At 42.9% G+C, this 57,461-nt stretch overlaps 1 protein-coding gene across 1 annotated transcript; it reads right to left on the reverse strand.

Annotated features, from left to right (window-relative positions):
- Positions 1–8,410: 8,410 nt before the first annotated feature.
- On the reverse strand, positions 8,411–56,118 carry Morc3 (MORC family CW-type zinc finger 3). The gene is given in 19 exon segments (XM_038345195.2): positions 8,411–9,664; positions 10,807–10,964; positions 13,459–14,338; positions 16,754–16,914; positions 18,165–18,210; positions 19,533–19,607; positions 19,729–19,851; positions 22,149–22,253; positions 27,360–27,457; positions 29,365–29,465; positions 29,468–29,483; positions 32,304–32,432; positions 42,877–42,969; positions 42,971–43,025; positions 45,141–45,288; positions 46,822–47,036; positions 47,855–47,987; positions 50,028–50,100; positions 55,991–56,118. Coding segments are annotated over 19 exon segments (2,802 nt in total). The 5' UTR covers positions 56,030–56,118; the 3' UTR covers positions 8,411–9,510.
- Between the last annotated feature and the right edge of the window lie 1,343 nt (positions 56,119–57,461).

Below are 57,461 nucleotides of genomic sequence, written 5' to 3' on the forward strand. Positions count from 1 at the left end.
GGGGCAAGAAACGCAGCCCAGCCTACAGGGGCGGGTTCCATCTCCAGACCCTGACTGTGATCCCAGCACTCAAAGGGACCCTAAGCTCAAGGTTGTCCTCAACTACATAGAGAGTTCCGGGCCAGTCTGGACAATTTAAGACTAAACAAATACAAAATATAACACTGTGGGACAGATGGGAAACTGGGACTCATTCGATATGACCAATTAACATCCGCCCAAAGCGGTGAGTATTTGAGAGCTTCCAGAATGGCTTCTGGAGTTCAAATGTCAATAAAATAGAACCCGTTTTCTGCCCTCTTCTAGGGATGTGAGCCTAGCATAGTTGTTATAGTATTAAACCCAATACTCAAGAGGTGGAAGCAAGAGGAGAGCTAGGAGTTCAAGGTCATCCTTGACTACACGTCAAGTTTGAAGCCAGCCTGGGCTTCAGGCCGTGAATGTGCACAGGAAATCAAGCCGTAACTCCCATTCCAATTATTTAATGGTTAATTCATCACCCATAACCCTTCTCACATATTTTTAAATAGCAAGACTCTTGTCTCCTATGGCCTTAACTTCTTATAAGTCAGCATATGAAAAGTACATTTTTAAAAAAAATATTTATTTATTATGTATACAATATTGTGGAAAGGAAGCAGGCAGGCTGTGTCCTGCCACCCAGCTCCCGCATAGCTAGTTTAGCCCCGGAAATAACAACACGCAAATTGTATTCATTTAAATACTGCCTGGCCCATTAGTTTCAGCCTCTTATTAGCTAATTCTCACAATCTTGCTTTAACCCATATTTAGAAGATTCTAGCCTGCATCCATCTCGGAGAGGAGAGTCATGGCAACTGCCTGAAGCGTCTTGCCTCACTCCCAGCATCCTGTTCTGTCTACTCCACCCACCTATGTTCTAACCTATCAGGCCAAGCAGTTTCTTTATTATTTAACCAATGAAATCATCAGATAGATAGAAGACACACCTACATCACAATATTCTGTCTGTGTGTATGTCTGCAGGCCAGAAGAGGATACCAGACCTCATTACAGATGGTTGTGTGTAGTGGGGAGCTGCGGGCCGGCTTCCCACCGCAAGGCTCCCGGCCACCGGCTAGCTTTACCCGAAATAATTATACGGAAACTGTATTCTTTTAAATACTGCCTGACCCATTAGTTTCAGCCTCCTACTAGCTAATTCTCACATCTCTTGCTTTAACCCATATCTAATAATCTTTGTAACACCACGAGTGGTGTCTTACCAGGAAAGATTCAGCCTGTCTGTCCTGGTGGCTGGCTTCATGGCAACTGTCTCACTGAGGAGAGGCATGGCGGTCTGGCTCAGCGAGCAGAGGCATGGCGATTTATTAACTTCCCTTCCCAGCATTCTGTTCTGTCTACTCCGCCCACCTAAGGGTTGGCCAATCAAATGGGCCAGGCAGTTTCTTCATTAACCAATGAAATCAACTCAAACAGAAGAACCTCCCACATCAGTTGTGAGCCACCATGTGGTTGCCAGGAATTGAACTCAGGACCCAGTCACTCAGTGCTCTTAACCACTGAGCCATCACTCCAGTCCTCCAGGTCATCTTCAAAGCACTTGCTGCTTTGACAGAGGGCCAGAGTTCAGTTCTCAGCACTAACATGGTGGCTCACAACTATCTTTAATTCCAGTTTTAGGTATTCCAACACCCTCTTCTGACCTCCAATGGTACCAGGCAGATGTATGGTGCACATACATACATACATACAGGCAAAACTCATACACATGAAATTTAGAAATATAAAAAAATTAAAAATTATAATCAACCTTAGACAAAATAGTATTTACATCTTCAGTTATGCTTTTGTTTGTTTGTTTGTTTGTTTGTTTTTGAGACAGGGTCTCTTGTATCCCCACACACGATGAAGCTCTCAAACACATGATGTAGTCTGAGAATGACCTTAAACGTCTGATCCTCCTGCCTCCACCTCTAGAGTGCTGGGATTACACTTAGAGTTGTGTAAAGACTCCACTTCATTATCAGGAACCCAGGACTCTGAAAAGCCCAGAGTTCATCAAATTTTTTTAGGTTTATTTATTTTTTGTGTACATTGGTGTTTTGCCTGCATGTATGTCTGTGTGAGAGTGTCAGATCTTGGAGTTACAGACAGTTGTTAGCTGCCATGTGGGCCATGGAAATTGAACCCGGGTCCTCTGGAAGAACAGTCAGTGTTCTTAACCACTGAGCCATCTCTTCAGCCCGAGTTCATCAATTTTTGTGTCTCCATGGAAGTGGTTTCTCAGCTACCAGCTCTATAAATATGCCTGTGCTCCAAATTTCAGCAGATCCTGATGTGGGAGAGTCTTCTGTTTGTGTTGATTTCATTCATTAATAAAGAAACTGCCTTGGCCCATTTGCTAGGCCAGCCCTTAGGTGGGTGGAGTAGACAGAACAGGAAGAAGGAATTGAGGTAGATGGCTCAAACAATTGCCCTGCCTCTTCTCTCTGAGACAGTCGCCATGAAGCCAGCCACCAGGTCAGACATGCTGAATCTTTTCCGGTAAGACACCACTTTGTGGTGTTACACAGATGATTCAATATGGGTTAGTCAAGATGTGAGTAAGAGGCTGAAACTAATGGGCCAGACAGTGTTCAAATGAATATAGTTTGTGTGTTGTTATTTCGGGTTTTAAGCTAGCCCTGTGGGAGCCAGGCAGGATGAAAAGCAGGCCTTCCCACAGCTCTTACTAAAGAATGGCGCCCAGATGTGGATAACTGAATCCACAGAAAGCTTGAGAAAGCTTGGGAAAGAATAAAGCATGTTTTCTTGGTGGCAGCAATTTCTCGGGTCTGCTCTGTTTGCTAGAGGCAAGCGAGCGCTCTCATCTAAGAGAGGCTTCCTGACTCAGCTTTAGCTGCAAAACCATGCAGCTCTCTTAAGAGGTCCTGCCACGAAACACTTAAACGGTGTTGATGAAAAGGTCCTGCCACGAAACACTTAAACGGTGTTGATGAAAAGCAGAACGTGTGTTTTTCGGTTTTCAGCCATAGCAGGAAAAAAGCTGTGCCGTTTTAAAATGCCAGCTTTTGAGCTGGGTGATAGCTCAGCCTGTTAAGCATGCGGCGCTGGCGCAAGAGAGGTCCGGAGTTCGAACCCCGGGTCCATGGTGTGGTTGTCACAGAGCAGTTCTGTGTCCCGTGTTTGTGTGTGTGTGTGTGTGCTGTGTGTGTGCTGTGTGTGTGGGGTTTCCCACACTGTCTTGTGGGAAAAAAATAAAACGCCAGCTTTCTGGGTCGTCCTGCCATTGCAAACTCTGACTCTTTCAAGCAGGCGGTCCTGACTATGGAGCTTTTGATTGTTGTTTAACACTGTTGCAGCTTGCTTGCTGACAGGGACCTTGAACCGCCACAGAATTGTGGTGATAAACATGGCTACAACCGGTACCTCTGTCATGAGGCTGGAAAGCTAAGGAATGGGCTGGATTTAGCTGTCAAAGTCATGGCTTTAGTCCTACCGATATTGTTTGGTAAATTAAAGACTCATGTGGTCACAAAGAGATATACAGTTAAAGAAAGATTCAAAGTAGAAGAAAACGTCAAAATGGTTTACAATGTGTTGAAAATATATGTAGGCTAAAGGTTAAAGTTCTTAAAAGTAAAAAAAAAATAGAGTAGTTGAGTGTGGTAGTACACACCTTTAATCCCAACACTTGAGAGCCACAGGTAGATTGACCTCTGTGACTTCAAGGTGTGGCAGGACAGACCTTTAATCCCAATGCCTGGGAGGCAGAGACAGACAGATCTCTGTGAGTTCAAGGTGTTGTAGCACACACCTTTAATCCCAGCACTGGGGGGGGGGGATACAGAGGCAAGTAGATCTCTGTGAGTTCAAGGACAGCCTGGTCTACAGAGTTATTCTAGGACAGAGATATACCGAGAACCTGTCTCAAAAAATAAAAGTAAAAATAAACGAAATAGAGGTAAAAATAAAGCCGCACAAAGATGGAAAATACACAGAGAATCTTGATACTGTATGCTATTATGCTCTCTTTGAATTGTTTGAATGCTGAGGAAGGAGCAACAGATGCTAAAAGATATGTGTTTATAAATGCTGCAAAACTATTCCAAAATAGATATTTTTGAAAATACCTTGACTTCAGAATTTGGATCTAAGGTTATAATGCTTGCGTCTTCCTTCTCTTTACTAACTTTTCTAATCCCCGTGCCCCTGCCCTAGTAAGTGGTACACTTGTCGAAGCTGGTCTCCAACAAGCCTGCATGTGTATCTTTGTGAGGGTATCGGAACCCCTGGAACTGGAGTTACAGACAGGCGTAAGCTGCCGTGTGGGTGCTGGGAATTGAACGCAGGTCCTCTGGAAGAATAGCCAGTGCTCCCAACCGCTAAGCCATCTCTACAGTCCTTATTCTTCTTTAAAGACATTAGCTGGGAACTCAAGTAAGCTAGGCTGACTGGCCAGAAAGTCCCAGGAAACCTTGCCCTGGACTCCCAAGGACTAGGTGTCACAGTATAGCTGGGTCTTTTACAGGCGTCCTGAGGATTGAGCTCATGTCCTTGTGCAAACACAACTCAGCTATCACTCCAGTCCAGGTACAGATGACTCCTGTGTAGTGGGGAGTGAACAGACATGACAGAGAGGCAGGCTCTGGGTGCTTCACTTCTTGAGGTCCATTGGGAAAAACGCAGTAGACACAACCTGCTGCTAAGTCCACCTTCTCTCCCCCCCACCCCCCAGACAGGGTTTCTTTGTGTACCTCTGGCTGTTCAGGGTGGCCTTGAACTCACAGAGACACACCTACTTCTGCGACTGTTGTGATTAAAGGTGAGCGCCTCCACGGTCCATCACGTAAGCACGGACAGACTTTATTGAATGATGTTCTTCCAGTAGACAAATTCAAGAGTTTCAGTAATAGCCGCTTTTGGTTTCTAGTACTTATGTTCACGGCCACTCTGCCCATGCTTTGTGTCTACCCATACAAACAAACCCTGTGCTGCTTTGAACAGGAACGACCTCCACAGACTCCCATGTTTGAATGCTTGGTCCATAGGGAGTAGCACTATTAGGTGTGGCCTTGTTGGAGGAAGGGTGTCACTGGGGAAGACAGCTTTGAAGTCTTAATTGCTCAAACTATGCCTAGGGTGCACAGTCTTCTATTACCTGTAGATCAAGATATAAACTCTCAGCCATCTCTCCAGCACCATATCTGCCTGCATGATTCCATGCTTCCTGCCATGATGATAATGGACTAAACCTCTGAAGCTGTAAGCCAGCCCAATAAAATGCTTTCCTTTATAAGAGCTACCATGAACGGGACAATGGTAGCACAGGCCTTTAATCCCAGCATTCGGGAGGCAGAGGCAGAGGCAGACAAATCTGTTTGAAGTCAGCCCGGTCTATAGAGCGAGTTCCAGGACAGGCTCCAAAGCTACACAGAGAAAACTGTCTAGAAAAACAAAACAAAAAAAAGAGTTGCATGGTCATGGTGTCTCTTCACAGCAACAGAAGCCCTAAGATAACCCACTATTATAATAACCCATCACCTACAATTTCTCTAGTTTGAAGTCTTCCTTAGTTATCAACAGGTTACAAAAGATCCTGGTTTACTGTTTGGTGGTGGCTGCACTGGCAGCCAATCTGACTGGGCAGTAGTTCCTCACTCAACTTCAAGTGCCCTAAAATTAACATTGTAACCAATAACTTAATTCTGAGACACAACAGATATGGTGACACTTTCCTTTCCACCTGGCTGACATTCATGATTTGGGGGAACTGTGGTCCAGTGTCCTAAAGACAATTTCATAGCTGTCTGGATATTGTTAGGATAGATAGTGTTTATGGATCAGCTCAAGCTTTTAGATTCATTATAGCAGCAAAACAACCCAACAGGAAAGAGTAGGCAGGGGCTGGAGAGATGGCTCAGAGGTTAAGAGCATTGCCTGCTCTTCCAAAGGTCCTGAGTTCAACTCCCAGCAACCACATGGTAGCTCACAACCATCTGTAATGGAGTCTGGTGCCCTCTTCTGGCCTGCAGAAATACACACAGACAGAATATTATATACATAATAAATAAATAAATATTTAGAAAAATAAAAAAGGAAAGAGTAGGCAAAGAAAACAGTCAACACTTTCAACCTAAGACAAAGTGCAACTGCCATTTTCTTCTACATATCAAATTAGTAAAAAATCAGTATAACGTAGAGATTTTGGAGAGAGGAATAAGTCACATACTGTAAAGGAATATAAATCCCTTCAACATTTCTTTGAAAAACACTCAGTAAAATGTACACTTTCCAACCTTATCAATATTTCCTACGAAGAACTTACACTCCAGATATATTTGAAAAGGTACTTTGGTATTTATTCATTTGCATATTTTTTGACATATTAAAAGACAAACAGCAGATGCACGTCACTGTTTCTAATCCCTACACAGGAAAACCACAAATGAAGACGGAGCACATCCTATCAGAGAATGCAGACAAGACCTCTTGTTGCCGGTGGTGCAGTTCTGCCTGCCCTGAGCCTCCCAAGATGATGAAGCATTCACGTCTTGCTGAGTACCACTGTGTGAGCTGAGACATGAAGCATAGGGATATGCTGATGTTTGTAGCTATTGCTGGAAGGCCATATAAACGCACGGCAGTTGCCTTTAGAGGATGGGAAGTAGTCCCTTCCTGAACATCATCATTACAGCACACTTCCCACTGGGTCTGACTCTCTTTCCTTGCTTGTTGATTATTCAGTTCACGAATTGAGCACAATGTCTGTGAACACCCACCAACAAGCTTCAGAACATCACCAGCAACGGCTGGAATTAACTAGACAAGTGTTTTTTTTAAACAATGCTTTTATTGCTGGCCTGGTAGTACACATCTGTTAAGCCCAGCACTTGGGAGGCAGAGGCAGGCAGGCAGTTGCCTGATGTGCGATTCCCTCTGTATGCTGTGAATACCACTGGTTAATAAAGAAACTGTCTTAGGCCTGCGATACGGTAGAGTGGGATTGGGGGAATGACTAAACTGAATGCTGGAAGAAAGGAGGTGGAATCAGGAAGAAGCCATGGAGCCACCGCCTGAGACAGATATGCTAGAATCTTGCCAGTAGGTCACAACCTCATGGTAAAACATAAAATAATGGAAATGGATTAAGATGTAAAAGCTAGCCAATAAGAAGTTAGAGCTAATAGGCCAAGCAGTGATTCAATCAATACAGTTTCGGTATTGTTATTTTGGGAGTCTGGGCGGCCAGGAAACGAACAAGCAGCCTCCTACTACAGCTGCCTACCACAGGTTCTAAGCCAGACTGGCCTACCTAATGAGCTCTAGACCAATCAGGGACACACAACAAAAACAAACAACCTATGTTAATGGGCCTAGCCCCCAACGACTGATTTAATAACAGGGTGCAAACAACTTTGGAAGTTCTAAAACCTCCCCAGACAACGCCACTGAGGTGTCTCAGTGTAGGTCACTTTTAGTCGTGTCCGACAAGGCCACCAACAGGGGGCAGCACATGACTGCTTCCTTAATACCGCTCTTTGTTACTCAACTGCTTGGTTCTTGTGTGTGAGTACCATGGATGACAACCTCGTGCGACGATGTTAGGAGGCTGAACAGGCCTGGACCATTCAAGGACAGAAGTGTAAAAATCAAAACATGGGAGATCATGGGTGCTGTCAGAGGAACCAGGCACAGAAGGACACAGTGACTCGCCACATCACTCCTACTCTGGGTGGTCTCAGCATCCACTCATGTGCAGCCTTAGCCAACTAAAGCGGCTGGTGTGAGACTCCACATTGCTCTGGCTAGCTTTATCAGTCCCTGTGCTATTAGACCGCTCCTCTAATCCCATGCGATTCGGCCTCTTTTGTTAAAGGGTGAAGATAAGAAAACATTGCAAAGAGCCAGCTTTACAAGCAACCCATTTAGGAACTCTGTGATTTCTCATTAAGTCACATCATGGCCATATCAAACACATGTTCAAGGGCATCTCCCAAGAGCCCTTGTACACACCTCAGACATTCACAGAGCTCCCACGACTTACAACGGTGCTGTCATTCAGGCAGGATGAATGATTTGCACAACAGCGTTCATGTGAGGCTGGGAGGTGGCTCAGTGGTAGCGCACAGGGCCCAGACTCATCCCTAGGACATTTGCGAATACCAAGTCTTTCTTCTTAATCACAAAACTTCACCTTCAAGAGCAATGAGCCTGGTGTTACTAAAAGGAAAGTCTTACCAGAGCACAGCTTAGAATTAATACAGTAAACTAGGGCAACTGAGGGCTCAGTGGATATGCGCTTAAATATCTGAAGTTAACACAGTTTCTTCAAAAGCATTTGAGAGGATGTCATTAAATACACTTAATACAACTGAAGAGAAAATCAGCTTGACACCAAAAATAACTATCACCTTTACTAAGCAAATAAAAACAAAAACTTCATTTATTTGCAATTTCCAGAAGGTAATATACATAAAAACTCAATGCTGTATACAACAGATGTATATAACTAATCACATACACAAAATGAATATGTACTAAATTTTCAGAAACAAAACTTAAAATAAATAGCAATAATAAAACTTTGGAAAAAATAAACACATTTTAGTTGTGGAAAATATGATTTTTAATTATATACAGTTACATATGTAATAAAAGGCCATCTCCTCTTTTCCGATTGCACAAAACTTGAGACCAGTAAAAGCATATTTTACGGCATGTGACACTATAATCCCAGGCTCGTTTGTGATTACTCCAGGATAAAACCACTTACATTCATAATAGAGTAAAAGATGTGCAGTGCTGTTTGAGAAAGACCGCCTTCTCAGCTCACATTGACCTGCAGTAACCCTACAAAGGCTATACAGGAAATTTCACAAAAAGAAATCTCAAATAATTATTGCACCCACTTTATGCTGAATCAACAGCCAAAAATGGGCTTCTAAGTAAACATGGTAGTCACTGGATATTTTTAACACTTTAAAGATCTTTCCTTTGTCCTGGAAAATACTTTTTACTTAATGACTAGCAATCTCAGCTCAAGAAAAAGCCAGGCAAAATGAAGCTAGCTTTGTCTTTCCTCTCCCCATGAGCAAGTTAATCAGAGACAGGAGTTTCCCGAGTTCCCACAGAAGCAGACCTCATCAGGAGGGTCACCACATTATGCTCATTTAAAGAAACAACAGTAACAACGTATCCATTTACATTATGGCACAGCCCTCAATTTTGAGAAAAATACATTTTAGGGAGCCAGAAAAATTGCACAAACCGTAGGAACAACCTGAAAACCTTGTGGTGAAAAACACCAGTCTCTAGGGCGATAAAAAAATATGTGTGGGCTCAATACAAATATTTATATTCGGAACAGAAGCTAACAGAAGCCATTAAGCTGCTCGATACCAGCCAGTCACAGGTTATTTCCAAAGTGTCCACAGAGACTGCGACACTAGAATGCATAGAATACAGTGAAGATGTGGCTCTTCAGTCTGCGGCCATCGTGAAGCCGTACCCACGTCTGCGCCTTAATTAAGTACTGCTGATCTCGCTCATCTGCTCCACCACCTGCCCTAGGATCTCATCCACGACATCAACGTCGTAATTGACTTGCTGAAGATCCAGATCAGGCACAATCATAGCCAGCAGCTGTCCTACATTGACGCGAAGAGAACGAAGTTTGAGGCTGCAAATACAAGCAGTAATGGGTTAGGTGAGTGTTGCAATATAAATGACTTCTCTTAATGGGCTTAAAAATTAAGTGAAAATAAAAAAAAATCTCTGTGGAATGATACAGAATAAAAAGAAAAGTGCAACTTCCCTCAAAAACTGAACCTAATTAACCAGTTGATTCATCAAATGCTAGGCTAAATCCAAGTAGAATGTTTCATAAAACTAATGGCTCTTGAGACAACCTGGACTAGAAAAACACAAATTAGATATTATTTCCAACTTGCTGTCATCTAGGAAGGCAGAAATATGCTGATAAGAACACTAAGAACTAAAACATGGAACTTTGAATTCCACCTTCCCTTTGAGGAAAATAAACTGAATTGTTCTTTAATTATGTTAGGAAAAAAATTCTGTGGCCAAATAAGTATTCAAAACTGTGGTTTGAATGTTAAGCAGGCTTTGTTAAACTGTGAGATTTCTCTAAATGTGTCCTAGCAGACTTAACTGTTAGACTGCCGCAGCCCAGGTGAGAGAGAAGCTTCGACAGTTCAGGCCAGTCTGTACGAGTGTCTAAAGGACACGAGTCAGAACAGAAGCCAGCATCACCTTCTGTCTCACTTCCTGCCTCAAGCTCTGACTCCCCTCTATGAAAGATTATGACCTGGAAGCATAAACCAAACAAACCCTTTTACTCCCTTTTGCTTTCAGTCACAGAAGACAATAGGGTAATAATTTATTGTTTAGACTTGTAGCTCTTACAGAGGACCTGTGTTCAGTTTCCAGCACCTATGTAGTAGATAGCAGAAATCCTGTATCAAAAAGAACAAAACTCATCACTTCCACAAGATAAACAAAAGCCCAAACAAATATCCACTGATTTCTCAGTGAAGAGGATGTGCTAAAGACATGTCCTGGGCCACTTTTAGTAGATAGAGTCCTATGTCATGGTGAAATGCACCCCATTCTCAAAGATTCAGCCCAGTTTTCATTTTTTTACCCAAAAACCCAAACCATTTTCTACAATGTTCCTTTTCTTAACCTTCCGTATGAGAAGCTCTGCTGGGACCACAATGCCTGTCAGTGACGTCTGCAAACAGTGTCTACTGCGCATGTGCACACAGAGGTAGGTAGTGTTGGTGGTGACAGTTCCAGTACCTTTCCCCATCCACACAACTGCTGGATTCCTCGGCATTGCTCGAGGTTGAAACATCTGCTACTGCCTGCTGACTTGTAGACTTCAACTGTTCAATCTCAGTTTTGAGTTCTTCACACTGAGAACGGACATGGGATTTCTCTATTTCCAATAAATGAACCTGATGAAAAATAAATTTTCATAAGCATAAAATTTTAAAAATGCAGTCCAAGTTTAAGATAAGAAATGTAAAAAAACCACGGATGAAACTACCAACTGCTGAAACACATTAAGTACACATACACCCCAGCCATGTTTGTCTTTCTTTTCTTTAAGGGCTAGGGATATAGGGAAATCTACCACTGAGCACTCAGTTAACTTCCATCAGACAAGTCTCATTTACTGAGATTCACTTCTCTATCATGCTGTGGTGGTGAAGTGTTAATTACACACTGTAAGTGGACACTAGACAAGGGAAACATCAAGATGTTAATGCTGTCGTTTGAAAAGGCTCTCATGGGGGCTGGAGAGATGGCTCAGAGGTTAAGAGCACTGCCTGCTCTTCCAAAGGTCCTGAGTTCAATTCCCGGCAACCACATGGTGGCTCACAACCATCTGTAATTAGGTCTGGTGCCCTCTTCTGGCCTGCAGACATACACACAGACAGAATATTGTATACATAATAAATAAATAAATATTAAAAAAAAAAAAGAAAGAAAGAAAAGGCTCTCATTTCATCTACTTAATATAATTAAAGCTACAATAAAAGCTTGCATTAACTTGCTTATGTCCTGGCTGGGGGGTGGTGGTGCACGCCTTTAATCCCAGCACAGGGGAATCCCTGTGAGTTCAAGGCCAGCCTGGTCTACATGAGGTAGTTCCAGGACAGCTAGGACTGTTACACAGGTAAACCCTGTCTCTAAAAAGAACAAAAACAAAATCAAAAAAACAAAAACAAACAAACAAAAAATACAACAAAAAACCACACTTGCTTATGTTTTATCATTTAACACAAGAAAATTTATCATTCAGAGCGCATATAGGGCAGTGGTGCACTGGTTAAGAGCACTGGCTGCTCTTCCAGAGGATCCCACAACTATCTGCAGTCTCCGTCCAGGTGAGCCTACCCCCTTCATGGGCACCAGGAGCTCACAAGGTACAGACACAAATGCAGGTTAACACCTATACAACATAAAATATAAAGTAAAACTAAAGCCCTAACTTTACACTGGATGTAGTGACATACAACTTTAATAACAGTGATTAGAAGGCAGAGACAAGTGGATCTCTGAGTTTGAGGCCAGCCTGGTCTACACATCAAGTTCCAGGACAGCCAAGGCTACATAAGACCCTATCTTAAAGATAAAATAGTTAGGAAATTTGGGGCTGGAGAGATAGCTCAGAGGTTAAGAGCATTGCCTGCTCTTCCAAAGGTCCTGAGTTCAATTTCCAGTCATCCACATGGTGGCTCACAACCATCTGTAACGGAGTCTGGTGCCCTCTTCTGGCCTGCGGTCATACACAGACATAATATTGTATACATAATAAATAAATAATTACTTTTAAAAAATACTCTGGAAATTTGAAGCAGGGCATATACACAGACTACCATTCATATCCCAATAGCTAATATTTTTCTCTTTCCTCAGAAGAAAACCCCTCAGTAACTGCATTTTCCAGGCCCCAATAAGCCTGGAGAACATAAACTCTGCTTTCCTGGAGTCTGGAAGACACAGGTGCCACCGGTTGACTCCGCGCTGTCTCAGATCACAACTGCACAGTAAGAAGTACACCAACAACATACAAGGAGCCTGTGTTTGAACTGAGGAGTCGTCATTTTATTTGGACTTTATCATGTTGCTTGCACACAGAAGTTCCCTCCATAAACTGAGGTGTACTGGTTTTACATGCCACCATACCTAGCCATTGCACGTTGTTTTCTAGTACTCTCAACCCTGTTATACTGGTGGTGTATGTGTTTGTGTGTGTGTGTGCGCGCATGCGTTCAGTCAAGGAGCACAGGCTAGCCTCAAACTTACAATGCAGCAAGGAAGACCTGGAACTCCTGATATTTGACTCCATGTCGCAAGTGCTGGGACTACAGGTATTTACCACCACACCTGATTTAATGTGTAGCATTCATTTATCCATACGTTTATTTGATTATTGGTGTGTGTGTGCGCGTGCGTGCGCACACGCCCTCACAGACGGAGGCTTAAGGCAGACATCTGGCATCTTCCTTGATTACTGACTCTGCTTTCATTTACTGAGGCAGCATCTCTTTTTTTTTTTTTTTTTTTGGTTTTTTGAGACAGGGTTTCCCTGTAGTTTCTAGAGCCTGTCCTGGAACTAGCTCTTGTAGACCAGGCTGGCCTCGAACTCAGAGATCCGCCTGCCTCTGCCTCCCAAGTGCTGGGATTAAAGGCGTGTGCCACCACTGCCCGGCTGAGGCAGCATCTCTTGATAACGTTAGAGCTTGCAATTCCTGGGTAAGCTGCCATACCCACTGGGTTTTTAGGTAGGTGGTGGGGATCTGAACTTATCAAAATGCTTCTCCATATCCCTCTGTTCTGCCAGGAGGCCCACCCCTCATTTCAAAACCAAAGGAGTAAGAGTTATTCAATAAACACAATTATTCTACCACATGTTGGATGGTGACCGCGTTTGCAGCTTACCTCACTCTTGTACTGGTCCCGCTCCACAATGCACTTGTCCAGCTGTCTGAACACGTCGTCCAGCTGCACAGCCATCTCGTCCATTTCTCTTTTACTCTCGCTAGCGGAGCACTGGCTGCACTCGGTCTTCACCTGCTGCAGAGCGCTGCACTGCTTCTTCAGCCTTTCTATCTCCTCCAGAGCTTGCTGATACTGAGATCCTCCGTGGTCTGGGCTTTCAGATTTACCATTAATGCTTTCAACTAAGAACACAGCGTCGGTCTCAGTAGATTGGTGGCAAGTCTCCTTCTTCATGCATTTGTCGTTCATCTCTAGTATCCTCTGCTGTAAGACTTTTATCTCCTCAGTATACACGTGACACTGTCTCTTGTAATCGTCTCTTTCTTGTGTGACCGAAAGCAGCTCACTTCTCAGTTCCTGTAGCTGACGGCCAGCATCATCTGCTGACCTATCCGAGGTTTCCTGAACCTCGGCTCCGGCATTCACACAGGCGGGCAGCGTCACTGTGTTGTTCGCTACACCCACCTCATCTTCAACACTTTCTTCCTTTTTAACAACTAAGCCTGGGACTTCAGTCTGAGTGGAGGCAGCAGTGCCCTGATCACACCTGGAAGTGGAGGTGCTTGTTGAACTGGCCTGGGCACAAGCTTCAGGACTGCCGACAAGTTCAACCTGAACACCACTTTGTTCAATGTGGCTCTGTTCTGATTTAACTTCAATATCGTGATCTACTGAAGGTTTGGGGGTACTATTTTCTTCTAAAATGATGACATCTTCATCATCATCATTTCTGTAAGATGAATTTTCAAATGGAGGATTACTTAATCTCCGTGTCTTCACATTCAGAATTGAGGAGCAAGTACGGAGTCTCCGTTTCAGGCTGGAAGAAATTGTATACAGAAAATGTGAGTTTGTAAGGCGTGGGCATGAGAGAAGACAACTCTTCCTGCTGACAAGCATTAGTGAAGGAAGGGCTCATCTGGCTCAGTTTGAGGGTATAGTCCATCACGGCAAGGAAAGTACGGCATCAGGAGATCCCATGGTGATGGAAATGTGCGGCTGGGACCCTGACATCTTGGCAGAACAGGCAGAAATAGGACCAGCTACACACCCTCAGATCTATCCCAGGGAGGTATGACTTCTTCATTCTCAGTCTTCCGAGACCTTGAGGTCACTGTGCTAACAAAGGCATTGTAACAACTCTAATTATCTTAAAATCCTAATACTTAGGTTGATTTCTTCAAAATCACACCATTCAGTTCTAACATTACTTTCTCCTTTTTCTACTAGGAAATAATTAACTATTAAGATCTCCTCTCTCCCCTCTCCTTCTCCCTCTCCCTTTCCCTCTCTCTCTCTCTTTTGGAACAGGGTTTCTGTGTGTAACAGTCCTAGCTGTCCTGGAACTCACTCTGTATACCAGGCTGGCCTCTGCCTCCTCAGTGCAGGGATTAAAGGTGTGGCCCACCACACCCAGCTAACTATTGAGATCTCTTTAGAGTATCTTCACATGTGGTTTCCAAGCACTATAATAAATACAAGCCCCAAACAATGCCAGCCCCTCATGGCCCTTCTTCCCTTCTTGGAACTGTGAGGGAATGACAATGACATTTTCATTTTCACTTGACCATCCTTTTTCTCAATGATCAAAGGCAAACAGTATTCTCTATTATTTCATTTTGAGAGTTAGTCTGATCCAAGATTTTCCCTGAAACATCGAGAAGGAATGAAATTCCTTATCTAAAATCAGTAATGAGTGTGGCAGAGCCAGTAATAGCCTGGGGCCCTGGCCCTAGGGGGCTATGGATCCTGGGTACCCAACTCTTCCCACTGCACAGGGCTATGGCCATCAGTCCAGGCAGCTGTGTGCTCAATCTGTGTGCGTTCCCCTTGTTTAATACTGTTAACTAGCTTCCTGCTAACTTTTTCCCACTGTATGATAGTTTCTGCCGTCCTGCTCCCCCTTTCAGGAAATCCTGTACATAAGATGCTGTACTGACTTATGTGCTTGCTTGACATAAGGCATAGCTTGTGCAAGATCTTCTGACCCTAGTTTTCCTTAGCTCATTCACCTTCTCATCTGCTGTCCACCTCCCACTTAGGACCCCATCACTGAAGGATAGAGAGCCTGCTGGCCCAAGTCAATTTCACATAAAATGATTCTCCCAAATTAGTCTTCAGGCTGGGGAGATAGCGTAGGAAGTAAGAGTACTTGCTGTTTAAGAAGGAAGCAGATGGATCTCTGTGAGTTCCAGGCCAGCCTGCTACAGAGCAAGTTCCAGAACAGCCAGGATGGTTAACACAAACAAACCCTGTCTCAAAAAACAAAAAAACTGTTTTGTGTTTTGTCTGAATGCTATACCCAGGGAGGCCAGCAGGGAACACCAGATTCCCGAGACTAGAGATACAGATACTGCATGGGTAGCTAGTGCTCTTGCTGGTGAACCATCTCTAGACCCTCTGTCTTATGCCACTTATGTCAGGGAAGGACAGAATAAATAACTAAGATGGGCACTGGTCATTATAAAGGCAGTGACTTCTATACTACATACTGTTAACAGCCCCTAGACCTTAGCACAACTGACACCATGTTAGAGGCACCATTCTAAACTTAAACCCAGCATACAGGCCCAACACGTGCCAAAACAGGAACAAAAGACCTCATCCATCAAAGACCAGGTCCACAGTTCCAGGGTCCAGGAAAGTCTCCAAATATACAAACGTCATATTTTGGCTTCTGTAGTTCTGCTTCTTGCTAACTACACTTGCTAACTGAAGTGTACCAACAGGGTATGATTTCTATGCCTTGTGCACAATAGGGAGGTACTCCCACCACTAAACTACAACCCTGGGTCTCCCATGCTTCTTGCTTTGAGATGGGTGGTATAAAGGCCCAGAACTCTCACCCTGTAACTCCAAGCAGACCTTGAACTAAATTTGGTTATCCTAGAAGCTGGAATTATAGGCTTCTGCCACCAACCCAGCAAGAGGTAGAGATCTGATCAAACCACATAGTACATTATACACACCCACCCATGTGCATGTAAAATCTTGTTTTCTCTCCGCAAACAATAGTCTTAAGGCTGGCCTCAAACGCTCCACAAGTGAACATGGGCTTGAACTCGTGATCCTCCACTTCCTGAGTGCTCATGTGTTATTGTAACTCCTAGCTAACGATTTCTAGCTAACTTAAATATGTGGTTGAAGAAGTAGGGAGAATCCTTAAACTTTTCACACTGATGTGAACTGTAACCTCTTAGAGCTGCATTGGTGCTGCAGAGGAGCCACCACTGACCCGCTGGTCTCGGGCTCAGACTGAGGTGAAACAAGGTTACTCATGAGCCTCGCGGCAAAGGAGCCCCCGACTTCCGAAAGATGCGGTCTTGAAACACTCTCCTTCACAGGGGAGAAGCTCTGACTCGGAACATTTGTTGGAAGAAATAACTCAGGATTAATCTGTTGGAGGGAAAAAGAAGGATCTTAAAGGACTATTTTAATGTAAAAGTTACCAAACACAAGATACATACAATCAGTTTTGCTTTCACCCCAGAAGATACTGAGACATATCCTAAGCATGTGGATTTTTTTCTTTTCTTTAAGGTTTATTTATTATGTACACAGGGCTCTGCCTGCATGTATGCCTTTGCGCCAGAAGAGGGCCCCCGATCTCATTACAGATGGTTGTGAGCCACCATGCTTTGGCTGAGAATTGAACTCAGAACCTCTGGAAGAACAAGCGGTGCTCCTCTAACTGCCAAGCCATTTCTTCAGACCCATATGTGTTTCTTTTGCTAACCAGAAATGGGTGAATGAATTAGTGAACTGATCCAGCCTGCTACAAGGGTAGCATGGTTTCACATCTTATTGTTTGTATGTCTGTCCATGTTTGGTTGTGTGCGCACATGCGGACTCAAGCTTGTGAGGGCAGAGGCCAATGCTGGCTGTCTTCCTCCCTCATTCTCCACTTCATGTCTTGATATAGGGTCTCACTGAGCCTGAAGCTTGCCCATCTGGCTGGAATGGCTGGGATCCACCTGTTTCAGCCTTCCAAGCACTCAGTTCCTCATGCTTGCACAGAATACACCTGGCCAACTGAGCCATCTCCAGACCCACTGTGACAATGTTAAAGGGAATGAAGAAATCTGACACCCTCGTGTGGACACACATGCAGGAAAACCAATGTACACAGAAAGAAAAAAAAGCTGACTTTTCCCTAGCACCATTGACGGTGATACGGCCCCTCCCCTTCAGGCGGGATGCTGCAGTCTAGTCTGACCTCGTGAGACACAGCTCTCATGCACTCCTCTCCTCCTGTCCTCTGGGCTCACAGTCTCCCCACCACCTCTCCCTTGACGTTTCCTGAGCCCTTGAGAAATGGGTATGATATTCACGTCCCATTTATGGTTGTGCATATCACAGACATTAGTTTCTTCATTTCAGCAATTCTGAGTTTCTGACAAGATTTGTAAAAGGTGGCCTTACTTGGATAATACTCCACTAAATATTAACTGGACAGTCTAAAGAAGCTGTTGGGCTAGGAAGACTTGGGGAAAAGAGCAAGAATGGGTACCAAAGGAAAAAAAAAGGCTAAATTCAACAGGCTCCTTTCAATTGGTTATAAAAGTTCAAAACTTATAGAATTCTGTATCAGTTAAACCATGTGCTTCTAAAAATTAAGACAGATATAAAATGGAAGGATTCATTACCGGAGTGATCATTTCCAGTTGTCTGATCTTGTATTTCTCCTTGCTGCTTTAAAACAAAGATGAGAAATTAACATCTTGATATCTACCCTATTATTACTTCACAATCCCAATTTCAAATGATGTATCTATTTCACTACCAAGTTATTCAAATATCTACAATTAACTTACTTTCAATTTTGTTATAATCAGTGGTGAACATTTGACTATGGAGTACCCATCCCCCCGCATTCTCTCCTTTAATTAAAAAAAAAAAAATCTCAGGGAAGGGTTGTGGTGCCTGCCGAGCAAAACTGAGAAACCAAGTTCGAATGCCCTAGAGTCCACATAAAAGCTGGGCATGACAACACATCTAACTCCAGGGTTGCGAACGTGGGGCCTGAAGGATCCCTGGCATTCAGTGGCTGGCAAGTCAAGCTCAATAATGAGTTCCAGCTAGTTAGAAACTCAGCCTCAAAAGAGAAAATGGGAGAGCCTGGTGCAGTGGTGCATACCTTTAATCCTAGTACTTGGGTGGTGGAGGCAGGAAGATTTCTGTGAGTCTGAGTACAGCCTGGTCTATATATAAAGTTCTAGGCAGGAAGGGGCTACATAGTAGCACCTTCTCAAAACAGAAGCAGAGCAAATGAGGAGGACAGCTGACACTGGCCTGTGGCCTCCATGTGCACATACAGACACACAACAGACACATGAAAGGTCTCAGCCCTCATGTCCAGTTTATCACTGCAGCCCTCCTGTTCCCTATCCCACCTCCATTTCCTGTTTATCCCTAGTCACGCACATACACCCTTACCACACTGGAAAGATTGATTCAGAAATGACCCCCTTCACAAAACTTACTGGTCCACATTGTATCTGCCTCCCCAAGTCAGAAGCAACTCTCCTTTGAGCTCCTAACACAGGACAGTGCCTTTTACAGATAGACTTCACCTGTTATGTAGAGATGCTCTGTCTGCATGTATGCCTGTGCTCCACACGTGTGCACTGCCCAAGGAAGCCAGAAGAGGATGTTGGGTACCCTAAGACTGGAGTTCCAGGTGGCTATGAGCTCCCACATGGGTCTAAGACTCAAATCTGGATCCTCTAGAAGAGCTTTTTAACCTCTGAGCCATCTCTCTGAACCCAGGTCATCAACTCTCCTTGTTACTGTAGCCACCTTTTCTGTCAAGACGTAGGCTCGTAACAGGCGTGCTTCTGAACAGCTCATCTACTACAGCTCAACTCTCAGGACAGCAATGAATGCAGGTCAGTAAACACGGCCCCACAGCACACGCTGCCCCAGAAGCAGCACTGCTGTGCTCACTACACCCCCTATCACACCTGTGCCGGACATGACGGGCTCATTTCTCACCACATTCAGATAGCACTCACGTCTTTTTGTAGGTTTTTTCGTAAGTGGGATGTACTAAATCCTCATCTTCAGGTTCTTCTGGAACGTCACAATTTCTAGATCAAACAAAGAAGGAAAAACAAAGATCACACAAGAATAACACATTAACAGTCCTGTCCAAACACCTCCAACAGTGCTTTCTGCCTTTCCAGGAAGGGCATGACCAACATATGGTACCTGAACTGTGGGTCAGGGTTATTGTAGCAATACCATTTCTCTGGAAGCTGATCTATTCCATCTGGTAATTTTCGCCATTTTAGACAAGCATCACACTGAACCCATGTCTGATCAGGGCGCTTCCTTTAACAAAACAAGAACAAAATATTAAAATGGAATTATAGACTCAAGTATTTCATTTATTTTCTGTATTGCTTCCATACTAAATATCTGCTTATTTCCAATCCTCAAAAGTATGTGATAAAACTGTATTTAATGTATAATTAAGTTTTTAAATGCTGGCAACTTTCAAGAGGTTAAGGTCACATACCAATTTTAATAGAACAAATGTTTTCTTTAATCCTAGCCCTTAAAAAGTAAAAGGATGTCTATTAAGTTCCTGGCCACCCAGGGCTATAGTGAGGTCCTGCTTTAAAGAGGGCGGGCAGGGGTGGGGGGATGGGAGGGAGAAGATGGTGGTAGGGCGCACTTCTAATCCCAGTACTTGGGTGGCAGAGGTCAGCCTGGTCTACAGACTAAGTTCCAGGAAAGCCAGGGCTATAGAGAAACCCTGTTTTGAAAGATGAGGTATAAAAATGTGGGGGGAGATTGTCTTAGGGAGAGGTGTATACAGCCATCTAGAGAGATAACTCATTGGATAAGAGTACTTGCTTTCTTCTAGAGGACCCGGGTACAGGTCTCAGCACATACTTGTAAGCCAAACACAAATATACTTACGTAAAAGAAAATAAAAAACTATAAGACGCATTAGACATAAGATTTTCTCTTTGTTTGAGACAGGGTTTCAACTCTAGACTGACTTCAAAGCATGTAGACCAGGGTGGCCTTAACTCAGAGATCTACCTACCTCAGCATCCTGTATACTGAAATTAAAGGTGCATGTCACCATGCCCAGCTGTCTTCAAGTTCTTCATCCTCTACTCTTGGCCCACTGAGTGCTGATCACACATCTGACTCACAATAACATTTGCCTGTGTATGTTTGTGTGTGCACATGTGACTGTAGAAGCCAGAGGTCAACCTCCAGTGTCTTTCTTTAGCAACACCATCCATTCTATTTTTTTGAGGCAGTTCTCTCGCTGGCCCTGTAGGCAAGGATTACAAGTGCATGTCCCCATGCCCAGCAATTTCACCTGGGTTCTAGGATCAAACTAAGATACTCACACTTGCCAGCAAGTACCTTATTGCTTGAGCTATCTCTCTGTGCCCTCCCTCACCTTTTCAATACAGTTTTTAAACAGTGGGTATGAGCATGGGGCAAACACCTTTCATCCTAGCACTTGGGAGGCAAAGTCAGAATAACCTTAGAGAGTCCTTGTTGCAAGCCACAAAAGCTGAATTATAGATCAGTAAGATGCTTGCCCAGGAGTAGGCCCAGGGCTTAGAGGCAGAACAAGTACTCTGTATAAACAAGGTCCTGTTAACATAAAACCTCAAATGAACTTAAGGCTTACAAAGTTTTAAGAGATGAAACTAATCCAATAACCCTTGTTTCCTAAGATTACTGTTACCTTTCCAAATCCAGACAAAGTTTTTATGCTTTCAAAGGCACAGGCACGGTACCTTGATTATGTTGCCTCTCACTACATAGGGAGGGATCTTACTCACTGTTCATTTACAGAATTAGCAGTATGTGCTACGTGTGGTTATATTTTGTTTGTACTCTAACAAATAAAGCTGGCTGGAAGATCAGAGGATGGAGCTAGCTACTAGTTAACCATAGATGTTTGGAGGTCTGTATAGACATACAGTGATATAGCTGGGCAGAGAGAGAAATATAAGGCAGGAGGAGATAGGAGGTCAGCCCTTTTCAGCTGAGAAGTTAGCAAGGTAAGAGCTGGCTGGCTGTGGCTTGCTCCTTTCCCTGATCTTTCAGCATTGCCCCAATACCTGGCTCTGTTTTTTATTATTAAGACCAATTAGAATTTATGCAATAGCTACATGTACTAATGAGCACATGCAAGGCATTACACTCTACAATTCTTTTTTAAAAATTTATTTCATTGTTTCATTACACTCTACAATTCTTTTTTTAAAAATTTATTTCATTGTTTCATTTTACGTATATCAGAGTTTTGCCTGCAGGTATGTCTATGCATAACACGAGTGCCTGATGCCCAGAGAGGCCAGAAGAGGGTGTAGGGTTTCCTGAGACTGAGCTACCACACAGGTGGTACTGGGAGTCGAAGACGAGTCCTCTGGAACAGCTCTTACTGCTGAACAATCTTCAGTTCCAGGTTCTCCAATGCCCTCTCCTACCAGGCACACAAGTGGTGCACAAAAACATACATGCAGGCAAAACACCCATACTTAAAAACAAATAAAGATGAAATGAATGATATCAACAGATGGATTTATTTTCTCATATGAACCCTAAGTTTGTGGACAGTCACCTCTAAAGTATGCAGTGCTCGTACTTACTGTATGTCTTCGACTGGCAAACTGAGAGGGTGTTCTGCGTGCTTCTTCACTTTCATCTCATTCCAGTAATCATTCAGCTTCTCTCCTAAGGCTAGTATTGTAAGCCTTAAAAAATAAATAACAACATTAATTCAGGAAAAAATAAAACATCAGTTCTAGACCTGTTTTTTTTTTAGATTTATTTATTTTGTATAGTATTCTGCCTGCATGTATGCCTGCATGCCAGAAGAGGACACCAGATCTCATTATAGATATAGTGGTTGCTGGGAATTAAACTCAGGACCTCTGGAAAAGCAGCCAGTGCTTTAACCTCTGAGCCATCGCTCCAGCCCTCAAGATCAATTAAGTAAATATAAAAATAACCAACAATGATTATAAGAATATTGAGAGTAGAAATAAAAACTCCAATTGTATGACTAATAAATCAGGCTGACCTTGAACTCACAAAGATCTGTGCACCCCCAGGACCCAGGCTTGATTCTCAGCACCCACATGGTGGCTCATAACCATCCATACTCTACTTCCAGAGAAGCTAAGCCGTCTTCTGGCTTCCACAGGCACTGGACACACAAGTGGTACATAAATTTAGATGCAGACAAAACACCCACACACAAAAATAAAATCAACATACAAACAAGCCAAAAAACCAAAACAACAAAAAGTTCACAAATGGGCACTGAACTTAATGAAGTGCACTTCTCTGTGGATATGAAGACACCTGATTTTTTTTTTTTTTTTTTTTTTTTTTTTGGTTTTTTCGAGACAGGGTTTCTCTGCGGCTTTGGAGCCTGTCCTGGATCTAGCTCTTGTAGATCAGGCTGGTCTCGAACTCACAGAGATCCACCTGCCTCTGCCTCCCGAGTGCTGGGATTAAAGGCGTGCGCCACCACCGCCCGGCTTATTTTTGTTTTTTTTTTCAATCAACATGATCAAGATGCTGGGTTTTCAATATTGAAACTACCTGTCCAGCTACCGCTATGACACAGAAGGTAAAGGTGTTTGCCACCAATCCTAATGGCCCTCAAGGTGTATGGTGGTAGATAACTGATTCCTTGAACTTAATCAGACTTTCTTGTGAACACAGATGCTTGAAATAAATAAATGTAAAACAAACTTAATCCATAATCTCTCAGAATATAGTCCCTTTTGCTGGGCGGTGGTGGCGCACGCCTTTAATCCCAGCACTCGGGAGGCAGAGGCAGGCAGATCTCTGAGATCGAGGCCAGCCTGGTCTACAAGAGCTAGTTCCAGGACAGGCTCTAGAAACTACAGGGAAACCCTGTCTCGAAAAACCAAAAAAAAAAAAAAAAAAAAAAAGAATCCTGGTAGAATATAGTCCCTTTGGCTTTACTAGCATTTGCTGCTATTTTCAACCAACAATAAGATACCCACAACCGCCCTTGCACAATGTGCCTAGGTTTATTATCAATGCATATACACTTTCATAATACCTTCCAAAGACTTTGTGAGACTGATAGCACATATTCCTTAAATGTTTTAATTTAATAAAGTTTTCTAAGTCTGTGAAAATGAGTCCTGCTATCCTCTTAACGTTTTTATTTGCTGGACCCAGGGGGTCTTTTTTTTTAAAAATATTTTATGGCTTATTTAACTTTTATTTTATGTGCATTAGTGTGAAGGTGTCAGATCCCCTGCAACTGGATCTTCAGACAGTTCTGAGCTGCCATGTGGGTGCTGGGAATTGAACCTGCGTCCTCTGGAAGAACAGTCAGTGCTCTTAACCACTGAGCCATCTCTCCAGCTCCCCCTCATGGGGTCTTTTTTGGAGAGACCCTCATTCTTAAATTTTTATTAATTTACTTTCTGTATATGTCTGTATGTGTGGTTGTGTGTGACTGTGTATATATGTCATGATACCCTTTAGAGGTCAGAAAGCTTGAAGGAGTTGGTCCTCTCCAGCTACCATGTGGATCACAGAAACCAAACTCACACCAGTAGGCATGGTAGCAAGTGCTTTTCCCAGCCAACTCCCCCTCAGGGCCTCATTCTTTAAGCTACCTTTACACTGATACTTGATTCTGCTTTAGTGTTATGTATGTTTACATACTATCTCAAATGACAGACTGTTGTCTGGAGTGTCCACTGTCAGTGTTATTTTTTAGCTCCAAATCTAGTCCAAGACAGTACTCTGCTCCTCTCTCCCTCTCCCTCTCTCCTTCCCTCCCTCCCTCCCACCCCTCTCTCTATCATCTTGGTCTTCCCTGTTTCAGGAACTTGAACCAGAACTTCTTGTCTGAAGGAGTGCTCCCAGAGAAGCCCCAGCTGGGTCCCGCTTGGCTGAGAGCAATACAAACTACAGAGGCCCAGCTCAAGCGGAATCAGAAGGAAACTATACTACAACTTACAACTGGGCTAGAGACCATTCTTTTAATATTTTGACCAATAATCTGGGTGATTTTTACCCTTGTTGTAAGAATATGCCTGAGGCTAAACTGAAAAGCTTCAGACTAATTTTGTTGGCAGGGGAGATTTCAAGACATCCTAAAACAGGTGGGGTGGTGCACGCCTTTAATCCCAGCACTTGGGAGGCAGATCTCACAATGAGTTCTGTTCTTAAAAACAAACAAACAAAAAACCTAAATGATAGCCTAATAGATGTCTGGGTGGAAGCGTCACCCTAGCCCCAGACATCCTTATACCCAAAGAGTCTGGGATGTTTGGGTAGACAGTTCCATCCCAAGCCCCCTCCTCTAGGAGTTGCCTTAGCCCAGACTCCACCTGAGAAAGCCCACCAAACAGTGAACCTTCCCGAGGAGAGACTCAGACCACTCCCACAGGGTATTTAAACTGCCACCCAGAGAACAAATGTGGTTTTCCAGTCTTCCTTCAGAGTGTCTCCTCTCTGAGGGTCTGGAAGGCCACCCAGGAATGTGGGCATTCATTAAGCCTGAGCTTTTTTAAAATTCAGTTTGATTTGGTATGATTTGTATTATTACATTGGCAGAGAAGTTTATTGGGCCGTAATAGGTATAAGGATGTCAGGGACTAGGGTGACACTTCCAACCAAACAATATTGACATGGTTATTAGTGACCATTTTGTGTGTTTGAGACAGGTTTTTCTGGATCTCTCTGGCTGTCTTAGAAATCACTATGTAGCCCAGAGTGGCCAGAACTCACAGAAATCTGCCTGCCTCTGTCTCCCCAGTGCTGGGACTGTAGATGTGTGCTACCATGCCCAGTTTAGCCATTATTCTTATGCAGATATGACCCAGCTATACTTTCAACTTGTTAAAAAAAAAAAAAAGGCCTAAGAATTTTAGGAACTGTCTATTCCTAAAAAGAAGCAACAAAGGGAAATGTATGCAAATAAATTTCAAGGAGGAATCAGGCTCCATCCCAAGCCTGCAGCGGAGGCAACATGGGGCAAAAGGAGTTGTTGAAACTTCTCCCTCAGCTAAGGAAAGCTGCTGAGGCCAGCTGTGTTGCAGGAAGTCCCTGTATGGAGGTCCCATGACGTTAGAAGTGCAGCTATAGGACGTCTGCCTTGGAGAACTGCATACAGGGTGTGGAACCAACTCAAGAGAAAGAAGTGTGTTGCAGTCAATAAAGTCTCTAATTCCAGTATAGGCAAGAGGATCTCTGTGAGTTTGAGGACAGCATGGTCTACATAGCAAGGTCCAGGACAGCAGTGACTCCAGAGAGAAACTTTGTCTCAAAAATAAACAAACAAAAGAAACAAAACAGAAAAAAAATAGCTGAAAGAGAAAAGCTATCTAAACTTTTCAAATTCAGAAATAAAGCTATAGAATTTGGAGTTTGCCATGAAAGGTTTCAGTCTTGTTTGGGTTCAGTATTTATTTCTTTTCTGGGCCCTTACTCCCTGCTTTTGGAATGATAATGTATATTCTGTGGAAGAACACAATTTGCTTTTTCTTTTTCTTTTTTTTTAAAAATTATTTATTTATTTATTATGGATACAATATTCTGTTTGCATATATGCCTGCAGGCTAGAAGAGGACACCAGACCTCATTACAGATGGCTGTGAGCCACCATATGGTTGCTGGGAATCGAACTCGGGTCCTTTGGAAGAGCACGCAATGCTCTTCACCGCTGAGCCATCTCTCCCAGCCCACAATTTGCTTTTTCTTATTTTCCAGAGGTTTTTAAAAGACTGCCTTGAGTCTTAGCAGAGAGTTTGAATTCTGTACTGTGTTGAGACTGTGAAAGACTATAGAGATTTTTAAATCGGACTGAATGGATTTTACATTATAGCTATGGCCCTACCTGGGCCACAGAGTGGACTGTAGTGGACTGAGTAAGAATGGCCCTTGTAAGCTCATTTGTTTGAATACTTGGTTCCAGCGTAACTATTTGGGAAGGATCAGAAAATGTGGCCTTGGAGAAGATGTGTCACTGGTAGGTGAGCTTCGAGACCTCAAAAGCTCCCACCATTCCCAGTTAGCTTTCTTCTCTGTCTTGTGCTGTGGACAAGAGGGAAGCTCTCAGCCCCTCAGTTAGCGCTCTAACCACGCTTATGCTCCACCAGGCTCTCATCGTGACGTCCATGGGTTTAACCTTTATCTACAAGCCCCAAATTAAATGCTTTCTTTCCTTAAGTTGCCTTGGCTTCGTTGTCTTATAATTAACAAAACAAAACCCCAGAAAAACTGTACAGGGCTGGAGAGATGGTTCAGAGGGTAAAAGAGCTTACTGCTCTTGAGGATAGATGGCCAGAGGTCGGTTCCCACCACCAAAATGAGATGGCTTACAACCTCCTGACACCTGCACTCACATGTGCACAGATCCACATAGACATATAAATACATACATACTTAAGAAAATAAAAGGGAGAAGCCCTACACTACAGAACTTGACTGTGAGTGACTTACGTAGAAAAGGGAACTTACAACTGACATCTTCTCTTCGGTCTCAAAATTTGTCAGCTAACCCGCCATGAGCAAATACACAATTCTGGTTCTCAATGTGATACATGATCCCAGAAGTCACAGAAAAGAGGGCAACCCTGCCTGCTTGGTATTAGCATATCCACCTGTGATTGCAACAGTTGGGAGGTGCAGGAAGGACTGTCAGAAGTTCAAGGCAGCCTGACTACATAGGTAGTTCAGAGCCTACATAAGTCTACCCCATCTGAAATATGTCCTCTGGTTAAAGGGATAGAAGGGTGAATATTCCAGCCATCTCAGTAACACATTTCCTCAGAACATTAGCAAATAAATGGGTAACATACCTGTACTCATTAGTGTAGTCAAAATCTTGCTTATTATGAGTTGGCTTAAGGAAATTACATTCTATAATTCCAACCACTCCAACACCCATGTTGTTTGCCTGAAATATAATGAACAGCATTTCAGACATAACACACGATGTTCACTATACCCTTCAACAAAGATTTAGATCATTAACTACTTTCTTATACTTTATATGACTCCCCTGAAATTTCTTGGTAAGTGCTTGGTGTTTTTGTAGGTTAATTCCTAGACATAGCAGAGCTTTCTTCCACACCCATTCCTGGCAAGCATCCATTAGATGAGAATTATGTGCAAACTGACACAAGGGAAAGGATCACATCTAACTGTGATGCATGCTGTTTTCCCAAGTACAGTCCTGTGCACAGACCTGCACACCGACAACCTGCAGCTCCGCATCCTACACCCCTAAAGCAATCTACAACGGACGCTTCAGCTTGTGGTTCACGTCTTCTCACCTGGCACAAACAGCAGTCTAAACAGACCATACTACATGCTGTGCAGAAATAGAATACTTGCTACCAGGAACTTAGGACTAAGATGAAGCTGGGTGGTGGTGCACATGCCTTTAATCCCAGCCCTTGGGAGGCAGAGACAGGTGACTCTCTATGAGTCTGAGCCCAGTCTGGTCTACAAAGTGAGTTCCAGACTCCAAAGCTACACAGAGAAACTCTGTCTCAAAAAACAAACAAACAAGAAATAAAGAGAGAGAGAAAGAGAACCAAAATACTTGTGGGAAAGAGAGAAAAACACACCCCAGTCTAAACTGTTAACATGTGCTCACACCAGCAGCCTGTACTAAAGCTGGAAGGGTACACAGATTACAAGGCCCATGTACAAGGGTGACATGCTAATTCCCTAAGAGCTCTATATTTAAATCAAACAACAAACCTTAACAGGATCATTTATGCTTCATAATTAATCACTAAATACCTAGAAAATGCATAAGACCCTAACATACAGAACAAACTACATTGGTGGGTTCTGACAAACTACCCAAAATAAATACAACAAAGAAAGTTACTTAAAGGGCAGTAATTCCAGGGCCAGAAACTGGCTCAAGGAAACAGGCCCCTGCTACCAAGCTTTACCTGTGGCTTCAAGAGGGAGGAGGGCAGTTCTACCTACCAGCTACTACTTTTGGGCTGGTTCCAAAAGCACTAATAAAAACAGCCAAGTTAAAATAACTAACAAACAGCAATTAAATTTATGCCTTTGGGCTGGAGAGATGGCTTAGTGGTTAAGAGCACTGGCTGCTCTCCCAGAGGTCCTGAGTTCAATTCCCAGCACTCACATGGTGGCTCACAACCATATATAGTGGGATCTAATGCCCTCTTCTGGCATAAAGGTGTACATGCAGATAGAGCACTCATATATAAATAATTATTTTAAAATATATTCCATTAACAATCATACAGTCAAGAGACCTGCATCCATGGAAGGGTGTCCCGCTAGCACGGTTTGAGAGCAGCCTGAGTTATATAGTGACATGGAAGTCAACAGCATTTCCCTCCAAAGAACTCAGCACAGAAATGCACTTCTGTGTCTGAGAACCACACTTTCTATTAATTCTTGGGCAACTACTTCCTGGTCCCATTTCCAAATTTATAAGGTAAAATAATTCTCTGTCTCCTCTTGTAGGAGTAGGGAGTATTAAATGAACAATAACTGTAGCAAATGCCAGGCTGATATGCTCTTAAAAGGGCATAAAAGTATGCCCAGCCAGATGTGGTATACGCACCTTTAATCCCAGGACTTGGGAGGCAGAGGCCAGGGGATCTTTAAGTTCAAGGCCAAACTGGACTACACAATGAGTTCCAGGATAGCCATGGGTACATTAGAGAGACCCTGTCTCAAAAAGCAAACACCGCTTCCCACCTCAAAAAAAAAAAAAAAAAAAAAAAAAAGACTGACAGCTAAAAAGTCATGAACAAAAATACATTGATCTTTTGCTAAAAACGTTTCCTTTCTAAATATAAACCTTACCTTTAACTGGCATCCCACTTTTTCATAAGCTTTGATGAGTCTATTTTTGTGATACATCATGATTCCATAGTGCTCTTTATTTCTGCAGTTGAATCCAAAGTAATTCTCACTGTTCTAGTCTTAAAAACATTAAGGAAAAGTCTGAACATAACAGTTCATCCCTCCCCAATGACTCTCTGTGTGACATGAGGGCCTGCTTGTTGGGGTTTCTGTCCTCCCACCAGTCCCACAGCCGTCTGACCCCAAAGAAAATCACACAGAGGTCTATATTAATTATAAACTGATGAGCCCATTAGCTCAGGCTTCTTATTAACTCTTGTTATTAAAGAGGGGGAAGTGGCATGGGACAATTCTGTATTCTGTCAGCATTTATTTAGAATATGATATAGATAAGAACAATGGGTTAATATAAGTTACAATATACAGTTACAGCTGTGGGACCTGGTGGGGGGACAGAAACCCCAACAAGCAGACCCTCCTGTTACAAATGGTGTCGACGTGTGAATGACTATATCCACATAAAGCCTGACAGAGCTTAAGAAGTAATTCTAGACAGAAAAAAATAGAGTAAAGCATGGCTTCCTGGTAGCAACAATTTCTCGGATCTGCTCTGCTTGCTAGAGGCAAGCGCTCTCATTTGAGAGAGGCTTCCTGACTCAGCTTTAGCTGCAAAACCCTGCAGCTCTTTAAGAGGTCCTGTCACAAAACAGTTAAATGGTATTGATAAAAGCTGACCACATGCTTTTTGATTTTCAGTGATAGCAGGAAAAAAAGCTACTTTGTTTAAAAATGCTGGCTTTCTGTCCTGCCAGTGCAAAATCTGACTCTTTCAGGCAGGAGGTCCAGGCTACAGAGAGAGCATCCGAGTGTTGTTTGTGGACACACTGTTGTAGCTTGCTTGATGGCAAGGACCTTGAAATGCCAGAGTTGTGGCAATAAACATGGCAATGGCCGGTACCTCTACCATGAGGCTGGAATATCATAAAGCTAAGGAATGGGTTGGATCCAGCCATCAAAGCCACGACTTTAATCCTCTCCATATTGCTTAGCAAATTAAAGACTCTTATGGTCAGAAAAAAAGAGAGATATATAGTACAGAGAGTCAAAGATGAAGTAACCTCTAAATGGTTTACAGTGTGTTAAAAATATATGTAGGCTAAAGGTTAAAGTCCTTAAAATAAAAAAGAAAGAAAGTAGTTGGGTACACACCTTTAGAGAGATCTCTGAGAGTTCAAGGTGTGGTGGCACATGCCTTTAATCCCAAAGCTTGGGAGGCAGAGGCTGACAGACCTCTGTGAATTCAAGGTGTGGTGGTGTACACCTTTAATCCCAGCACTTGGGAGGCAGAGGCAGGTGGATCTCTGTGAGTTTAAAGACAGCCTGGTCTACAGAGGGAGCTCCAGGACAGCCAAAGATATACAGTGAATCTGTCTAAAAAAGCCAAAAAAAAAAAAAAAAGAAAAAGAAATAGAGGTTAAAATAAAGCCACGTAAAGAAAAATACACAGAGAATCTGGATACTGTATGCTATTATGCTCTCTTTGAATTGTTTGAATGCTGAGGAAGGAGCAACAGCTGCTAAAAGGTATTTGTTTATAAATGCTGCTAAATTAATCCAAGATAGGTAGTTTTGAAAATACCTTGATTTCAAAATTGAAGTCAAAAGGTATGTTACTTTGGAGAAGAGATTTTGCTTTTGTTTCCACAGGAAATGAGAGGCTGGTGATTCATTCTGAATTAAGAAAAATCAAGTTTGATCAAGGAAGACCACCTGAGAAATCTCCACTAGAAACAGATGGCCCAGATGTCTGAGTTCTACATCCAGAACAGATTCAAGACTGCTGCCTGAGATGATCAAGACTCACAGGATACTCCAGTCAGGACTTGATCATAATTCGAAATTTTCTTTAGGTTCCCATAAGATTATCAGTGCCCCCAACCAGCAGGAAGTAGCCTGGAATACTATGCCCACATTCTCCCCAAAATTGACTATGGATATTTTCCTTTGTTTAAAAAAAAAGGGGGGGGGGATAGTGGTGTGTGACAATTCTGTATTCTGTCAATTATGTTTTAAATAAACGCTGATTGGCCAGTAGTCAGACAGGAAGTATAGACGGGACAACCAGACAGGAAGTAGAAGCAGGTCAAAGAGAACAGGAGAATTCTGGGAAGAAGGAAGCCCATTTCTCCAGAGTCCTACCCAAACCACGGAAGAAGCAAGATGTGACCTATCCTGCCGAAAAAGGTACCAAGCCATGTGGCTAACATATACTAGAATAATGGGCTAATATAAGTTATAATATGAGTTAATAAGAAGCCTGAGCTAATAGGCCAATCAGTTTGTAACTCATATAGACTTCTGTGTGATTCTTTGGCACCTAACGACTGTGGGAACCGGGCAGGACAGAAACCCCAACAAGCAGGCCCTCATGTACATCTCTGTATTATGAATTACTGGCTAGATAGGTCTTCTTCTATAGGACGCAGGTCTGACTTGCAGCTTCTACATGGCAGCTCACAATGATCTCAGTCCTAGGAGATCGCACACCCTACTGGCCTGGCCTCCTTGGGTACCAGGCACCCACACAGTACAGATACACATGCAGACAAAACACTCATACATATAAAATAAAACACATACAAATCTATTAAAAATAAGTTAAGTCCCGAAGTACACACAGAAAGCAAATCTGGAGATTAGAATTCCTATGGGGAGGGCTGGTGGGCTGGATCAGCGGGGTAAAATGCTGGCCAGTAGACTTGACAAGCTGACTTTAATTTCTAGGACTTCCTGCTAGTTCTCCCCTGATCTACACGTACCCACTAGGTAACAGAAATGAAATGCAAGTTTTAAAGATGTTACAAGGATAGAAAGGGTAAGGACAAACGACATTGAATATGCTTCACTGTGTTCAAACAGCATGATAAAGAAAGGATTACTAGGAATTTAGGCCGGTACACATCCCGTTCAATGTAGGCAAGACTCTTGGAAACTAGCTGTGTCTTCACTTTTTGTCCACGTAGGATGATCTGCATTCTTGGCTTCAAATATAAAATACTGCAATAAGCCTGGAAAGGAACATAGCAAAAACTGTCCTTTCTAAAGCATTATTCACAGATTTATTCAATATTACTGAGATATGCTTTTAAAAAGAAAGTGCTCCTTTGTTAATAAATACCTTAATTCCTCGATAAAGTAATACAGAGTACAGAGTGGGGGTATAGTTCAGTGTAAAGGTGTGCACTTCAATATATGAGGCCCTGGTTCAAACTCAAGTATCAAACAATAACAACAACACAAAACTAAATTAGTTATTCTGACTTAAGAGAAAGTTTTTGAGACAGAGTCTTAAAATAGCACCTAGAATTCAACATATAGCTGAAGATGGCTTTGACACTGTCCTTCTGCTTTCTACCTCCGGAGGAGCACTGCAGGAGTGACCACCACACCTGTAAACTCCAGGATGCAGAGCCCAAGCAGGAGGCTCTCCACTTTGAGGCTACATAGTGAGATCTTATCTCTAAAACTCGGATGTCAGAACACAGTCCAGGAATGGAGCTGTGTGAGACTTCTGCATGCTTGTGAGAACACTCCAAGAAAACAAGTCTTGTGACCCCAGTCCCTCAAACACAGAACTGTTCTTGGAATGAGCTTCTGCACCTCCTCCCAGGTGTAGGAATAGCGAGAGTTTACTGGGTTTTTTACTCATTATTGATTGCTGCTATTATTCAATTAAGTGTTTAGCCAGCCTTTATATGCCTCTACGAAACGTGTTTTTGCCATGTGCAGCTTGTCCTTGCGGCTGTTATACAGCTTTGAACTCACGAGAATTTTTTGTTAGTTTGGTTTCCAAGACAGGTTTCTCTGTGTAGCACGGCTGTCCTGAAACTTGCTCTGTAGATCATGCTGGCCTCAAAACTCAGATATCCACCTTTCTCTGCCTCCTGAATGCTGGGATTAAAGGCCTGTTACCCTCAAAACTATAAATCATCTGAGGCTCTGAATAAAGTTGGCTTATTGCAATGAGACTCTATAGTCTCCCTTCTGCCAGGCCCCACCACTTCTAGAGCAGTGACATCATGGCACGGAGACCAGTGAACAGTGTGCTGCTGATCCACAAGATACCGACACGTCCTGAATCAAAGTGTCAAGTACCATGTATGATATAGCATCTAAAAATTTTTTTGTTGTTTTTTCAGATAGGGTTTTCTCTTTGTCACCTTGGCTGTCCTGGAACTTATTCTGTAGACAAGGCAGCCTTGCACTCACAGAGATCCAACTACCTTTGCCTCCCAAGTGCTAGGATTAAAAGTGTGCATCACCACGCCTGACTTAATTTAAAATCTTTAGAAAATGTACACAGAAACCTGCAGAAAGAGGGTCTAAACTTCAAGTGGCAAAGGGAAGGCCAGAATGAGGAAAACAAAGCTGTTGGCTTATGCCAGCAAGTTTGTTAAGCAGCACAGGTTCCATGTGCTGTTTATCAAGTTTACCAAGCAGCACAGCGTCCATTTGCTGTTGCAGAAAAAGGGAGAGTCAGCAACCAAGTTAATCATGGACTGACTATGTTGCAAAGGACACTGGATATTTAAGTGTGTCACAGACCAGCATACCATGGCTCCGGGACTGAGAGCCACAGTCCCTTGGGGGAAAAGTTTAGGTTCCCACAAAACCTGTACCTCCCTAGAGGCCATGTCCCCAGTCCTAGATCACACCTGTCAAGTCTGCCTTGGACAAGGCCACAGTATGCCCTTTGCCCTTTCATGGGAACCTCTCAGAAAGCCTTGGATTGCCTGCTCCCCACCAGGAACCAGCAGGATGGCTGACACTACACCACCCTGTGAAGGAGAGGGTGGAGATCAGAGTTCAAGGTCAGCTTTGACCTAAACAAGTTTGAGGCCAACACGTGAGAGAGACCCTGCTTCTAAAGAACAAAGGGGAGAAGAGGGGTGGATACGAGCAAAAGACATTGTATACATGGGTTATTCTAAAGAATTCTGGGGAGGGGGGGTTGAAGTAGGGTTTCTCTGTATAGCCTTGGCTGTTATGGAACTTGCTCTGTAGCCCAGGCTGGCCTTGAACTCACACAAACACTGCCTGCCTCTACCTCCCAAGTCCTGGGACTAAGCCATGCGTGGCTACTGCCTGGCCAAAAAATAATTTTTTTTAAAGATAAACAAACACAATAAAATAATGGGTAAATGAGAAAAAATATGCAAAGGCACAACAAAAGGACATTTTCTGACCCTGATCTTTCATTATTGGTATCATAACTTAAAAAATAAACTAAGACAATTTATTAGGCCAAAAGTAACAAGCAATCTCAAATTCAAGTAAGAAAATGTTGTAAGTTTGACAAGGTTTTCCTCGGGAAGCCTGGATTCCACCCTGACTACATGTTGAGAATGACTGCACTCCCCATCCTCTTGCCCATCCTCCATGTCTCATGAGCAACGAGTCCCAAGACTGTGCTAACACACCCAGTTCAAAACGTGTCTCCATTCTTTTACTTTTGGGGGGGATTCTTGAAATGGGGTCTCACTCTAAAGCCCAGGCTAATCATGAGCTAAGAGCAATCCTCTTGCCTGAGCCTCAGAGCAGTTAACCAGATCAAAAACATGTTCTGTCTCCCCATTATTATGAGCAATCTCTGAATAACATGTGTTGAATAATTCAGAGGACAAAATGAAAACTCAATAGAAAAGTAAAATCTGAACGTGTCTTACTTTTCCCCTGGCTCCTCAGTCCAAGGAACATGGTATGATTGACCTTCCTAACCCAAACTCCTGGTCTCTGCAAACACTGCCTACATTACTTGTCTGCCTCCTCACTGCTGAGACTTGTTTCACACTTAAGCATGACTTTAACAGCAGTAACATATCCCAGTAACAAGATATGACAAGAAACAGCACACATTTGCTATTGTAATTGCTCAGACCTTGGAGAAATGCACATTATCAAATTTGCAAATGTCAGATTCTTGGTTTGGGCTATGTAATTAGCACAAAAAGCATAAAATTAATATCACTTCATTCAAATTAAGAAACAATGATAGACCTAGGAAGAGTTGCCTAAGGAAGGCAAGCTCCACAGGGAGCAGAAGTCAGGAGCAAATCCAGTCTGGGGAGCCAACCCAGTCCCGGGGACACTGAAGGATCAGGACTGAGCCAGCAAACAGATCCAGAGTCAGCAATCTCCAATGGAACAGGTACAAGGAGTAGTAATGCTGAACAAGTGAGCCAGAGCCAGAGTCTGCTGAGGGTCCAGATGTGAATCTGGAACCTTCAAGGGAGTAGACCTAAGCTAGGACCCATGTGGGTCTGGGCATGAGTCTAGGACCACCCAAGAACTAGGACTGAGCCAGGACCTCTGCCAGTCCAAGCGTGAATGAACCTGGGACTTCAGAGGATTAGGCAGGAACCAGAAATCTCTGTGGGACCAGGTTTGAGTCTGGGACCTCAGAGGGAATAGGCCTGAGCCAGGGCCTCTGTGGGTCTGGGTATTGTTGGTCTGGGACATCAAAGGGAATAGGCAGGAACCTGGAACCTCTGCGGGTCCGGGCGTGAGTCTGGGACCTCTGAGGGAGTAAGCCTGAGCCAGGTCCTCTGAGGTTCCAGGTACAACAGAGCCTGGGAACTCCGAGGCAGTAGACTGGAGCCAGAGACCTTTGCAGGACTAACACCAAGCCAGGGATTTCTGCAGGAGGGGATCCAGATCAGGATTTACAGAAACAGGGCAAAGCCAGCAACCTAGGCCAAAGTCGGCCTGAGACAGCAAACTCCAAGGGAGCAGAACAAAGCAAAGGAGTGCTGAGCTATCTCCAGAAACACAGAATTACCAACGCGGGGTAACTAGAACTGTGGCACTGGCTGTACCATGAGGAACAACCATCTGAGCTTTGGATTCACTGGCAGCTAGAAGATTATTCAACAGAATCTCAGACAGCCCCAACCACACCTATTAGAGGAAAAGATGAGTAGAAAAGGTAAGAACACACGCTACTCCACAAAGAGCAACACAACACCAGTAAAACCTAAAGACCCTACAACAGCAAGACCTGAACAACCAAATATGGATGAAACAGAAGAAAATGACCTAAAAATAACTTTCAAGAGAATGTTTGAAACTCACATCAGCAAATCACTTAGAGAAAACAAGAAAAAGAAATCAAAATACGAAAGAAACTATTCAGGACTTGAAACTGAAATACAGACAATAAAGAAAACACAAGCCAAGGGAATTATAGAAACAGAAATCATGAGAAAACAATCAGGAACCACAACACAAGCACGAACCACAGAATACAAGAGATTGAAAGAAAGAATCTCAAGTGCTGAGATACAACAGAGGAAACAGACTCATCGGTCAAAGGAAAACATTAAGCCTACAACAAAGCTTAACCCCCCAAAATATCCACGAAATATGGGACACCAGGAAAAGGCCAAATCTAAGAATACTAGGTATAGGAGAAGAATTTTTAACTCAAAAGCACAGAAAATATACTTAACAAAATCATAGAGGAAAACTTTCCCAACCTAAAGAAAGATACGCCTATGAAGATACAAGAAGCCTACAGAACACCAAATAAACTGGATCCAAAAAAAAGTACTCTCACCACATAATAATCAAAACACTAAACATACAGAGGAAAGAGAGAATATAAAGAACTGCAAAGGAAAAAGATCAAGCACTAAATAAAGGTAGGCTTATCGGAATTACACCCCACTTCTCATTGGAGACAATGAAAGGAAGAAGGTCATGATCAAGCATTATGCAGACATTAAGAGACCATGAATGCCACCCCAGCAAAACTTTCTTTTTTAAAAAAATATTTATTTATTATATATACAATATTCTGTCTGTGTGTATGTCTGCAGGCCAGAAGAGGGCACCTGACCTCATAACAGATGGTTGTGAGCCACCATGTGATTGCCGGGAATTGAACTCAGGACCTTTGGCAAGAGCAGACAATGCTCTTAACCACTGAGCCATCTCTCAAGCCCCCCAGCAAAACTTTCAATCACCATAAAAGGACAAACAAGATATTTAGTGACAAACTTGGTGAAAATAGATTTCACCAATACCTAGCCACAAACCCAGCTCTACACAAAATACTAGAAGGAAAACTCCAACCCAAGGAAGTTGGAAACACCAACAAAAATACATACAATTGATGGTCCCATAGCAGCAAATTCCAAAGGAAAAACACAAAAATTAACATCACCAAAAATGAAAAATAAATTAACTGGAGATAGCAATCACTGGTCATTAATATCCCTTAATATAAATGGACTCAACTCACCTATAAAAAGGTACAGGCTAACAGATTGGCTACGGAAAACAGAATCCTTCTTCTGCATACAAGAGAAACATCTCAACCTCAAAGGCAGACATTGTCTCAGAGTAAAGGGTTGGGAAAAAAATATACCAATCAAATGGACCTAAGAACAAGCGGGTATAGCTATCCTAATATCTAACAAATAGACTTTAACCTAAAAATCAGTCAAAAGAGACAAAGAAGGTCATTTCATATTAGTCACAGGAAAAATCCATCAAGAGGAAATCTCAATACTGAACATCTATGCCCCAAATACAAGTGCACCCTTATATGTAAAAGAAACACTTCTAAAGCTTAAATCATATATTAAACCCCACAGATTATCGGGGAGACTTCAACAGTCCCCTCTCACCACTGGACAGGTCAATCAGACAAAAAATGAACAGAGAAATGAGAGAAACTTACAGATGTTATTACTCAAATGGACTTAACCAGACATCTATAGAATATTCCATCCAAACAGAAAGAATATACCTTCTTCTCAGCACCTCATGGGACCGTCTCAAAAATTGACCACATACTCAGTAACAAAACAAACCTCAACAAATATAAAAAAATTGGAATATCCCAATGTACCTATCAGATCACCATGGTTTAAAACTATAAGTCAACAGCAATGCTAATTCCAGAAAACCCACAAACACATGGAAATTAAACAATGCTTCCCTGAATCATCAATGGGTCAAGGAAGAAATAAAGGGAGAAATTAAAGACTTCCTAAAATACAATGAAAATGACCTTACAACATACCCAAATTTATGGGACATAATGAAAGCAGTGTTAAGAGGCAAGTTCATAGCATTAAACGCCTACACAAAGAAGCTGGAAAAATCCCACACTAGTGAATTAACAGAACATTTGAAAACTTTATTACAAAAAGAAGCAACCTCACCTAAGAGAACTAGAAGGCAGGAAATAATGAATTGAGAGCTGAAATCAACAAAATAGAAACAAGAAAACAATACAAAGAATCAATGAGACAAAGAGTTGGTTCTTTGAGAAAAATCAACAAAATGGACAAGCCTTTATCCAAACTAACCAAAAGGCAGAGAGAGAATATCCAAATTAACAAAATCAGAAATGAAAAGGGCAATATAACAACAGACACAGAGGAAATACTGAGAACGATCAGATCATATTTCGAAACCTGTACTCCACAAAATTGGAAAACTTAAAGGAAATGGACAACTTTCTAGATAAATATCACTCACCAAAATTAAATCAAGACCAGATAAGCAAATTAAACAGACCTATAACTGCTGAAGAAATAGAAAAAAAGTCTCCCAACTAAAAAAATCCTGGGGCCGAAATGGTTTCAACTCAGAATTCTACAAGACTTTTAAAGAAGAACTAATACCAATACTCCTCAAATTATTCCACACAATAGAAACAGAGGAAACAATGTCAAACTCTTTTTATGAGGCTACAATTACCCTGATACCCAAACCACAGAAAGACATTACTAAGAGAATTACAGACCAATCTCACTCATGAACATTGATGCAAAAATACTAAATAAAAGCCGGGCGGTGGTGGCACACGCCTTTAATCCCAGCACTCGGGAGGCAGAGGCAGGCGGATCTCTGAGTTCGAGGCCAGCCTGGTCTACAAGAGCTAGCTCCAGGACAGGCTCTAGAAACTACAGGGAAACCCTGTCTCGAAAAACCAAAAAAAAAAAAAAAAAAACAAAAAAAAACTAAATAAAATACTAGCAAATCAAATCCAAGAACACATCAGAACCATCATCAACCATGACCAAGTCAGCTTCATCCCACATATGCAAGAAGGGACAATTCAACATACGAAAATCTGTCAACGTAATCCACCAATAAACAAACTGAAAAATAAAAACCACATGATCATCTCATTAGATGCCAAAGAAAGCTTTCGACAGAATACAACATCCCTTCATGATAAAGGTCTTGGAGAGAGCATGGATACAAGGAACATATCTAAACATAATAAAGGCATTACATAGCAAGCCAACAGCCAACATCAAACTAAATGGAGAGAAACTCTCAGCAATTCCACTGAAATCAGAAACAAGACAGGTTGTCCACTCTCTCCATATCTATTCAATATAGTTCTTGAGATCCTAGCTGGAGCAATAAGACACCAAAGGGAGAGAGCAAGGGGATACAAATCGGAAAAGAAGTCAAACTCTGTTTGCTAATGACATGATAGTTTATGTAAGAGATTCCAAAAATTCTACCAAGGAACTTCTACAACTCATGAACACTTTCAGTAATAAGAATAAGTCAAAAAAAAAAAAAAAATCAGTAGCCCTGATGATAAAAGGGCTGGGAAAGAAATCAAAGAAACATCACCCTTCACAACAGCAACAGATAGCATAAAATATCTCAAAGTAACTCTAACCAAACAAGTAGAAAATTTGTATGACAAGAACTTTAATTCTTTAAAGAAAGCAATTGAAGACACCAGAAAGTGGAAAAATCTCCCATGCTCTTGGGTAGGCAGAATTAACATAGTAAAAATAGCAATCTTACCAAAAGCAATCTACAGATTCAATGCAATGCCCATCAAAATCAGAAAAATTCTTCGCAGACCTCAAAAGAACAATACTCAACTTCATATGGACAAGCAAAAAACCCAGGATAACCAAAACAATCCTGTACAATAAAAGAACTTCTGGAGGCATCACAATCCCTGACTTCAAACTCTACTACAGAGCTACAGTACTGAAAACAGCCTGATATTGTCATAAGAACAGACAGGAGGATCAATGGAACCGAATAGAAGACCCGGATATCAAGCCATACATTTTCGAACACCTGATCTTTAACAAAGAAGCAAAAAATATCAAATGGAAAAAAGAAAGCATATTTAACAAGTGGTGCAGGCATAACTGGACACCAACATGTAAAAGAATGAAAATAGACCCATATCTATCACCATGCACAAAACTCAAGTCCAAATGGATCAAAAACCTCAACATAAAGCCAGCCACCCTGAACCTTATAGACGAGCAAGTGGGAAATACATTTGAACGCACTGGCACAGGAGACCACTTCCTAAATATAAACCCAGCATCACAGACACTGAGAGAAACAATAACTGGGACCTCCTGAAACTGAAAAGCTTCTGTAAAGCAAAGGACACAGTCAACAAGACAAAACGACAGCCTACAGAATGGGAAAAGATCTTCACTAACCCCACATCAGACAGAGGACTGATCTCCAAAATATACAAAGAACGCAAAAAATTGGACACCAAAAGAACACATAATCCAATAAAATAATGGAGTACATACCTAAACAGAGAACTCTCAACAGAGGAATCTAAAATGACTGAAAGACATAAGGAAATGCTCAGCATCCTTAGCCATCAGAGAAATGCAAATCAAAACAACTCTGAGATTCCATCTTACACCTGAAAGAATGGCCAAGATCAAAAACACTGATGACAACTTATGCTGGAGAGGTTGTGGGGTAAAAGGAACACTTTTGTATTGCTGGTGGAAATGCAAGCTGGTACAACCACTTTGGATGTCAGTGTGGAAACAATCTTCCTTAAGACCTAGGAATACCACTTTTGGGGATATATCCAAAGGATGCTCAATCGTGCCACAAGGGCATGTGCTAACCTATGTTCATAGCAGCTTTGTTTGTCACAGCCAGAACCTGGAAGCAACCTAAATGCTCCCCGACTGAAGAATGGGTAAGAAAAATGTGGAACATTTACATAATGGAATACTACACAGCAAAAAAAAAACAACGACAGCTTGAATTTTTCAAAAAAATGGATGGAGCTAGAAAACATTGCTTTGAGTGAGGTAACCCAGACACAGAAAGACAATTATCACATGTACTCACTCATAGATGGTTTTTAAACATAAAGCAAAGAAAACCAGCTTATAATATACAATCAGAGAACATAGACAACAATGAGGACACTGAGAGAGACTTACATAGATCTAATCTACATGGGAAGTAAAAAAGATAAGATCTCCTGAGTAAATTGGGAGCATGGGGACCTTGGGGGAGGGTTGGACTGGGGAGGGGAGAGGCAGAGAGGGGAGCAGAGAAAAATGTAGAGCTCAATTAAAAAAAAATCAATAAAAATTATTACCTCAAAAAAAGGAAAAAAGAAACAATGATCATATTACCAACATTACAGGACTGCAATTTGTGTGTCTCCCAATGTGATGTCATATTGTCAACTAACAGGATTGAAAATAACCTTTGAGACAAATCTCTGCGAGTGCCTGTAAGGGACTTTATAAATTAGATTAATTGACAAGGAAAGAGCCACACTAAAAGTGGACAGCACCATTCCCTGGTTGGGGTCTCAAACTACAAAAAGGAGAACGTTGGCTCAGCAAAATCATACCTTATTCTGTCCCCTCTGAGGACAGGGTATGACCAGTAGCATCTTTCCCTTCTGCCACATTGCCCTCAGAACGATAAGCTAAAATAAACCACCCTTCTTAAAGTGCTCGTGTCAGGTGTTTGTCAGTGAGACAAGTAATTAACACACTTAATCTTAAAAACATAACCTGCTTCTGAAGTTAAATCTCAAGATCTTACTACAAAATGTTATTATTGTATATTATCTAGTCAAAACTGTGTTGTCTTAGAAGACAAATGAAGGTATATTAGATGTGTATCCTGTAACATTATATTTTTTAAACACTGCATTTGGTGCTCTGTGACTTGAATTAATCAGTGTGGTAACCATAAAAAGCACTGATTCACCAATTCCAATAAATAAGTGTAGAGTGGAAAAGCAAAAGCACTGTAAGAACTTATGTCTTCAAAGTTAAAACAAGGTTTTCTCCCTCCTGCTCTCTCTCAGTCTGTTTAACCCATGTGAGTCTCCAACTCTCTATGTAGGCAAGGGTTAACTTAACTCCTGATCCTTTGGCCTGCACCTCCCCTGTTCTAGGATTACAGGCATCCACCATCATGTCCAGGTTACGTTGTGAGAGGTCTAACCAGGGCCTTGTGAGACAAGCACTTAACAACTAAGCTATATACCAACCCACCTATTAAAATATGATTTTCATAGCAAATAAAACAACCAGTAGCCCAAATGAGCATTTAGTGTCAGCTCATGTGTAACATACTTCCAGTAGAGAGCCCAGTGACAAGGCACCCCTGCCAACAGTTCAGTGCTCGCTGACTGCTCACTTCCAACAACATCCGAGTACGTACCCTTAAGGAGTAGTCACTCTCAGGGGCAATCTGGTCCATCCTTTCTTGTTTCTTGTATCCTTTCTTCCCTGCAACCTCATCTAAATCCTCAGGGAATTCTGATGTCATATTTATCCTTTTCAAAATCAAATTCTGTTGCATTTTTGTAACTGTAAGACAAGAATTTAGGACAGAAGCAAAATGTCATGTCATATCAAGAAAATGAGTAATACTATATGGTAAGAAAATATGAGTACATAAACAAGCAAATAAACAGTAGGCATAAGTCAGGGGCAAGTACAAGACAGAAGAAAGGCAGCAGGAGGACTCAGGAAACCACATCCTCCAGTAGCTGCTGGACAGAACATAACATAGGACCTCTGAGAAAGCCTTACAGTGTAGGAGGAGAGAGCAGCTTGTTGGTTCCTGGCCGCTTAGCCCCAAAATAATCACACAGAAAGTGTATTAATTAAATCACTGCTTGGCCCATTAGCTCTAGCTTCTTATTGGCTAACTCTTACATATTAATTAACCCATTTCTATTAATCTGTGTATTGCCACATGGCTGTGGCTTTCGGACTAAAGTTCTGGTGTCTGTCTCCAACAGGGCTACACGGAGTCTCCCTGACTCCACCTCCTTTCTCCCAGCACTCACTTTAGTTTTCCCCACCTAGCTCTGTTCCCCTAAAGCAGTTTCTTTATTAACCAATGGTATTCACAGCATACAGAGGGGAATCCCACATCACCAGCACAGAAACTACACTCCTGGGCATTCCCAAGGCACCTGCATCTGTGTTTACAGCAGCATCTCTAATGGTGTTAGGCTACAAACAACAAACATGCTGTTCAACAGGGGAGGTGGGAAACAACTGGACCTGAACTCACAATGGAGTGTCAGTGTGAAAAACACTGAACTAGAGTCCTTACAAGGAAACGCAAAAATCAGGAAACACCTGCAAGGGTTTCAAGTATCTCACACCCAGAGTTAGCACCTTTATAGAACCTTTTCCATAGGACATGATCAAGAAGGTCAAAGGTTGCCTGGACTTGAGAAGCACAGCTCAAAGGAAACAAGTGTGGTCATAGCACACTGTGGGTGCTGTGCTGAGCCAAGTGCCCTGCACTTTCCTGCACCAATGACAGTGCCCTGGCACTACTAACAGACTTAGAGAAAACTGTAGAGACAGGAGGGCCCAGCCTACACATGAATTACCAGTACTCAAAAACAGAAAGCTTGAAAAGAAAGAAATCTAACCAGGAGGGGGGACAAGAAGTGAATGAACACAAGCAAAGGAGATTCGGTACACCAGAAAAACAAATTCTAAAATGCTTCAGGTTTAATGCTATTTGTGCTTTATTTCTATGGTTCAATGATTGCAGACTTACTTTTCTTTTTTTTTTGGTTTAAGACAGGGTTTCGCTGTAGTATTTATTAATATTTAGATGTCTTAAATTGTCCAAAGACAAGGGAAGTATTAATTTTAACTTTTAAAATTATTTTGTTTACTTATTCTTTGTGTGTGTGCATATGCACACATGCAAGACAGGAGAGAGAACTCGTGTAGAGATTTAAGAACAACTCTACGAAGTACATTCTCTGTGGTTTCTCACGTGGACCTGAGGGACTGAATCATGTCACCAGGCTTGCCTGCAAGCTGACCTTTACCCACTGAACCCTCTCACAAACCCAAGAACTATATATACAACTTTAGAAAGGCAAAATTTTCATCTACATTACTTACTGAATTGTTAGCTCATGCAATCTAAATTTTACAAGTTATTCTTCCTAGCTACTATTTCATCTCTTTTTTAGGTAGTTTTTTGTTTTGGGCCTAGGAATGGAGTAACAGACAAAGCACTACTGGAAACTGATAGAACTAGAACATTTTTAGAACAATTTCAAAGTAACCTTTGAAGCCAAATTGAGCTCAATAAAATATCCTTAGAAAGCACAAATTATGGGCCTGGAGAGAGCTCAGAAGTTAAGAGCACTCACTGGCTGCTCTTACAGAGGTCCTGAGTTCAACTCCCAACCATCTGGGTGTTGATGGGTGGCTCACAACCATCTATACTGGGATCTGATGCCCTCTTCCTGGCATACAAGCATACATACAGGCAGAACACTGTATATATAACGAACTAAAAAAAAGAAAGAAAAGAAACGAAACCACAAATCAGGAAGTGTAACAACAAATGCATTTTCTATTCATTTCTAGTCTGTGTAACAAGGCTAAACACAATGCAACCAACTCTGTGTGCACTTTACAACAGAGATCTACATTTACCTTCTAAGATTCCAGATGATGATCCTTGTTCCCTTCTTACCCATAATAGCATCAAGTTCTGCCAGTAACTTCTGTTCCGTAGAAAAGAGAGAATGTTCCAGAATTGCTGCTAAGCTTGCTTTTGATTCTGCTAAATTAATCATCTGACGTATGTCCTTAGTTAAAGATGAAATCAACAAGTTTTACACAATTATAATAAAGAAGCCAACTTTAGTGAACTCAAAAGAAACCAATCCCTCCATTATTTAGAACTCCTGTAAAGCAGTGTGATCTCAAAAGAACAAAGGAGATGAACCGTGAGCACGTGCAGGGCTCAGCGGAGTCCACCTACACCTCAGGTATGTGAGCTCAAGGCCGTTCACCTCAACTCTAAAAGGAGGAAATAGAGCAAATACATTATTTCTAAGTGATTTATGTCAGTGAGTTCCTAAAATCATCTTGCTTTTCACTATTAGGGAAGCTTTCGAGCCAGGTCAACAGTCTCTCTTATTAATCCACAATAATCTTGAAGTAAGGAACTCCAAGGTAGGCAAAGCGGCTCATGCCTATAATCCCTGCTGCATAAGAGGCCGAGGCCGGTCATCTTGTACTCCATACTGAAACTCAGTCCTCTACCTCATCTGCAGCCCTGGAAAACAATCAACATGAGGCATGGTGGCACCTGCTCCTTCAATCCCAGCACTAAGGAAGCAGGGGGCGGGGGCCGGCAACCACAGTAATTTTTCAGGACCTCCCAGGGGTACTCAGTGAGATCGTATTTCAAATCAACCAAACAAACAAAACAACTACAAACCATAACCTCATTATGGTTGTCCAGTAAAGAAAAAAACGAACCCTGGGCTTCAGGCACAGGGTAAAGGAAGCATATACAGACAAAAAATAGACTACACATGATTAAAGAAAAAAAAAAAAGAACTTGATGGGGGGGCTGTAGAGTTAATTAAGGGCACTTGTTGCTCTTGTAGAGATGGCTCAAATCCCAGTACCCACATGACAGCTCATGGCCATTTGTAACAGCAGTACCAGGGGAATCAATACTCTTCTAACCTCTGTAGATACCACAAATACACACAGTCCATATCCATACTGCAGACAAAACACTATACACATAAAGTATTTTTTAAATGAACAACAAAATTTTGGATGGGTGTACTGGCTGGATTTGTGTCAACTTGATACAAGCTAGAATCATCAGAGAGGAAGGAGCCAGGAAGAGGCAGACCCAGCCCTTGGTGGATGGTTACTGCCCTAGGTTGGTGGTCCGGATTTCTATAAGAAAGCAGGCTAAACAAGCCGTGGGAAGCAAGTCAGTAGCAGCAGCTCCCCTCCATAGCCTCTCCATCAGCTCCTGCCTCTGGGATCCTGCCCTGTGTAAGTTCGTGTCCTGACTTCCTATCATCTGGAAGTGTAAGCCGAATGAACCCTTTCCTCCTCAGCTTGCTTTCTGATCATGGTGTTCTGTTGCAGCAACAGAAATCCCACTAGGACAATGGATGAGGTGCTGCGTGTTCTTAACTCCAGCTTTAGATTGGATGGGATGGAAATCAGTAGTTTGGAGACTAGCCTGGTTAACACAGAGGGACCCTTTCTAAAACAAAGGACAGGACAAGACAAGAATTGAGGAAGATAAAAGAAATGTTCAAGTTTCTCTGCAGCATTAATTCCAAAATGAAAAGGATATGGTGTTTGTTGAACGTCACAATAGGGACAACAACATGTTCCGCCTTTATAACTTCCAAGTAGGTCTGAGACAAGAATCCCACACTCATGGTTTCTCCGTTTTTGGTAAAAACTATTGCATCTTTGCCCAGTCTCATAGAACCTGACTTGAAGCCATTCCCATACAATCCAACCGGGACATGACCATTCATGGTGACTTTGTCACTGAAGCCAAAGCTAAAAAGAAAAGAAAAATTTAAATAAACACTCATTCTTTCATTTCTAATAACTCAATATAATACTAAGTAAAAAGCCTGGATTCAAACGCCGATTCCACCAACTCTAGGAGTGTATACAGTCTTGAGCAACTTGGCCTACCCTGCTGTGTTCTCACATCTCTGGAAAGAACGGGCTTAGGTACTTACACCAGCTCATCACCTGGAATGTATGGCTAAATGTCTGGGTTTTAACACAAGGTCTACAAACCTTCAGCTTCCAGGCCATGGATCGTTTCCTCTAGATAGGAACAATTCTCTTGTTCTGAACAAGGCATGTGGCATGATTAATGGTGGGGTCAATTTGACTTTTGGCAGCATAATGAACATTTAAAAGACAAGAGAAGGCTTCTGCTTCTGCATTCTTCCGCTGCTCTGTACCATTTACCTCAGTACCCAGTGCAGACACTGTTCACTGACTCTGCAGCCTATTTTATGCCTCTTCATTCTCTCCATCTCTTTAAAGACAACTTTAAAGACAACACAAGGTAAGCCTAATTTATAGCAAAGCAAAAACAGCTACTATGTATGTGCTCCACCTCTAAAGGAATGCCGGAATTTTAGGTAAGGCAGACAAAGGGGAGGGGTGATGAGTATGATGGGATTGCCTAATAACCTAGTTGTAGAAAATAATGAAAAGACCTAGTCACGCTGTGCATATGGCATTTCATGTTTTAAAAACAGAATTAAGGATAGGAAATGGTATTTTGTATGGCACATGTAAATTTTAAAATAGGCAGAAGCCACCATTTTCCGAAGTATGACACGTTTTTTACATACCTTAGCATTTTATGTAACTTGTCTGCAGTCATCCCATTCCCATTATCAGTGAAAGTCAAGCATATACGGTCATTAATCACTGTTTTATCAATCCAGATCTGTTTAGCATTCACATCAGGATCATAAGCATTATCTGGAAGACAAAGGGTTGAGAGATTCTGAGTCTGCATTTCAAAGAAGCCGATCATTAGAACAATGTAACAAGCAATAGAATACCATTATTACTTTAAAAGCTCTAACTGTTAGAATTCCTAAGGTTTGAAAACACGAAACCAAACTGCCTCCAGGGGCTCTATCAGAATTAGTTCTCTCCGAGCCCTCACTTCATGCAGGAATAAAGACTGGCAAGCACTCAGTGAAGTGTGAAGCACCACCGCTCACAAAGATGACTAAAATCAGGAAACTAAGTTGAGTGTGAAGAGCACTAGCAGTGGACACAGAAGCTAAGGAAGTTAAGAATGAGAGGGCAGGACCCCTGCCTTCTAAGCTACATACAGATGAAAGGGTCACCTCCTACAGGATCTGCCACTGGGATTCGTGTGGTGCTCACAACTCCAGCACTGTGCACTCCTCCTTTAACATCTTGTTTACACACTCATTCTCACAACAGGCACAATAAAGGACTATGTTAAAAATGAAAAATATTTAACTTATCAGTAATAAAATCAATGTGTGATTTATCCAACATCCACTGGAATAGCCTCTAATTGAAATACACTTTGAAGTATTTATTAGAAATAAAGGCTTTCTGAATTTTGGACTCTTCCTCATACTGAGCTGTCTTATACAACCTTAGCAGAAGGGGCAGTGCCTAGTTCTTTTTTTTTTTTTTTTTTTTTTTAGATTTATTTATTTATTATGTATACAACATTCTGCCTTGATGTATGCCCGCACACCAGAGGAGGGCGCCAGATCTCAGTACAGATGGTTGTGAGCCACCATGTGGTTGCTGGGAATTGAACTCAGGACCTCTGGAAGAGCAACCAGTGCTCTTAACCTCTGAGCCATCTCTCCAGCCCAGTGCCTAGTTCTTACAGCAACTCGATATGCCATGCTGGGCTGCTATCCATGGGAGACCTGTCCTTTTCTGAACAGAAACTGAGGAATGGATGGGGGAGGGGAGGTGCAGTTGGGAGGGTAGGGGCTGGGAGAGAAAACTTTGGTCTGGATGTAAAAAAATAAAAATCATTTAAAAAGTGGCTTTTACACTACTCTTCTATAAAGCAGTTTACAATTAATCTTTTCCAACCACTCAGGGAAGATACAATAGTATTTCTTTAAGAACTTAAACTTGGTAATACAACAAAGAACACAGCTGTTAGGCATGGGTATTCCTGCTAGTCTGCCACTAAAAACAAAGATACTTGCAGTGTTGTAGCACATCCACTGCAGAGTTGGGAGAAGATGCTTGTTGGCTCTGACTTTAGAAAATCTTAGTATTATACCAAAGGAGAGGGGTTCCTGCAAGTGGGCAGGGTGCTCATCCTGCAATCCCAGCTCTACCAAGACTTACTGCAAATTCCAGGTCAGCCTGGGCTGGAGGGAGACCCTTCCTTAATAAACAAAAACTCAGAAGTTCCTCCTCCTCCCATATCTCAGGTAGGACCCTCCTTTGATAAAGATCCACTGTAAAACATACAAAGAAACCCCTGAGAATAGCATTTCCCCGTTTAAGACATAAGCCTAACTGGGGGGGAGACAGGACTATTCTTGCTCATGTAATTTCCTAAGAAGAAAACCATGACCTCATGTATTAATCTGAATATAATATATGTGTTGTCTCATGCTCATTAAATAATTAAGGTATATCTTGGACCTCATCATTCCTTAGAGGACATAAGAAACCATCATAAAGTTAGCATATTAATTCTAACACCTGAACAAGGAATCCACTCTGTGTTGCACTGTGAAGAGTAAGTCTTAGTAAAAACACATCTGCAACATAAATGCTTTGTAAACTTAGCAAATTAAGAACTAAAGCTATGAAAAACACTTGGTAGTTTGTGGAAGGCTGGAGTAACTCATCTGATAGGAGCATAAACAACTGTTAAGTCAGTTTTTACACTAACGTTATTCGGAATATTTAAAAAAGTATAGCTGCATATTACTTTTCAGAAGTTATTAAGTTATAATTACAATTAACAGACAGCGTATGAAATGTCAATTTACATACCTATTAATTCAGCAACTGCACTGAATGGCCAAGTATGACTAGTTGAATTTGTATGTAAAAACTTCGGGCAAAGCTGAAACAAACCAACAATTCATATTATTTAATGCATCCCTTAATTATGAGCACAAGATCCAATAAACATTGTTTCTGTGCTAAACAACACTGAAACCAAATAAAAAATGACTTAGATGCTTGCTCCAAGAATATAAAGCCTAGAAGCTCCCTGGAAGATAAGGCTGGGGAAACAACTCAATAGCTTACACATCAAAACCTATTTAAAATCCTTGCCTCCTTAATGTTCACAATGCCATAGCCTCCCCAAGTCCCTTGTAGGACCTGTTTCTACATGACCCAGCCAAGACCCTGATGTGTGACAAAAATCATTTCCTAAATGTTCCTACTTTGAGACAAGATTTTGCAGAGAGTGTTTAGTTATTAGTGTACTGATTGGGTCTAATAACCTTACTAAGCTTTGCTGGCGGCCTTTCAGAGACAGTATTCAACACTCTGAGTTGGTTGCATTATCTATTCTAAGTTTATTGCAGTTGAACATTGGCCTGGTATGTATCCATGACTTCTTCAAATAACAAAGCACTGCAATTTATAAGCTCTTAAAGTATGACTTTACTCTCTATAACAGATATGAAGAGGAGGTCAATAAACTCTATTATAGCAAATTTAATTTCTTGAGCAATTTAGGCACATAGTCAAATAGTTTAAGTACATTTTTTTTTAAGGCAGGGTCAGGGCTGGTTGGGGTTGGAGAGATGGCTTAGGGGTTAAGAGCACTCACTGCTCTTCCAAAGATCCTGAATTCAATTCCCAGCACTCACATGGCAGCTCACAACTGTCGATGCCATCTTCTGGTATGCAGATGGGCATGCAGACAAAGTACCCATATACATAAAAAATAAAATCTTTAGCTGGGCGTGGGGGCACATGCCTTTAATCCTAGCAGTCAGGAGGCAGGCAGATCTCTGTGAGTTGGAGGACAGCTTGGTCTACAGAGCAACACAGAGAAACTCGTGTGTGTGTGTGTGTGTGTGCGTGCGTTGGGTGGTGGGGAGGGCAGGGTCACGTAACCTAGAATAGCCTTGAATTCACCTTAAACACCTGATCCTCTTGCCTCCACTTCCCCAACACAAGAGGCTGGGGATGTATGTATAGGCAGAATGCTTGCCTAACACGCATAAAGCCCTGGGCTTAACCCCCAGCACCTTATAAAACTGGGCATAGTAACCAAAAGTCTGCAATTACATCACTTGGGAATCACAATATAAAAATTTAAGGTTATCCCTATCAAGTTTAAGTTGCGAGACCAGTATGGGCTGTTAGAGATCTGACTCAAGATAAACAAAAACCTAGGCAACTGCCAGGCACGGTGGAATACACATTTAATCCTCTGAAGGCTGAGGCAGGGAAACTTCTGTGAGTTCAAGGCCAGCCTGGTCTACAAAATGAGTTCTAGAACAGCTAGGACTGTTACATGGAGAAACCATGTCTCAAAACCGCCACCCCACAAAGAAGTCAGTCAATGGTAGTGCATACCTTTAATCCCAGCACTTGGGAAGCAGAGGCAGGCGGATCTCTGTGAGTTCGAGTCCAGCCTGGTCTACAGGGCGAGTTCCAGGACAGGCTACGAAGCTGTAGAGAAACCCTGTCTCAACCCCCCCCCCCCAAAAAAAATTAAAAACAGTCAAGGGAAGCTAGGCATGTGGCATATGCCTTTAATCACAACATTCGGGAGGCAGAGTTCTCTGTGAGTCAGAGGCCAGCCTGGCCTATGTAGCAAGTTCCAGGCCAGGTGAGACTATAGGGATATTGAGACCCTGTTTCAAATAAGAAAAAAAAATGAAGGCTGTCAAGGATGTAAAGAAATTGAACTGTTGTGCTGTTCTAACAAAGCAGTAGGTAGCTGGCAATATGGCTCAGCAGGTAAAAACTGCCTGGAATTTAGCCTGAAGACCTGAGTTCAATTCCTGGGGATCCACACAGTGGAGAACTAAGTCCTAAAAGTTGTCCTCCGACAACACACAACAAACACCACAGCATGTGTGTGCTGCGTTCCACACCTCAAATAAGTAAATAAACAAGGAAAGACAAGAAAGTTGTCAGGACCAAAATAAAACCAAGGAAAGCCACACAGGGAGGGACGATCCTTGAGAATATTTCCCAGGTAACAGAAACCATCACAAAAGACTGCTAAAACCACAGTCTTGTATATAGATAAAAATATTTCTATGACCAGGGAGTGGTGGCACATGCCTTAAATCCCAGCACTAGGGAAGCAGGGAAATCTCTGCAAGTTCAAGGCCAGCCACACAAGAGAAACCCTTTCTGGGAAAAAAAGGGGGAAAAATAGTTCTACGATGTAACCTGTCCAGAAACTCACTGATCACACCCTGGAGCAGACAGGATCCTTGGCTCCTTGGTATTTGTGGCCAAAGATGAGTGTTTAAAACACAACTCTTTCCCGTTTACTTTCAGCATGCTTGTCTTCCTTGGCCTCCCTACGTCCATGATGGTTACTTCTCTGCTTGCAATCCCGGCTATTGCAATCCGCTGTCTGGAGAGCAAACTGAGACTTGCTGGGGATGTAAAATGTACAGCAGCTATGGACACGGTATGGCGGTTCCTCAGAGCTTAAAATGCAGTCCTGCTATGGGTAGAGTAATCACACTCATCGTGCAGACTTGGGTAGTAAGAAACTCAGTGATCTGTCCAAAGTTACACATCCAATAACTGATGTCAGGAGGGCAGGCCTAGCCTACGCTGTTAGTCACTAAGCAAGTGCTTACCAAGGGAGTAAGTCTAAACAGCCCTGTGGAAAGATTAAAGAAGTCCCTAAGACACTATCCAGTCAAGGACCCCCAATTGATAAATGCTGGGTGTGTCTGAACACAGCTAGAAAAATACTTCTATATTCTTTGGAAAGTGTGAATGATCTTACTGATCAGTATGGAGAAGGAAAAAAATCAAACAAAATATAAATCAATTAACCAGAGATGCTCATTCATAAAGATGCTGTATAAAAAATGCAATCACTGTACAATGCTAGGCACATTTGAAAATTAAAGAGAAAAACAACCCCAAGAAAAGTAAGTATATAAAAGTAGTATGCACTGCCTGGGAGCCAGGTATAAGCCTGTTTCAGCTAGATACACAAGGAACTCTGGGGTGGGGAGGAGACAGCAAACATCAACAAATGGTCTGAGCATTTTACTTGGAAGTATAGAAGAAAAGTGAAAAAAATTAATTCACACTCTTCACCCCGCGCTTGGCTCCCAGACCTCCTGAAAGATCCTAAGACGTGCATCTAATAGCTAGAGCAGGCATGGTGCAGAATGCTTCCCTAGCATCTCTTTAATCCCAGCACTCAGAGGCAGAGGCAGGCAGATCTCTGTGAGTTTGAGGCCAGCCTGGTCTACAAGAGCTAGTTCAGGACAGGATCCAAAGCTACAGAGAAACCCTGTCTCAAAAAAAAAAAAAAAAAAAAAAAATAGCACTTGTATTTATTTTTGGTGCTGGGGTAGCACCCAGGGCGTAGAACATGCTAGGTGTGTGCCCTTACACTACGCTATATCCCTGACCCAAAACAGAGATTTCAAACACTGTAGCAAGACTAATACCCTAGGCTAAACTGCTGTGGATGAAAGCTCCCTGAAGCTTCATTTGTATTCAAGATCCTGTATGTGTCTGGCTAACTACCACACCATGATTGAGAAATGGGATGTTGTAAGACAGCCAAAATTCTCTTGAGCTCTCTTTCGTGCCCTCTTCTCAAGAGCTGGGGACTGGACTTGGGCCGTGCACCTGGAAGAGACATTGTTCCCCTGAAATACAGCCCAAGTCCACTTTCTTTTCTCTTTTGAAAAGGTTATCCAAGCTGGCCTTAAACTCACTCTGCAGCCCAGGCAGGCCTCACTCTGTTCTTCTCCCGCCTCAGTCTACGCCATCAATCCTGCATCTGACCTAACTTCCTCAGAGATGGCGAGGCACAGCACAGCTCTCCCCTCTGCTACCTGACATTCCAGCCAGCTATCTGGCAATTGGACTCATCATGACTTTATTTTGTTGTACGATTTAGAAAGACTGGGAATACAGCGACAGAATGTTCCCTGGCAAACAGGAGACCCCTTGTTGGATAACCCCTAACACAGACTCACCCCCACCTCATTACTCAGGGCAATCTGCTCCAGGGCCTTGGCCATAACCAACACAGATTAATTTCTTTTCTTTTTAGCAAAGATTTATTTATTTTATGTATATGAGTGCTCAATCTGCATGTACACCTTTAAGCCAGAAGAGGGCATCAGATCCCACTTTAGATGGTTGATCCACCACGTGGTTACTGGGAATCAAACTCAGGACCTCTGGAAAAACAGCTAGTGCTCTTAACCGCTGAGCCATCTCTCCAGCCCCAACGCATAATAATTTTTATTATTTCCCTGGGAACAAGAACTCTTTGGGGTCTAGGGTGGTGTTACTCTATCCAGACTCACCAGTTGGGGAGCAGAATTAAAAAAGAATCAAGTTGCTCTCTTTTAACTACTAAGCAACCATTTCATTAAACAGAGTATGTAATGAAAAGTCCTTGACCTGGAAGATGGAAACAAGCCTTGTAAATCTGTACTATTTCCCTCTCAAAAGAAAGGGGAGTTAGGATGGCCAAACTATGGCTCAAGAGACATGACTAATGGTAAGAGCACCTACGGCCCTTACAGAGGACAGGGTTCAGTTCCTAGCACTCTACAGGGCAACTCACTTTTCAGTAACTGGTGGGGGGGGGGGTGATCTGAGTCCCTCTTCTCATCCCAGGCACACAGGTAGATAGCAGACATACACACATGCAGGCAAACCACTCATAGACATAAAGAAAATAAATATAAAAAAGATTGGGCAAACTATGAATAGGCAATTAAAAAACATAACAAACATATGAAGAATGCTCAACCTCACAAATAGGCAGAGGCAATAAAACCAGGTAACGTTTCATGCACACTTGGGGCTATCACCACATCCCCTATCATGGCCAAATGAATGGACGCAGAGCAAATGCACTCGTGAAGTGCCGGTGGGAACCAACGAGAGGTGCTTTTACCTCCGGAAACCCTTACCGCTGAGCAATGAAATATAACACTGAGTACTTTTTTTTTTTCTTTCTGAGACAGGACTTCCCCGCGTCTCCTAAACTGTCCTAGAATTTGCCTGTCTCAGTCACCGAGCGCTGGGATTACAGGGATGCCACACCACAGCACCCCCAAAACCCCAACCGCAGCCGCCATCCTTCAAACATCGACCTCCTGGGCTGAGGAAGTACTTTCCCCGCCTAGAGCCTCAGGACCAGGGCAGAATTAAACTTTGCAGAAATCATCAGGTGAAGAAGCCACGCCCACAATGTTTTGGACCTGAAAGTATAAGTCGCTTGGTGTGACCACTCCCAACTGCTTCAGAAGGGTTTGTCGCAACTGGACGCGGCCAGAAGCAGGGACAGGGGCGAGCCGGGCGAGCGAAGAGAGGCTGAGAGGCCCTGCTCGGTGCGTCCGTGCCACGGCCGGGGCGGACGGACCCGAGCGAGAACCGCGTCCGCACGGCAGCCCCGGGCCCCCGGCGAGGCCCGACGGCTTCGCGCCCGCGGTGGCTCCGCTTGGGGGCGGGCGGACGGGTGGGCTGGGGAGGGCGCGGCTCTGACAACAGCTGGCGGCAGCCGCGGAGCCCGACGAGGGCAGGCCGCCCGAGGCGGACGGGGGCCGCAGTCCGGCCCGAGCAGCCCGGCGCGCACCGATTTCCTCACCGCCGCTCGCCCGACCGGAGCGACATGGCGGCGGCTCTGCGTCCACGCCGCTACCCCCCGGCCGCCGCGCCGGGCCCTCGAGGCGCCGCCGCCCACTGCCATCCCGCTCGCTGGCCCGCCCGCCCGCCCTCCTGGGACCCGGCCCGCTCCTCCCCTCGCGGCTGCTCACCGCGCTGAGGCGGATCCCGCTGGGTGACTGCGCCGCCATCTTGAGAGAGCTACAAAGCCAGGACCGGCCTCGGCCGCAACCCGACTGGGAGGCTGCGAGTCCGCCGTGGGGTCCACGGTCCCGCCCACTTCCGGGGTGGGCCGCCTCTACGAGGCCCCTCCCACTCACTTCCGCCTCGGGCAAAGTCGACGCGGGAGGGGGAGACAGTATTGCCCGGCTGTTTGACCTGCTGCGCGCGCAGGCCGCCCCCCCCACCTCAGCCGTAGGGCGCATGCGTGAGGCAGGCTGGAGCCGAGGAGTCCTTGGTAGCTGTGCTTTCAGACGTGTGTGAAACTAGATAAAGTCGGATGAGACTCGCACTGCAAAAGTGTAACCCATGTCTGCTAGTAATGATGCTACTGAAAATTTGCAAGGCACAAACGAAGGAAATAATTGCTTTTTGGATTTTCCTGAAAGTGATCAGCTTTTATTCTGGGAGTCACAGCTCACGGAGACGTTAATTCAATGTGTATGTCGAGCCTGGTATTGCACTGAGTCAGATATCCAAGCAAGGGCTGCCAGGTAGCACAGGTAAAGACAGGGTTGAGAGGTTTGCATCTGCTGTGACCTTATGAAAGTTATACATTTTTAATAGGCTTTCTGTAACGGGATAATAGGTTTCTTCGCCGATGCAAAATTTAAAAAGCAAAAGAGCAGGTTTGTTTGTGCAAAGCAACTCCCTAGTAAGTCCTCCAGCCCCAAAGATCGGGCGGGAGAAGTCACGTATATATGCCAACAAAAAACAAACAACACACCCTGACCCTGAAACCAGCACAGGTGAAAGAAACACATTTTGGTCCTGAAACCAGAACCAAAGAAACACACCCTGACCCAGAAACCAGAGACAAAGAAACACTATACCTAAGACCAACTCAGTAGAAAAACCAACCAATCCCTGAGCGCAAAATGAACCAATCCCTAAACTCAAAATCCAGCGAATCACCGAGCTTCTCCAAGATCAGGGATTGAAATTTGACCAATTCCCACCCTGGAAATCTCCACCCTGGAAAAACTCCACCCCTAAGAAATCCCATATAAACCCTGTGCCCATTCAGTTTGCGGCTGCGTTTTCCACCTTGGCGCGGGTCCGTCTCCTCCTCCGTTTTTCCCTCCCAATGATTGCCTCTTGGATAAGGTTTGGGTGAGCAGGAATGGAGGGGAGCAGAGTAGAGTGGAACAGGCCTGTAATGCTTTAACTGGTAAAACCTTCCCCTAGCCGAGCAGAGCTGTTACATACCGGGGACCTGAGCAGAACTGTAGCAGCTTAGCTGGGGAAGCCCTCTCCAGGTGGAGCAGAGTTGTTAAATGGGAAAGCCTTTCCTTGGAGCGGGGTTATAACCTGCTACACTTGGGATGAATTTGTGACACGCCTTGGTTTCCGGCCAGGATCCCTTCCTTTCCTAGCTGCACCGTTTACAATGCAGCAGAACTG

Source organism: Arvicola amphibius, chromosome 10 (genome assembly GCF_903992535.2).
Source record: "Arvicola amphibius chromosome 10, mArvAmp1.2, whole genome shotgun sequence".
NCBI classification, from domain to species: Eukaryota; Metazoa; Chordata; class Mammalia; order Rodentia; family Cricetidae; genus Arvicola; species Arvicola amphibius.